The sequence below is a fragment of the Erythrolamprus reginae genome, chromosome 6 (genome assembly GCF_031021105.1).
Source record: "Erythrolamprus reginae isolate rEryReg1 chromosome 6, rEryReg1.hap1, whole genome shotgun sequence".
In the NCBI taxonomy this organism is placed as follows: Eukaryota; Metazoa; Chordata; class Lepidosauria; order Squamata; family Dipsadidae; genus Erythrolamprus; species Erythrolamprus reginae.
The window spans coordinates 94,229,685-94,301,773 of NC_091955.1; the positions used below are offsets into that span (position 1 = coordinate 94,229,685).

A 72,089-nucleotide genomic window follows, 5' to 3' on the forward strand; every position below is an offset into this window, starting at 1 on the left:
TTGCAAAAAGCCCCCAAAACCAACCCAAAAGGCGAGCGCCAGCAGGTTATTTGAGGATATCAGCAAAAGCTGATGTTTGCAAAAAAATATAAGCCCTGAGTTGGCTGGCCTCTGTTACCTTGGGCATACTTTATGAGTTTCTCCAAGCCTTTGAAGATATCTTAGAAGTTGCCAAATACGTCATGACAAGTGGGGGTTTTTTCCAACCCTGGCAACGTTAAGTGTTGTGGTTAGCTCTGGCCCAGCTCCTGCCCCAAGGACTGTGGATGTGGGGGAGACACCCACATGCTGCAGGCCTGTTTTGCCCCCGGTGGAATCTGATGAAGGCTCCTCTGACCAAGAAGACAGGAGTGACAGGGAGGAGGAGAGTCTGGCAGACAGCTCAGAAGGAGATCAATTATCTAGCTCCTCCTTGCATTCAGAACAAGAGTTAATGATACAGCCACGCATGCGGAGAGCGATGCATAGGCAGCAACAACTGAGAGATTATTATCATAGAAAAGGAGGCCACCTGTGGTTGGGTGGGGCTGTGGTCATTAGTGAGGCTGCTATAAATAGCAGCCTGTAGGTTTGGCCATTGTGGAGGATTATCTGATTGTTGTGTTTCGTGACTGCTTTACTGACTTTGACCTTTTGTGTGCTGATTTTTCCCCGCTTTGAAACTAAACCAGAGCAAAGTGTGTTTCACTTTGTGAAAGAAGAAGGACTGTGAATTGCCTCACAGCTGCAAGCTAAGTATCACAGAACTGATAAGGGACTTGTACAAATTACCAGTTTGTTTGGAGACGAGTGCTCTTGGCTATACCAAAAGAGGGCTTGGTTTAAGTGAATTTTCATTATAAAGAACATTGTTTTGAATTTTCAAACGTGTGTGTGTCTGAAATTTGTACCTGTGAATTTTTGGGAGGAATCTACCAGAGAGCCCGACAGAACAGTTAAGGTTTGTGGACTTCATTTCGCAGACTCCCATGGTGCCTGGGGAATTCTGGGAGTTGGAATCCACATCCATTAGAGTTGCCATGGGTGAGAAACACCAATATGACAAGTTCAAAACTTTCCATATTCTTCCTTGACCATGAATAGCCAGTGCTGTGGATGGTTAGTGAGAGAATCAAGAAAGCTCCACCAGAAAGCGAGATAAATGAGGTGCTGTAATAACTGTGTCCAATGATCATGATTTCTATAACTTAACTTCTATAACTTAACCAAGAGCCTCGGTGGTGCAGTGGTTAGAGCACAGTACTGCAAGCTACTTCTGCTGATCACCGGCTTGGGAGATCGAATCTCACCAGGTTCAAGGTTGACTCAGCCTTCCATCCTTCCAAGGTCGGTAAAATGAGGACCCAGATTATTGGGGGCAATAGGCTGACTCTCTGTAAACCATTTAGAGAGGGCTGTAAAGCACTGTGAAGCGGTATATAAGTCTAAGTGCTATTGCCATTAACTCATTTCCCCTTTCAATAAATCTAGTCAATGAAGACTACAAGAGTCTTGTGTTTTGTTTCAGGCAGCTGGCTGGGGAATTCTGGGAGTTGAAGTCCAAATACCTTAAAGTTATCATGGTTAAAAAACTGATACAAGTACAAAACTTCCCCATAATTCTTCCTTGACCATGAATAGCCATCTCCCCAGTGCACCGTGGAGGGTTATTGAAAAGACCAATACAGAAAAATCAATTAGATGTTATAATAAAGGTATCCAGGCGCCAAGCTTTCTACAACTTAACTCTTTCCTCCTTTCAATAAATCTAGTTAAAGAAGACTGCGAGAATCTTGTGTTTTGATTGTGGGGAGATGCCTGGGGAATTCTTGGAGTTGGTCCACACATTTTAAACATTGGGAAACTCTATATTAGACAATGTCCCAAGATCCTTTATGGTTCTATGTAGCCATCGGGTTCCTATATAGAAAACGATGTGGAGAACCGTGGAGACCTGTACAATTTGTAGTCCCCCCACAGCTGGGGATAACTCCACATCAATTGTGGATCCACATCAAGGCACTACTAACTAACCCCCTCCTCCTTCAATAGGATTCTTTCAGTCTGGACGGACTTCGTATTGCTAGCATTTTTTTATGGCAAATTAAACCCAACCCACCCAGACTTTCACATCAATTAATATTCCCTTTCCCTAACTCATGCATTTCGCTCCTCCTTTTATTTAAATGTGGACCTCCCAAATGTGTGGTTGTCCCCCCCCCCAAAAAAAGGCAACTGGGCTTTGTTTTTTCTTGAAGATGTTTCACTTCTCATCCTAGAGCAGTGGTCCTCAACCTGGGGTTAAGGACCCCTTTGGGGGTCAAATGACCATTTCACAGGGGTCACCTAAGTCCACAGGAACTAAAGCTTCTATTCTGGCACCTTGGAACATATTTTGACAATCCGACCAATCAGGCGTTTACAGTGGGGGTGTCGCTCTGACCTTCCTGCCAATCAGCTTAAAGCTCTGTTGGGAGAATTGGTGCTAGAATTGGTCATGTTGGAGGCTGACCGCAACATGAGGAACTGTATTAAGGGGTCGCAGCATTAGAGAAGCTGAGAACCGCTGTCCTAGAGATTTCTTCCGTTCTGAATGGTGGAGGATGGAAGGATTTATGTATTCCTCAGTCATCACTGAAGCCACGGCTTCTTCTTTCAAACTTTTCTACTTAAGAACCTGACCACGGAAAGAATGAAGTTTCTAAGTAGAGGTTCCACTGAATTTGGGTGAGCCCGAGGGCACAAATAAACCTCCAAGTGGCTTCAGTGACTTCCAGAAAGAATACTAATGACCAGACGATTGCAAGGATTGTAAATCCTTCCGTCCTCCACCACTAAGTCAGAACTGAAGATACTTCTCGGATGATGAGAAGCGAAGCGTCTTCAAGGAAAAAAACAAGCCCCAAAAAACCACCAAAGGTTTTTTTGGGGGGTGGGGGAAATCACCTTTGGTACAACTGTGACTTCGATGACCCGAGAATCTCCAAACACATTTCATTCGGGATGGAGAAGCTGGTGGTCTACAAATTTTGCTGTGCTTTCTCACTTTCCTGAAATCCCAGTGTGAAGCGCTTTGCTCTTCCCGGCTGAGAGCTGCAACTTTAACACACACAACAACAACACACACACACACACCAAAACACACACACACTCTGGCCCCCTTCTCCAAACCTTAACTTTTTTGGAGCCTGTGTTTCAAAGGCAGCTTGCATAAGCGTTGTGGGTCACACGCAGTGGTCAAGAACGGAGATTGTCTTTTCAGACTTTTGAAGACGCCTCCAAGGTTTGTGGGGTGATATTCAGTTTTGGAAAGAGAGAGGGAGAGAGAGCACTTTCAACAAATGTCTGTCCTATTTTGGGGCCAAATCCAGACCCCTTGTTCGGCCTCCACTGCAGATTAAATGAGGACGTTTTAAAAATAAAATAAAAATCAGCGTGTGGGATTGTGTTGCAGCATAAGAGATTCCCTCTTCAGCTAGCCCGTACTGGAGAAAAAATATATAATTTTCCACCCTCTCTACCTGAGAAATCCTGGTTCTAAACTGCATCTCTTTTTTACAGATTGGAAGCTGTCTTTAAACCCAGCTCGTTTGGTTGTCATCGTGAGGACTAGAGACTTGCTTTTTTGCTAAAAACCCAGTTCAGGAAATGAAAAAAAAACCAACAACAACTGGTGGCATCAGGAAAAGTTCTCTTCCCCGTAGGGTTTCCTGTTTGGGTCTCCTTGTCCAAGACAATTTGTGATTATTTCTCCGGATTCCCCATTCCCGACCTCTCTCCGACCCACCGAAGTCCTTTTAAGAAAAAAAATCAGTGCGCGTACATATAACTCTGCTCAGAAAGCCAACGGGTTCGAAAAGAAACAATGATGATGATAATAATAATAATAAAAATTCCACAAAAATTTGCCGTCCCATCTGGTGCCGTCACAACCCATTTGGCTTCAACGCATTGGCACTTGTGGCTGAAGATATTGGAGTTTTCCGTTCTTGGATAGAAATTTGAAGGGAGGCGGGGCAGAGCGGGGCGGGGCTGGAGGTCCGTCTTTTGTCACGCCCACCTTCTCCTCCTCCGCCCCCATTTTTCCTTTCGTTTAAAAAAAAACAAAAAACAAAGCACACCCCCACCGCACGGACTCCCCACCCGCTTATAAATGGGTGTCTTCTTCTTCATCCAGTTCGTCCTTGGTCAGGCTGTCCATGGGGACGATCCAGCTGTCTCCCAGCTCGCCGTTCAAGTTCACTTTCTTCTCCTGCATTTCGGAGAAGGTCTCCATCACTTCCAGCGTGGGGTTGTCGTGGTAACCGTTCTCGATGGTGTGCAGCTCTTCCGTCAGGCGCTGCTGGACGGAAGGAAAAAAGGAAGAAGACACCGTCAGGGATAGAAACATAGAAACATAGAAGACTGACGACAGAAAAAGACCTCATGGTCCATCTAGTCTGCCCTTATACTATTTTTTGTATTTTATCTTAGGATGGATATACTAAAAGATTCTCTAAAAAGGACTGTGTTATAGAAGTTTGCGGAGAGGGGCGGCATACAAATCCAATAAATAAATAAATAAATAAATGAAGGAAGGAAAGAAAGAAAGAAAGAAAGAAAGAAAGAAAAACATAGAAGACTGACGGCAGAAAAAGACCTCATGGTCCATCTAGTCTGCCCTTATACTATTTTTTGTATTTTATCTTAGGATGGATATATGTTTATCCCAGGCATGTTTAAATTCAGTGACTGTGGATTTACCAACCACGTCTGCTGGAAGTTTGTTCCAAGCATCTACTACCCTTTCAGTCAAATAATATTTTCTCATGTTGCTTTTGATCTTCCCCCCAACTAACTTCAGATTGTGTCCCCTTGTTCTTGGGTTCACTTTCCTATTAAAAACACTTCCCTCCTGAACCTTATTTAACCCTTTAACATATTTAAATAATGTTTCGATCATGTCAGAACATAAGATATATATGGTAATGACAAGGATATCCTGTATGTATATAGTTTAAGAAATAGAATATTGAGATATAAACTTTTATGTATTGCTATGTAACAATTCTACTATTTTCCTAAACCATTTGATTCTGTACCTCCTCCCCCCCTTTTTTTGTTTATATTCCTCTTTTTTATTAACTTAATAAATAAATTATTTTTTAAAAAAAATGTTTGCAAGGAAACCACCCAGCTCAAAGAGCCCCAACCGCCCCGACGAAGGTCATGTCGTTCCACCTGGTCAGAAAAAGCTGCCTTACCTGGTCCTTCCTCTGAGATATACGTTGGTGGCAGCAGCCGTAGATGGCAGCGACGAGGAGCAGAGAGGCCGCCATGCAGATGATGGTGATAATGAGAGGAAGGCTCAAATGGTCCTTGGGCTCCGTGTCCAGGGGTCGGCCACCATAGGTCATGTTGTTCACGCCAAACTGTTGGAAGAATATCTGGTCAATGGTTGGCCTCAGCCAAAGGGATTGGGATTCTCTCTTTTTTTATATAGAATAGAATAGAATTTTATTGGCCAAGTGTGATTGGACACACAAGGAATTTGTCTTGGTGCAGATGCTCTCATAAAAAAACAGATGCATTTGTCAAAAATCATGTGGTGCAACACTTAATGATTGTCATAGGGGGCAAATAAGCAATGAAGAAACCGATTCAGATTTCCAGGATGGCTCCGGCAATAAATTGGAATTTTGGAGAGCACTTTGACTGGGACTCTGATTTAGTTTGATTGCTACCTGGAACCTTGACATTATGTCTTTCTGATGTTCCTCAACTCTAATTCCAAGCAAGTCTTGTAATTTCAGCAACATTTGAAGGACAGCAGGTCCTGGTTGAAACACAGGAGACTGGACCTTGTCCATAGCTACTTCTTCCTTACCTTCTCCAGTTCTGACTTCTTCGCAGCCAGAGCTTCGGATAATTCTTCATCCACAAAGTGTGCTAAGGAAAATAGATAAAAAGGATCAAAGGGCAAAGTAGACTTGGATTAGATTAGAGAAACAGAGTTGAAAGGGACCTTGTAGGTCATCTACTCCAGTGTTTCCCAACCTTGGCCACTTGAAGATATCTGGACTTCAACTCCCAGAATTCCCCAGCCAGCATTCGCTGGGGAATTCTGGGAGTTGAAGTCCAAATATCTTCAAGTGGCCAAAGTTGGGAAACACTGATTTAGTCCAATCCCCCCTATCCAAGCATTTCTGACTAAGGCTTTGTAGAGTGGTATTAGTACCTTCCTTGATCTTGATTGAATCCCTCTGATAATGCTATTAAGCCTGGTTTCACCCAGTCTATATGTATAATTATGGGGGCTTTTTTTTTAACCTAACTTTTCTCTACAATGATTTTAATTTTGTTAGATAGGGCCCAGTATTCACGTTTTGTCAAGATCCATCTTCTAGGACGGGGTTTCCCAACCTTGGCAACAGGAAGATATCTGGACTTCAACTCCCAGAGTTCCCCAGCCAGCAATGCTGTCTGGCGGGACCCAGGGGAAGAGCCTTCTCTGTGGCGGCCCCGGCCCTCTGGAATCAACTCCCCCCCGGAGATAGGGCTGCCCCCACCCTCCTTGCCTTTCGTAAGCTCCTAAAAACCCACCTATGTCACCAGGCATGGGGAAATTAATATACCTCTCAGCTATTATGATTTATGTATGGTTTATGTGGGTTGTATGATTTTATTATAAGGGTTTAAAATACTGTTTTTAATATTGGATTTGTACTCTGTATACATTGCATGTTGTGAGCCGCTCTGAGTCTTTGGAGAGGGGCGGCATACACATCTAATTAATCATCATCATCATCATCATCATCATCATCATCATCATCCCGAAAAAGTGGTCGAAAATGAGCAAGCAAAACTACTGTGGGACTTCCGACTTCAGACTGACCGAATTCTGAAGCATAACACACCAGACATTGTGATCGTGGAGAAAAAGAAAGTATGGATCATCGACATCGCAATCCCAGGAGACAGCAGAATTGAGGAGAAGCAGCTAGAGAAATTAGTGAAATACGAAGATGTAAAAATCGAGCTGCAACGACTCTGGCAGAAGCCAGTGAAAGTGGTTCCAGGGGTACTTGGCATGCTGGGCACAGTGCCAAAGGATCTCAGCGGACATTTGAAAACCATCGGAATTGACAAAATCTCCACCTGTCAATTGCAAAAGGCCGCTTTACTGGGATCGGCAAACATAATTCGCCGCTACATCACGCAGTCCTAGGTGCTTGGGAAGCGCCCGACTGGTGATGAAATATGAAATCCAGCATAGTGCTCTCGTTTGCTGAGTTGTATTGACATAATAATAATAATAATAATAATAATAATAATAATAATAATAATAATAATAACAACAACAACGACTGTAGCTTTTCAAAAACAAGACTGCGCAGCCATTTGACCAGGATTGCTTATAAAGTCTCCTGCCATAAGGACACAAGGAGAAATAGATGCTTTCGGCTATGCTCAGCATGAGCTCTTTCTACAAGGGGCCAAAAACACTCAGCTTTTGTCTAAGTCTTACTCAGGACTAACGACCAGACCTACTTTCCACAGATGTCTTGATCACAGCCACTCTCGTCAGATCCTCCGTGTCCGAAGCGAGCCAAATCGTACAGTCGTCCCGATTCCGGTTGTAGTTGGGCTTCAAGGCTTTGCAAAGTATCTCCATAAGAGCCTCTTTCAGTGGACTTCCCTCCAAGCTGCTCTGTAGGAAGAAGAACGGGGGTTGAAGGACCTAGGAGGTGATAGTCCAAGCAAAAGAGTGACCATGACCTCCGCTGATACAGGCAGGCAGACAGACAGACAAGCAGATAAGCTGGCTGGGGAATTCTGGGAGTTGAGGTCCACACTTCAGGAAGCTCAGACTGCCCAAGGAGCTGCTGATACAGTTCTACAGAGGAATCATTGAGTCTGTCATCTGCACCTTTTTTAATCCTTTAAAAAAAAATAAAAAAAATAAAGAATTTTAAATGCAAGTTTAAAGATTTGCCACAACAATGGCATATACAGTAAAAGGAAGATTAACATTGACTTTAAACGGATTAAGAGCTCAGATGGATTTGATGTAAGACTTTGAAGTTAATTGAAAGGATCCTTTCTCGTGGGAAAACATTTGTGTTTATACTCCGAATTGAGTGACAAGATGATTTTGAAGGTTTACACCAGAGGGCACCAGAGAGCTACCTTAAAAGAGAGGAAATTTTTGTCCGTCCGTCCATCCGTCCGTCCATCCATCCATCCATCCATCCATCCATCCATCCATCCATCCATCTATCTATCTATCTATTAGATTTCTATGCCGCCTTTCTCGAAGCGACTCAACATAATAAATACGAACAATATATGTGTAGAAATCTAACTATTTAAAAAGAAATATACAAAATCAGTAAAATTCTAAAAAACACCCATGCAAAGTCATCTACATTCATCCAATTCAATCATTCACAACATCAGCTGGAGATAATCTCGTTTTAATGCCATTTGAAGAACAGAAACAAATCCCAATGAAATAAAATTGAAACTGACTTATGGGTGGTTAAAAAAAAACGAGTTACAAGAAAAGGGATGGAATTATGACTTGACAAATGGCGCTGGATGAGGATTTAATCATTTCAAAAGACAGGCAAATCCTAAACCAGAAAAGTGATGGGGGCAGTTTATTTTTAACACTGGGAGTACCAAAAAAAAAAAAAAGGATTTACTGAAATAAGCCACGCTGGAATTACAAAAGATTGACAAAAACCCTGAGAATTTTGAGAGATGAGACAAAGAGAATATGAGAAACGAGTCAGAATTTTTAAAAAAGGAATTTAAGGATCATAGGGAGAAAAACAACAGAATAATGGTTAAAATACTGGGTTGCTATTTTTGGTAAAACTCAGTGGTGTTTTTTTATACTGATTCGACAATAATGTCTTAAAAATTGCTTATGTAAAGAGAACAGAAAGAAGGAATATGCTTACACAGGAATGGAATATGCTTAAACATAAATATAATAAACAAATAATTCCCTCAACACTGTCAGACTTTCTACTAAATCTGCACTTCTATTCTATTAGTTTTTCTCATCATTCCTTTCACCCATTTCCTCCCAAGTTGACTGTATGACTGTAACTTATCCTGATACGTTTTATGCTTAAGATCTTCCACCATTCTTGTAGCCCATCTTTGGACCCGTTCAATTTTGTCAATATCTTTTTGTAGGTGAGGTCTCCAGAACTGAACACAGTATTCCAAATGTGGTCTCACCAGCGCTCTATACAATGGGATCACAATCTCCCTCTTCCTGCTTGTTATACCTCTAGCTATGCAGCCAAGCATCCTACTTGCTTTCCCTACCGCCTGACCGTACTGTTCACCCATTTTGAGACTGTCAGAAATCACTACCCCTAAATCCTTCTCTTCTGAAGTTTTTGCTAACACAGAACTGCCAATACAATACTCAGATGGAGGATTCCTTTTCCCCAAGTGCATTTATGGAGATGGTGTAAGGAAAAGAAGTGCAAATGTTTTCATAGAAGATAAACTATAATCCAAGTGCTTTGTTGGAGATACTTACACAAGGTCGTGACTCATTTAGGGTGAGAATGATGGCCTTCTCCTTTGGGGGCATGTCCTTCTGGCAAATGATCTGGGGGAAAACACAAATTAGATGGGTGTGAGTGTGTATTCGGTTTGGGCCACAACAAAAACAAATATCTGGTTTGAGGTCTTCCATAGTTTAGCCAGTGACTGACATTTCGGTACCTTGTTGGCATCATACCTAGTGCCAACCTGCCTTCCATTGAGGACCTGTACACTGCACGAGTCAAAAAGAGGGTGGGGAAAATATTGACTGACCCCTCATATCCTGGACATAAACTGTTTCAACTCCTACCCTCAACGTCGCTACAGAGCACTGCAACCAAGACAACTAGACACAAGAACAGTTTTTCCCCGAACGCCCTCACTCTACTAAACAAATAATTCCCTCAACACTGTCAAACTATTTACTAAGTCTGCACTACTATTACTACTAGTTTTTTCTCATTGTTTCTATCACCCTTTTCCTCCCACTTAGGACTGTATGACTGTTACTTGTTGCTTGTATCCTAAGATTTTTATTAATATTGATTGTTTCTTCATTGCTTATTTGACCCCTATGACAATCATTAAGTCTTGTACCACATGATTCTTGACAAATGTATATTTTATTTTATGTATGCTGAGAGCATCTGCACCAAGACAAATTCCTTGTGTGTCCAGTCACACTTGGCCAATAAAATTCTATTCTGTTCTGTTCTGTTCCGTTCCATTCTAAATAAAGATTCTATTCTATTCCATTCCATTTATTTATTAGATTTGTATGCCGCCCCTCTCCGTAGACTCCATTCCATTCCATTCTATTCTATTTTGTTTAAAAAAAGATTCTATTCTATTCTAAATAAAGATACCATTCTATTCTATTCTATTCTAAATAAAGATTCTATTCTATTCTAAATAAAGATTCTATTCTATTCTAAATAAAGATTCGATTCTATTCTATTCTATTCTAAATACTCTATTCTATTCTAAATAAAGATTCTATTCTATTCTAAATAAAGATTCTATTCTATTCTATTCTAAATACTCTATTCTATTCTAAATAAAGATTCTATTCTATTCTATTCTATTCTATTCTAAATATTCTATTCTATTCCATTCCATTCTAAATATTCTATTCTATTCCATTCCATTCCATTCTATTCTATTCTATGTACCCAGACCATCTGCTTACCTTAGTCTGTCCTTGCACCAAACTCAGGTTTGTCCGGCTGGAAGGAGAGAGGACATCAGAGGTCTGAGGAGTGAAGGTCCCCGTGGACAAAACCGGAGCCGTCGTCTTTAACTCCGGGCGAGCTGAAAAGCCGCTAGGGGAGGAAGGAACCGTGGAGCTTCCAGGGGACCCTGCGGATTTGGGCATCGTGGTTGTCACCAACGTTTTGGGCGAGGTGAGCGACAACGATAATTTATCTTTGCTCGTTGTCCCACTTTTGGCAGTCGCGACAGTTGCTAAAGTTGTACGGCCACTGACAACTCCCGGCACGGCCGAAGGCTTTGCAGAAATGAGTGGAGGCGCTGGGCTTTTTGCTGGAGGGAGAGAGAGAAAGGACAGGTAGACCACAATGGAGCCCCAAAGTTATGGGACTGAGTGGGTTTTGTTAAGTGGGTTTTGTTCCATTTTACGATCTTTCTTGCCACTGTTGCTAAGCGAATTATCGTGGATATTAAAGTTGATTTCATAGTTGGACTATCGGGAGATCGTAAAAGGGGATTCTATCTATGTATCTATGCATCTATGCATCTATGCATCTGTCTGCCTGCCTGCCTGCCTGCCTGCCTGCCTGCCTGCCTGCCTGCCTGCCTGCCTGCCTGCCTGCCTGCCTGCCTGCCTGCCTGCCTGCCTGCCTGCCTGCCTGCCTATCTATCTATCTATCTATCTATCTATCTATCTATCTATCTATCTATCTACCTACCTACCTACCTATCTACCTATCTACTTACCTACCTACCTACTTACCTACCTACCTACCTATCTATCTATCCATCTATCTATCTCTCCATCTATCTATCCATCTCTCTCTCTCCCCCAATCTACCATCTACCAACCTACTTACCTACCCACCCACCCACCCACCCACCCACCCACCCATCCATCCATCCATCCATCCATCTATTGGATTTCTGTGCTGCCCCATGTAGAGAGCATTGCACTAGTTGAATCTCGAGGTGTTGAGGACATGAGTGACTGTGAGCAAAGACTCCTTGTCCAAATAAGGCCACAACTGGCGCACCAAGCAAACTAATTTAATTTCTAACATTTATAAGCTGCCCAACTCCTGTTAAACTCTGGGTGGCGTACAACAAAATGAAAACATTATTTTTTTTAAAAAAGAAGCCGGGGTGGCGCAGCAGGTAGAGTGCTGTACTGTAGGCCACTGAAGCTGACTGTAGATGTGAAGGTCAGCGGTTCAAATCTCATTACCGGCTCAAGGTTGACTCAGCCTTCCATCCTTCCGAGGTGGGTGAAATGAGGACCCGGATTGTGGGGGCAATAGGCTGGCTCTGTTAAAAAGGGCTATTGCTAACATGTTGTAAGCCGCCCTGACTGAGTCTAAGGAGAAGGGCGGCAAAAAAATCAAATGAATGAATGAATGAATAAATAAATAAATAAACAATATAAAACAATTTACAAACCCCTATAAAACATTTGTGACATTTCAGATCAGAGCTCGATGCTGTTGTGCAATGACCCTAGGCATGCGAACAAAGCCAGGTTTTTAAGGCTTTCCGGAAAGCCAGGAGGGAGGGGTGGTACAATTCTCTGGGGGGAGTTGGTTCCAGAGAACCGGGGCCACCACAGAGAAGGCTCTCCCACACGGCCCTGCCAGTCGACATTGTTTGGCCGAGGGGACCTGGAGAAGGCCAACCCTGTGGGCTCTAGTTGGCCGCTAGAAAGTGTGAAACAGAAGACTCTGGGAGTTGAAGTCCACAAGCCTTTAAAGTTGCCATGGCTGGCTGGGTAATTCTAGGAGTTGAAAGTCTACAAGTCTTTAAAGTTGCCAAATTTCAAGTCTCCTGGCTTCAGGGAATTATTATTATTATTATTATTATTATTATTATTATTATTATTATTATTATTTAGCTTAAAGCTCTGTGGGGAGACTTGGCGCTCGACTTATGGTTGGGGGCCACCACAACATTTATTTATTTATTAGATTTGTATGCTGCCCCTCTCCGAAGACTTGGAGCAGCTCACAACAGCAAAGCCCAGTACAAATCCAATGATTAAAAACAATTAAAAACCCTTAATTAAAAGCACTCATACACCCCAAACAAACCATACATAAAACGGGATGGCCAGGGGGAATCAATTTCCCCATGCCTGGCGGCAGAGGTGGGTTTTTAAGAGTTTACGAAGGGCAAGGAGGGTGGGGGCAGTCCTGATCTCCGGGGGGAGTTGATTCCAGCGGGCCGGGGCCGCCACAAAGAAGGCTCTTCCCCTGGGTCCCGCCGGAAGACATTGTTTCTTCGACGGGACCCGGAGAAGGCCAACTCTGTGGGACCTAATCGGTCACTGGGATTCATGCGGCAGAAGGTGGTCCCGAAGGTATTATTATAATCCAGAGATTTGGCACAACGTACCTGTGGATCCGACTGGCCTTGTAGAGGAAGGCAAGGCGGGAGAAGGGGTCACCATACTAGGCTTGCTGGCGGAGGTGAGGTCTTTCGCAACACTCCCCCGTGAAGAAGTAGCATGGATGGTGGTAGGCAACACCGGAGCCAACGTTGTTGCCCGCGAGGGCGTTGTCTTTGCAGCGCTGACGGCTATGACAGGACTGGTGGTATCTCCGGGCTTTGTGGCCAAAGAAGGGACGGTGGTTTTGACAGGAGTCCCCGTTGCAGCTCCCTTCGAGGGTCCCACCACGGCTGGAGAAGTGGGGGAGGGTGGCAGGCTCGTAGGTTTGCTGGAGGGCGCCCCTAGTGGCGAAGTGAGTTTCGGGGTGGTTACAATGCCCGATGTTTTGCTGGAAGGAGTAATAGCGGCGACAGAAGTGGCCGTCAGCTTTGTTGGAGGAGGCGTTGAAGCATCAGCGGTTACTCCTAATATGCCCCCTTGAGAGAGAAACCAGAGTTAGAAAAAGGTCGTGGGTTGCCCCAATTTTTTAATTTATTTTTTAATTTTTTTTAAATAATGAACAAACAAAACAAGACATACCGACAAACTTTCAGATATTAAAAAACACACAAAATGAATTATTATTATTATTATTATTATTATTTAGATTTGTATGCCGCCCCTCTCTGAATTAGCTTAATACTTTACAATTCTGTTTCCATTGATTCATTCTTTTTCTTAAACGTTAGTTCAATTCTTTTTTCTTTTCTATCCAACTATATAATTTCCCCCAAACTGTGTAGTAGTCTTTATTTTGTTTATTCTGTAATCTGTATGTTAATTTGCTTAATTTAGCACAATCTAGCATTTTCCTAATCACCATTTCTTCATCTGGTATATTTTCCTTTTTCCAAGTTTGTGCAAACACCAACTTTGCTGATGTTAATATATGTGTTATCAAGTAGTAGTCTTCCTTACTATGCTGTCCTCTAATTATTCCCAAAAGATAACTCAACTAACTCCACTAGAAAATATACTTATAGACAAAATTTACAGGTGTGCAGAAATGGACAGGCGTCAGAAGCTCTTGGCAGGTGGGGGGAGGGCTTCGGGGCAGCAAATATAACAACAACAACAACAATAATAACAACCACCACCAGCAGCAACAAAAAAAACAACAACAAGAACAACAAGAACAAGAACAACAACAACAAAGATAGATAGATAGATAGATAGATAGATAGATAGACAGACAGACAGACAGATAGGTGATAGGTAGGTAGATAGACAGACAGACAGACAGATAGATAGATAAATGATAGATAGAGGGATAGATAGATAGATAGATAGATAGAGAGGTAAATAAATAAATAGCATAAATAACATACATAACATACATAACACAACACAACACAACACACATAACATCACATATACTTTCAACACAATCCATATGTGTATATTTGTCTCATATAAACAATAATTCAATAACCTAAATTACAATTTTAATTTCTATTATTCAGTCTGTCTCCATATTTATTTTTCCAACTCCCCTCTTTCTATCTCAGGTGGCTATTCCACCTCCACTCCCTACTTTCTTCCCTTTCTACTACCCTCTCCTCCTCCTTCCTTCCTCTACCTCCCCTTCTACTCTCTCTCCTTTTCTACTTACGCCCTCCTCTAAATCCTTCCCTAAGTGTATAATTCTGATTCTATTTAATGACAATTTTTTACTCATTATAATCATAATCATAATTTTCTGTCTGTTTCTCTCTCCCCCCACCCAACTCCAAAATGCTTGTGCGTATTTTCCAGGCTTGGCCGGAAATCTGTTTTGTGTGTGTATGTGTGTTTTCGAGGCAAAGGCTGGAGCGGAGCAGAAAACTTTGGTGTGTTTTGTTGGCCTAGTTGCTCCTATCTTATAAATGCTGTGAGAAGTTGGCCGGCTTCGGGTGTTTCCTAGTTCCATCAGTTCCGTTTCTGCATGGGAAGGTCCACTTGGACTCAGCTCAAAGAGGAGGAGAAGGGTGGGTCCTTCCTTTCCTTTCCCCCTCCCTGCCTCCAGTTCACACAGGATTCAACACAGCAGCGTGTGCAAGTTACACGGCAACACGTGACTTTTCTCACCTAGGTGAGAAAGCCCTCAAGAGTTGTTCACCTAATCCTACAGGGGTTGGACAAAAAATTGGAAACACTTGACTTTTTGGCATCATAACGTTTGAACATGTTCAAATCAAACAAAACTTGGCATATTTTAATGTTTTTTTAAATTCTGTTATTTTTAAACTATCTTTTTTTTTTTTTACAGAAATTTAAGGAAATGGGTTATAATCTTCTAGAAATGGCAGACCTCTCAGACTTTCAAAGAGGCCAAATTGTTGGTGCTCGAATGGCAGGCGCTAGTGTAACAGAAAGTGCCTGAATATTTGGCGTTTCAAGAGTTCCGAGCCGAGCAACAGGCACGACGCGCCAGCCACTTTTTCGGTTTTTGCTTCTGCGTGCAGGTGGTGAGGCCGTCCGACTCCACCCTGCGGCTTTTGGAAATGTTGCAAGGCTTTTGGACTGACCTCCCCAGGCCGGTCACAGACAGCAGGCGGGTCTGCTCCAGGGGGATGGAAGAGGGCGTTTTTACCCTCCTCCAGCTCCAGGGAAGCCTTTGGAGCCTGTGGAGGGCGAAACACAAGTCTACTGTTGGAAAACAGGCCATTTCCGGCCTCCAGGAGGCCTCCAGGAGGGAGCTGTTTTCACCCTCTCCAGCACTCACACACGCTCTTTCGGCACCCGAGGAAAAAAAGGTTCGCCATCATTGGAATAGAATAGAATGGAAATGGAATGAAATAAGAGTGGAGTGGAATGGAATGAAATAGAATTAGAATGGAATGGAATTAGAATAGAATAGAGGGGTTGGACAAACAAATGGAAACACCTTGCAGCTCTTCCGTGGAATCCAGATTTGTGAAGCTCCCTTCGAACAGTTTTTGTGGAAACTGGGTTCTGTACATGTCTATTGAGCTCTGCAGTGATTTTAGGAGCTGTGGTCTTGCGATCCGCTCTAACAATTCGCTTTAGAGTCCGACAGTCTCTCTCAGACAACTTCGACTTTCGACCAGACCTGTGCTTGGCTGAGGACGTTTTCCCTTCTCTTTCAAAAGCAGTCATGATTTTTCAGACGTGACCTCTTGAAACGCCGAACATTCGAGCACTTTCTGTTACACTAGCGCCTGCCATTCGAGCATCAACAATTTGGCCTCTTTGAAAGTCTGAGAGGTCGGCCATTTCTAGAAGGTTATAACCAATTTCCTTAAATTTCTGTTAAAAAAATATATCAAATAACAGAATTTTAAAAAATGTTAAAATATGTCAAGTTCTAATTGATTTGAACATGTTCAAACATTATGATTCCAAAAAGTCAAGTGTTTCCATTTATTTGTCCACCCCCTGTAGAATAGAACAGAACAGAACAGAACAGAATGAGGAATAGACTAGAATAAGGAATAGAATGGAATGGAATGAGGAATAGAAAGAAATAAAATAGGGAATAGAAAATAGAATAGAATGGAATAGGGAATAGAATAGAACAGAACAAAATAGAATAAAATGAGGAATGCAATAGAAAACTCCCAAACTTTTGACATATGTGTACCCCTTCTATAATTTTCGTAATGCTTAGTACCCTTCGCCCTCCGCAGGCATTGAATTATGGGCGTGGGCACTCGCGCATCCGCGATCGTGCACACACATGCTCTTTCGGCATCTGAGCGGAAAAAACGGTTCGCCATCCCTACTATAGACCCAACTACCTTCCTCAGCCATCCCCCTTTCGGGACCAGCCCCCTCTCTTGCTACTTCTGCCCTTCAGCCTTGCCGTTCCCTTCCCTGCTATTAATAGAGTTTTGTCACGGACGGGTGGGAAACGCTTGGGGACGGATGGACGGGCGGAGGCCGCGACCACAGGAAGGCTCTGGCGGCCGGGGAGGAAGTCCGCCCCCCTCTTGGTGTTCTTATTCCGCTCGTCCTGAAATAGCCAAAAGTGGGTCTCAAAAGTCCCCTCCATTGCTTGGCTTGGCCTTCTGTACATGCCTCCCGGTTCTCTGGCTCTTTTAATTGGCAACTTTTGCGGCCACTTTGGGCCCTGGAAACACAACGCCGTCCGCGTGAAAACTTGGGCATTCAGCTTTCTCGTCGCTGGATTTGAGGCAAACCAGGATGGAAATACTGTATTTTTCAGAGTATAAGACTCACCTTTCCCCCACTAAAAGAGGGGGAAATGTCGGTGCATCTTATACACCGAATGCAGCCATTACAGTACCACCTTCTGCCACATGAGTCCCAGCAACTGGTTAGGTCCCACAAAGTTGACCTTCTCCAGGTCCCGTCGACCAGACAATGTCATCTGGCGGGACCTAGGGGAAGAGCCTTCTCTGTGGCGGCCCCATCCATCTGGAATCAACTCCCTCCGGAGATTTGAACTGCCCCCACCCTCCTCACCTTCTGCAAGAGATGTAAGACCTATCTATATCGCCAGGCATGGGGCAACTAATGAATCCCCTTCTCTGACCATTAAAGTTATGAGTGGTTATGATTGTGTAGTATCAATTGTTTTTAAAGTAATGGGTTTTAGTTACAGTTTTTAAGTATTAGATTTGTATCTGTATTGTTCCATTGTTGTTGTGAGCTCTCCCGAGTCTTTGGAGAGGGGCGGCATACAAGTCTAATATATTATTATTATTATTATTATTATTATTATTATTATTATCTATCTATCTATCTATCTTTCATCTCTCTCTCTCTCCCTCTCTCTATCTATCATCTATCTATCTATCTATCTATCTATCTATCTATCTATCTATCTATCTATCTATCTATCTATCACCTATATCTATCTATCTATCTATCTATCTATCTATCTATCTATCTATCTATCATCTCTATCTATCTGTCTATCTATCTATCTATCTATCTATCTATCTATCATCTCTATCTATCATCTCTATCTATCTATCTATCTATCTATCTATCTATCTATCTATCTATCTATCTATCTATCTGATTTTATGGGCTAAGCTTAGGTCGTATTTAAGGCGATGTAGCTCTAAGCTTTCTAAACCGAGGATTGTAAGTCTAGTTGCGTAGGGTATTCTGTTGCGAGTGGAGGAGTGGAGGACTCTTCTCGTAAAAGTATATGTGGACATTTTCTAAAGTGTTGAAATCACCTCCGCCCATATAAGTCCTCACCTCATTACCCTTTAGCTTGGAGCACATTGTTTTCTGTTCTCTTTTAAAAAAAACACAAATTGTCAAAATCGGCCAACCGAAGGAACAATCAAGCGGCAACATCTTATGCAATTGCACTGTATCCATTGTCACATCAGACGGAGAGGGCCGAGCAGCTTTTAAATAGCTTTCAATGGAAATCGGGGTGAATGGAAATCACCCTCGCTTTCCCGAAACTTGGAACCCTTAAAAGAATGGGAGACAATCTCCCGCCACCAGCCAAACCTCCTGTTGACCTAAAGATGCCAGGATATCTTTTGGCTAGGGTGGGTCGGCCAAATGGATTTGTGAAAGGTTCGCCCGACATCTAAGTAAGTCTCAAAATGGGTGGACAGTGCGGTCAGCGGTAGGAAAAGCAAGTAGGATGCTTGGCTGCATAGCTAAAGGTATAACAAGCAGGAAGAGGGAGATTGTAATCCCGCTGTATAGAGCGCATTTGTGAGACCACATTTGGAATACTGTGTTCAATTTTGGAGACCTCACCTACAAAAAGATATTGATCAAATTGAATGGGTCCAAAGACGGGCTACAAAAATGATGGAAGGTCTTAAGCATAAAACTTCTCAGGAAAGACTTCATGGACTCAATCTGTATACAGTAGTCTGGAGGACAGAAGGGAAAGGGGGGACATGATTGAAATATTTAAATATGTTAAAGGGTTAAATAAGGTCCAGGAGGGAAGTGTTTTTAATAGGAAAGTGAACACAAGAACAAGGGGACACAATCTGAGGTTAGTTGGGGGAAAGGTTAGAAGTAACGTGAGAAAATATTATTTGACAAACTTCCAGCAGACATGGTTGGTCAATCCACAGTCACTGAATTTAAACATGCCTGGGATAAACATAGATCCATCCTAAGATAAAATACAGGAAATAGTATAAGGGCAGACTAGATGGACCATGAGGTCTTTTTCTGCCTCAATCTTCTATGTTTCTATCTTTCCACAATCGACTAGGAGGAAGGATGGTGTGAGAACACCACAATCCATTTCCTGTCTTACGGAAAGAGCAGTGATGGGCTGCCAAAATTTTTTACGGCCACACGGTGGGCGTGGCTTGTTTTGTGGGTGTGGCTTGATGGTCATGTGATCGGGTAGGAGTGGCCAGGTAGGAGTGGCTTGACAATCACGTGATCGGGGGGGGGGGTCTTAAAGGTCACGTGACTGGGTGGGAGTGGCTTACCGGCCAAGATAAGTTTTCAGATAAGTGCTTGGACTCTTTTTCAGTTTATGAAGTCACATTATTTGAACCACCACAAAAAGGACATATGATAGACAGCATGATTTGTGGAGGAGCACAGTGACATTTTCAGGTTTTGTACTGAACCCACAAGGTTCGGTAGGGTAACAGATTAGGCAAATAGCTCAATTTTCTTTCATTGCTATAAAAGTTCAGTTCTAGATAATGATTAAGATGATTAAAGTGTTTATGGGTAAAAACATACTATTTATTTCCTATTTTAAAAATAATTAAAGATCATACTAAGGGACTAGAGAAGGGAAGAGAATAAAAAAACTATTAAGTATTCAATAAATAGTGCATAAACTTACTACGCCCACTGTGTGTGTCCCCCGTCCCCCCCAGTGTGGGCAGCAGCTCATTACTGGGAAAGAGTAAGAACACTATGGACTGAGGAATTGCGGAGCGACGACTGAAAATGGGAGAAATGGCCTAGGTTTTCCCTCTGATGGAATATGTTCTGATCTCCAGCTAAGGCCACTGATCATTGGAATGAAGGATTGCTCTATGCAGAGAGGGCCGGCATACAAATCTAATAAATAATAATAATAATTTGTGAAACAATACATCATCTTTATTTTCCCCCCCTTTGTTACACACTGAATCATCTCGGCAGCGGTAATGTTTATGTTTATTATTATTATTATTATTTATTAGATTTGTATGCCGCCCCTCTCCATAGACTCGGGGTGGCTCACAACACAATAAAAACAGTTCATAACAAATCTAATGATTTACAATTTAAGATATTTAAAAAACCCCATTATTAAGCAGACATACACACAAGCATACCATACATAAATTGTATAGGCCCAGGGGAGATGTCTCAATTCCCCCATGCCTGACGACAAAGGTGGGTTTTAAGAAGTTTACGAAAGGCAAGGAGGGTAGGGGCAGTTCTAATCTCTGGGGGGGAGGTGGTTCCAGAGAGTCGGGGCTGCCACAGAGAAGGCTCTTCCCCTGGGGCCCGCCAACCAACATTGTTTAATTGACGGGACCCGGAGAAGGCCCACTCTGTGGGACCTAATCGGTCGCTGGGATTCGTGCGGCAGGAGGCGGTCTCGGAGATATTCTGATCCAATGCCATGAAGGGCTTTAAAGGTCATAACCAACACTTTGAATTGTGACCGGAAATTGATCGGCAACCAATGCAGACTGCGGAGTGTTGGAGTAACATGGGCATACCTGGGGAAGCCCATGACTGCTCTCGCAGCTGCATTCTGCACGATCTGAAGTTTCCGAACACTTTTCAAAGGTAGCCCCATGTAGAGAGCGTTACAGTAGTCGAACCTCGAGGTGATGAGGGCGTGAGTGACTGTGAGCAGTGAGTCCCGGTCCAAATAGGGCCGCAACTGGTGCATCTTAAACTTCAGTATGCAACATCAAAATTATTAACACATTCCACAAGTCATTCTAAGATTTATGGCTAGTCAGAGTTAGCCCAGAGTCATAAAAACTGCAATTAAAAGCACACAAGGCATAGCTTACATTCAGAGCTGCTTGAAAGAAACCTCCATTTTACTTAACGCAGGTTGACGACTCTACTCTTCTCTTCCTCTGACACCCGGACGTGATGATTTAATTACTTAATTAATTAACCTGTTCCTCTCCTTAATATTTCTTCCCTGACACTTGCTCTCTTCTAAAATAAGGATTTACCCATCTAGCATCTGCTTCTCCTTCGCTTGAATCTGAAGCCATAGAATCGTCCTGAGGTTGGTCTCCTACTTCTTCTGCCTCTAAATCAGGCACTACCACTAATTCATAACCACTTTCTGAATCAGACTCTGAAAAATCCCCAAACTGAACCCAAACTAGACACAACAGAATATAGGTAGCACCAAGGACTGTACATCACTCCTCCTATCTCTCCTCTTCTCCCTAAACCCCACTCCCTCCCTTCTAGCACTTGTGGTTGGCTCTGGCCCAGCTCCTGCCGCAGGGAATGTGGAGGTGGATGCAGGGGAAACTTCAACATGTCATAAGCCTGTTTTATTGCCGACAGAGTCACGTAGTTCAGTTTCCTTGAACAAAGAAGAAGGTGGGAGTGACTTGGAAGAGGGGGGCTTGGCACACAGCCCAGGAAGCCAATCTCCATTATCTTCGGTTGATTCGGATGCGGAAGTTTTGGACCCACGCAGGCGCAGAGTTATACGTAGAAGAGACCAATTGAGGGCATATTACAGGAGATAAGAGAGGCAACTTGTGTTTGGATGGGGCTCCAGTAATTAGTGCTGCTGATATAAATAGCAGCGTGTGGGTTTGGCTGTTGTGGGAGATTATCTGATCGTTGTGCTTCAGGACTGCCTTGCTGACTCCAGACTTTGTTGATTTTTCACAACTTTGAAACCAAAGCAGAGCAAAGTGTGTGTGTGTTTCACTTCGTGGAAGAAGGAGGGCTGTGATGTTTCTTCACAGCTGCAAGCTAAGTACTTAAGGACTGATTAAGGGACTTGTACAGACTACCAGGTTGTTTTTGGGACGAGTGCTCTTTGCAATACAAAAAGGCTGCTTTGTTTCTTTTGAATTTGGTGATAAAGAACATTGTTTTCAATTTTCAAACATGTGTGTGTGTCTGAAATTTGTACCCTTGAATTTTCGGGAGGCTCATACCAGAGAGCCCGGCAGAACAGCACTGATGCTGATACTGTACTTGGATGGGTCATGAGACCCCAGTCTATTTCCTCCTCCTCCTTCGCCCACCTCCACAAAGCATCTTCCTCCTTCTCTACAAACACTATTCTCTTCTAGCACTGATGTTGATACCTAGCTGGGTCATGAAACGTCTACAAGATAGGTTCTATGACTGGATAGAAAAAAAGGAAAAAGCAAAGACAGGGAGTCAATCAATGTTAGAAAGTTGGAGAGTAAATGTCAGGGGATCGGTCTAAAAAAAAGAAAGGGAAAGAAAACCTGAATAAGATCATTGTTCTGAATTTGATGTACAGTATATTATGTCAATGTTATGTAATAGAAGACAAGCACTATTAGAATTGTATTACAGGCACGTCCAACATTTTAAAATGTCTTTTGTGTTTTGTTTTGTGGGTCATAAATAAAGTTTATTTTTAAATAATAACAAAAAAAAATTCTTTCAATTGTTCTTTTAAATATTGTTTTTATTTGTTGGAAGCTGTCCAGAGTCCTTGAGGCATTGGGCGGCATATAAATTAGACAGAGAGATAGACAGACAGACGAAGGAAGGAAGGAAGGAAGGAAAGAAAGAAAGAAAGAAAGAAAGAAAGAAAGAAAGAAAGAAAGAAAGAAAGAACAGGGTGTCCAAGGGGAAAGCATTTTGAAATTCCCTGATATTTCCCTGACATTTCCCTGTAACTTGCAATCTAGTTAAGGAGCAGTTGTAGGTGACGTCATACCAAACAGCTAAGACATGGAGAAAGATCGGTAGCTGAGGAAGCAAGTTGTTGCCACAGTTATGCTCATTTTTGCTTGACTCTGCCAGGCAGCACGATCCATTTAAAAAAAAAAAGTTGTTTTTCCCCCTGATTTATTCCATTTTTAAAATGAATTCCCTGATAATTCCCTAATTTCCCAGGTTTAAGAAAGAAAGAAAGAAAGAAAGAAAGAAAGAAAACAGGAAGGAAGGAAGGAAAGAAGGGAGGGAAGGAAGGAAGGAAAGAAAGACAGAAGGGAAGAAAGAAGGAAGGAAAGGAGGGAGGGAGGGAAGGAAAGAGAAAGAAGGAAGAAAAGAAGGGAGGGAAGGAAGGAAGTGAAGAAAGGAAGGAGGGAAAGAAAGAAAGAAAGAAAGAAAGAAGGGAGGGAATGAAGGAAGGAAGGGAAGAAAGAAGGAAGGGAGGAAAGAAAGAAGGAAGGGAGGAAAGAAAGAAGGAAGGAAGGAAAGAAGGGAAGGAAAGAAAGAAAGAAAGAAAGAAGGAAGGAAGGAAGGAAGGAAAGAAGAGAGGGAAGGAAGGAAAGAAAAAAGGAAGGAAGGAAGGACGGGATGGAAAGAAAGAAAGAAAGAAAGACACTTTTCTGTCTGGTCCTTGAGTTGCTGCGAGGTCAGACAGATGACCATATTCTGGCTTTTAAAACAAAAAAGTTTAAAAACGAAAGAAAGGAAGAAAGAAAGAAAGAGGCGGCCACACTGGCTTGGCAGAAGATTAGGGCAAAGCCCTTTGAAGCTCTTATCTCCTTCTTTGCAGAGGGAGAACCAGGCACCCAAATTAACAAGGGCTCCGGGTGACTCAGCCCTTTATAGTCCCCATTATCAGCTCTTGGCCAGGAGGAGGCCGGGAGAAGCTTTGTGCACTAATGAGGCTCTTTACATCCTCAGATTATTTCACGTTTCAGGTGTGTTTGCTTGGTGGAAAAAAAACACAGCAGGACCCAATCGCTCTCGCTGAAAAGACAAGACTGTTTTCCCTGTAAATTTGCCCGACTGTTACGTGCGTTTCTGGGCCAGGCTCAGAGTAGAGGTGCAAAACCCTACAAAGAAAACTCGGTTTTTATCATTTGCGGCGCAGGAGGTGAGAAATGTTTCATTTATTTGGTTCCCTGGGCTTCAGAGCACCTTGGCCGTGCATATTGATGGGCTGACGGTGAAAGAGATAAACAACAGGACAATGTGGATTCATTTGGCTTCAGGATTCATTCTTCTCAGAGGAACAACAGGGGATCTGAACCTACATGAAGGACGGGTCAAAAGAGATGTTGGTGGGCAGAGCTGGTGGTCAAGGGGCTAGTTTAGAGGTGGTGAGTTCTAGTCCAGGCTTAGACATGAAAGTCATCTTTCTGGAACCCATACCACATCTCAGACATCAACACCCTTGAAAATGTCCAAAGATATTTCACCAGAAGAGCCCTTCACTCCTCCACTCGAAACAGCCCTTCACTCCTCCACTCGAAACAGAATATCCTACGAAAACAGACTAACAATCCTGGGCCTAGATAGCCTAGAACTACGGCGCCTAAAACACGATTTGAGTATTGCCCACAAGATCATATGCTGCAACGTCCTACCGGTTAATGACTACTGTACTTAGAAACATAGAAGACTTCAGCTTCAACCGCAATAACACAAGAGCACGCAACAGATTCAAACTTAATACGAACCGCTCCAAACTTGACTGTAAAAAATATGATTTCAACAATCGAATTATCGAAGCGTGGAACTCATTACCGGACTCAGTAATGTCAACCCCTAACCCCCAACACTTCTCCCTTAGACTCTCCACGCTTGACCTCTCCAGATTCCTAAGAGGCCAGTAAGGGGCGTACATAAGTGCACTGGTGTGCCTTTCGTCCCCTGTCCAATTGTCTTTCCTTTCTTTCATCTATCTTATATATTCTCTTCCTTTCATATATCCTCTCCTCTAAGTTCACTTTCACCCTCTTTTATATTATCACATGTCTATTTTTCTTCCTATGTATTTGTGTATTGGACAAATGAATAAATAAATGAAAAGAAAAGAAATAAAAGAAATCACCAGGTGACTGAATTCTAGTCTCACCTTAGTGCTGAAAGCCGGCTGGGTATCTTTGAGCCAATCACCAAGAGACTGTGAGTTCTAGTCCCACCTTAGTCCTGAAAGCTGGCTGGGTATCTTTGAGCCAATCACCAGGCGACTGTGAGTTCTAGTCCCACCTTAGTCCTGAAAGCTGGCTGGGTATCTTTGAGCCAATCACCAAGAGACTGTGAGTTCTAGTCCCACCTTAGTCCTGAAAGCTGGCTGGGTATCTTTGAGCCAATCACCAGGCGACTGTGAGTTGTAATCCCGCCTTTGGTGTGACATTGGCTGGGTAACTGGGTAACTTTGGGGACCGCTTTGGAATCATTTGACTTCCCTCCTTACCTGCTGGGTTACGATCCTTTTGAGGTTTGCAGCAGTAACTGTAACAACATTGCCAAAGAGGCACTAAGAGTTGTTACTTTGCAGTAGTAATTGTAACAACCTTTGCCAAAAAGGCATTAAGAGTTGTTAATCTAATCTTGCGTAGCTTCTTCTCTGGCAATATTACACTGCTAGCCAGAGCTTACAAAACATTTGCTAGACCAATTCTGGAATACAGCTCATCTGTCTGTAACCCACATATCGGACATTAATGTAACTGAAAGAGTCCAGAAATAATTCACAAGAAGAGTTCTTCACTCCTCTGCTCGCAACAGAACAACTTATTTGACCAGACTTGAAATTTTGGGCTTAGATAGCTTAGAGCTCCATCGCTCTAATAATTTTTATTGTATAAACATTAAAAAAACAAGACAGTACATAATCTATCATTTTACAATATACTTATTTGTTTGTTTAAATGTTGTACTTGCATCTTATAAGACAAACAACAAAACATAACACAACATAACCCCCCCCCCCATCCCGTTTGAACTGTTATAAGCACAGTTCCTTCTTTATATAATTATACGGCCTGGAACATCAGTGGTTATTGTATGATTGTTCTATAGTTCCAGTAAAACTAAGGTCGAGCTGCTGCTATATATCATAATCTTGTGAATAAAATTAATTCTAGGAACATCGGGTTTTATTTACAGCTATTATCTCGTCTCTTATCTACCCAAGCATAAAATTTCTCCAAAATTTCATAATACTTTGATTCGTCTTTAAATATTGCCCAAATTTATCCTTACTTACCTCCCGCCCTCCCTCTCTCTCTCATCTCTCTCTCTCTCTCTCTCTCTCTCTCTTTTTTATCTATCTATCTATCTATCTATCTATCTATCTATCTATCTATCTATCTATCTATCTATCTATCTATCTAATGGAGATGTACATCTGCTACATGCCATAAAGTACATTTTCAAAAAGCTTCTAGCCTGAGTAATATAAGAGATGGAGGATTGATGACCAATCTACAAGCATCAAGGAATACTATACTCTGGGCTGTTTTCAGCCCCTCCACTGTGAATTATTCAAACATTTGTTGGCTTCTCTAAGCAAGTCAAATGCATGGATAAAACGGGCCAGCGAAAGCTGAAGATCTGTTTCCTGTCACTCTAGGACAATGATGGCGAACCTATGGCACGGGTGCCACAGGTGGCACATGGAGCCATATCTGCTGGCACATGAGTCGTTGCCCTAGCTCAGCTCCATTGTGCATGTGTGTGCCAGCCAGCTGATTTTTGGCTCGCACAGAGGCTCTGGGAGGGCGTTTTTGGCTTTCAAAAAGCCTCCGTGGGGGGGATGGTATGGGGGAGGGCAGTTTTACCTTTCCCCGGCTCCAGGGAAGCCTTTGGAGCCTGGGGAGGGTGAAGCCTTAGTAAAGACCATTCTTTAAAATTTTATTTATTATTTTATTTATTTTAGATTATTTTATATTTTAATTTTAATTAATGTATATTGCTGCCTATTCACGGCTTACAGAATAATATTAAACCACATTTATAATAATAATAATAATAATAATAATAATAATAATAATAATAATAATAATGATAATTTATTAGATTTGTATGCCGCTTCTCTCCAAAGACTCAGGGCGGCTCACAACAATAATAAAAGCAATATTATAGTAGAACAAATCTAATATTAAAAACATATAAAACCCTATCATATTTAAAAAACCAAACAACGCATTCATACCAAACATAAAGCAAAATATAAAAGAGCCTGGGGAAAAGGTGTCTCAACTCCCCAATGCCTGGCGGCATACGTGAGTCTTGAGTAGTTTACGAAAGACAGGGAGGGTGGGGGCAGTTCTAATCTCTGGAGGAGTTGATTCCAGAGGGCCGGGGCCACCACAGAGAAGGCTCTTCCCCTGGGGCCCGACATTGTTTAGTCGACGGGACCCGGAGAAGGCCAACTCTGTGGGACCTTATCGGTCGCTGGGATTCATGCGGTAGCAGGCGGTTCCGGAGGTACTCTGGTCCAATGCCATGTAGGGCTTTAAAGGTCATAACCAACACTTTGAATTGTGACCGAAAACTGATTGGTAGCCAATGCAGGCCACAGAGTGTTGTAGATATGTGGGCGAATCTTGCAAGCCCCAGGATGGCTCTCGCGGCTGCGTTCTGCACGATCTGAAGTTTCCGAACACTTTTCAAAGGAAGCCCCATGTAGAGAGCGTTGCAGTAATCGAACCTCAAGGTGATGAGGGCATGAGCGACTGTGAGCAATGACTCCCTGTCCAAATAAGGCCGCAATTGGTGCACCAGGCAAATGCCCTATTATTAAAATGTGGTTTAATAATAAAACTAATAAAAAGTTTTATTTGTAAACTTATAGAAGTATTTATTATATACTTATAATAAAAACTAACAAAAAGAATCAAATAAATTAAGATAGTACAATATAACCTCCCCCTCATCTCCCACCCACCACCGTCTATAGCAGATCACACGAGCAATAGCACACTTCCCTGAAAATAAGACCTAACCAGAAAATAAGCCCTAATGCGTCTTTTGGAGCAAAAATGAATACAAGGCCCAGTCTAATTTTCGGGGGAAACGCGTAATTGAAAACACTGAGGCCCTTCCTCTCATAGGATCCTGAAAAACACATGACCCCCTCTTGTGAGTCACAATGTCGTTGCCCGAATGGGGTCAATTAGGCCTTTTGTACAACAACGATGTCATGACACATTTGCCATCACTTGCCCTTCTTCTCCCAAGCCTATTGTGGCTCACTGACCTGAGAGCAAATTGCTAATGACCCTCCTCACTTCCTGTGGCATTTCCTTTTTTTTTGGTCTGGCTACCAATCCACAGCTGGACAACTGGACTTTTGACCCTGTAGTTCCCTTTCCACTCGATGGTAGACGAAACCTTAAACCTTGAGTTGACAAAACACAGCCATTGTCTTTTTTTATTGCACGGTGCAATAAAAATAATGAGAGCAGCTCTACAAGCAGACAAAAAAGCTCTACAGAGAAACATTAAAACTGTCCAAAATATCATGCTACTAGTCCTGCACAACATTCTCAGAGACTCTTCTCTCTTAAAAAAAAAAATACAGTGATCCCTCATTTTTCGGTGGGGATGCGTTCCAAGACCACCCGTGAAAAACGAATTTCCGTGAAGTAGAGAAAAGATATTTTTAAAATGTATTTAATGAGTATTTGAACTTTTAAAAACCACCCTTTGCATTAAACAGTCATTCTATAATGTTTCTCAGCTGGAACCACATGGGACATCCTACCAGTTTCTTTAATAGAGTACAGTAGCACTGTAGAAGAATTTTATGAATTTTCAATGGATTTAATGGATTTAAGCCCCCTTTGAAAACCCGTAAAGTAGCGAATCCGCAAAAGATGAACCACGAAGTAGCGAGGGATTACTGTAGATTTTTAATTAGGTTTATTTACATTTAAAAACAATACAAAAAAAAGAAATAAAGAACAAAAGAAATTTACAAATAATACAACACAAAATGCAAAGGGCATGGGGTGAGGTATCATCAGTACGCTGATGATACCCAGCTGTACATCTCCACTCCATGTCCAGTCAATGAAGCAGTGGAAGTGATGTGCCGGTGCCTGGAGGCTGTTGGGGTCTGGATGGGTGTCAACAGACTCAAACTCAACCCGGATAAGACGGAGTGGTTGTGGGTTCTGCCTCCCAAGGACAATTCCATCTGTCCGTCCATAACCCTGGGGTGGGGGGAATTATTGACCCCCCCAGAGAGGGTCCGCAACTTGGGCGTTCTCCTTGATCCACAGCTCACATTAGAGAAACATCTTTCAGCTCTGGCGAGGGGGGGCGTTTGCCCAGGTTCGCCTGGTGCATCAGTTGCGGCCCTATCTGGACCGGGACTCACTGCTCACAGTCACTCATGCCCTCATCACCTCGAGGTTCGACTACTGTAATGCTCTCTACATGGGGCTACCTTTGAAAAGTGTTCGGAAACTTCAGATCGTGCAGAATGCAGCTGCGAGAGCAATCATGGGCCTCCCAAGGCATGCCCATGTTACACCAACACTCCGCAGTCTGCATTGGTTGCCGATCAATTTCCAGTCACAATTCAAAGTGTTGGTTATGACCTATAATGCCCTTCATGGCATCGGACCAGAATACCTCCGGGACCGCCTTCTGCCGCACGAATCCCAGCGACCGGTTAGGTCCCACAGAGTTGGCCTTCTCCGGGTCCCATCGACTAAGCAATGTCATTTGGCGGGATCCAGGAGAAGAGCCTTCTCTGTGGCGGCCCCGACCCTCTGGAACCAGCTCCCCCCAGATATCAGGGTTGCCCCCACCCTCCTTGCCTTTCGCAAGCTCCTTAAAACCCACCTCTGTCGTCAGGCATGGGGGAATTGAAATTTCCCTTCCCCCTAGGCTTATAGAATTTATATATGGTATGCTAGTATGTATGAGTGGTTCTTTAAATTGGGGTTTTTTAGATTATTTTTAATATTAGATTTGTTTTCATTGTCTTTTCATTGTTGTTAGCCGCCTGGAGTCTTCGGAGAGGGGCGGCATACAAATCTAATAAATAAAATAAAATAAATAAATAAATAAAAATGCTGTCTATAATGACAGCTAAGCTATTGTCAATTAGTTCCAATAGTTTCTACTAAACTCTAAGTTCACCTTATGGTGCTAAATATCAACGGTGAGTGTTCAACTTTTAAACATTAAATAGTTTGTATACAGTGAACCCTCGATCATCGCGAGGGTTCCGTTCCAGGACCCCACGCGATGATCGATTTTTAGCGAAGTAGCGGTGCGGAAGTAAAAACACCATCTGCGCTTGCGCAGATGGTGTTTTTGCTTCCACTGCCGCCCGCCCTTCGCCCGCCCACCCCGTTGCTCGCGCCTGGGGTGCGCGCGCGTTTGGGGACTCCCTAGATCCGCTCCCCAGCTGGGGAGCGGATCTAGGGAGTCCCCAAACGCGCGCGCTTTCCCCAGCAACGCGCGCGCGGTGGGGACTCCCTAGATCCGCTCCCCAGCTGGGGAGCGGATCTAGGGAGTCCCCACCGCGCGCGCGTTGCTGGGGAAAGCGCGCGCGTTGCTGGGGAAAGCGCGCGCGTTTGGGGACTCCCTAGATCCGCTCCCCAGCTGGGGAGCGGATCTAGGGAGTCCCCACCCCGCGCGCGTTGCTGGGGAAAGCGCGCGCGTTTCGGGACTCCCTATATCCGCTCCCCAGCTGGGGAGCGGATCTAGGGAGTCCCCAAACGCGCGCGCTTTCCCCAGCTGGGGAGCGGAGCTGGGATGTCCCCAAGCGCGTGCCGCCCGCCCGCCCACGCCGTTGCTCGCGCCAAAGAGGGGGAAGACCCAGGGAAGCCTCTGCCCGGCGGGGAAACTCCACCATCTATGCATGCGTGGAAGGGCACGCATGCGCAGATGGTGGAGTTTACTTCCTGGTTGAAAACTCGCGAAATAGCCCTTTCGCGATACTTGAACACGCATACTTCCATAGTTACTCCTCAATATTATACATTAATGCTTTTTCATTTAATTTTTTAATAACGAATTCTTGAGGAATTTTCCTATTAAAAAAATAAGAGTGTTTTAAGTTCACCATATACAGCTTTATACTATTTCCTTTTTGCTAGCCATTCATATATTCCAGACTTCGTAGAATTCCCCTTCGTCTTTCTCATTCAGTTCCAGTGTCCTCTTATCAAGCTCTGCACAGTCAAATATTTTTTTAATTATTATGCTGTTGATAAGTATATCTTCCTGTTTCCAGTGTTGGCAAGGCAGATCCTTGCTACAGTCAAAATATGTTGTGTAATATAATAATGTTCTTTTTTCATTTTTTGGTCAGTGATTCCACAGTAACTGAATTTAAACATGCCTGGGATAAACATAGATCCATCCTAAGATAAAATACAAAAAATAGTATAAGGGCAGACTAGACGGACCAGGAGGTCTTTTTCTGCCGTCAGTCTTCTATGTTTGTAATAGAAGAAATTCCGGTTTTATCTATTCTATTCCATTCCATTCCTCATCCTATTCCTTTCCTTTCCTTTCCATTCCATTCCTTATTCTATTCCCCATTTTATTCCATTCTACGTCCTACTCTATTCCTCATTCTATTAGGGCGGTGAAAATATTTACTGACCCCTGGCATCCTGGACATAAACTGTTTCAACTCCTACCCTCAAAACGTCACTACAGAGCACTGCACACCAAGACAACTAGACACAAGAAGAGTTTTTCCCCAAATGCCATCACTCTGCTAAACAAATAATTCCCTCAACACTGTCAGACTTTTTACTAAATCTGCATTTCTATTTCTAGTAGTTTTTCTCATCTTTCCTATCATCCTTTTCCTCACTCTTAGGACTGTATGACTGTAACTTGTTGCTTGTATCGTAAGATTTTTCTTTATATTGATTGTTTCTTCATTGGTTATTTGTCCCCTATGACGATCATTAAGTGTTGTACCACATGATTCTTGAAAAATGTATATTTTCTTTTTTGTACACTGAGAGCATCTGCACCAAGACAAATTCCTTGTGTGTCCAATCACACTTGGCCAATGAAGAATTCTATTCTTTTCTTTTCTTTTCTATTCTGTTCTATTCTAATTCTTTTCTTATTCTTTTCTTATATTTATTTATTTATTTTAAATTGATTTTTTATAAAATAAAACACACACACAACATATGACATATAACATGTGCTCAGTGATTGTTGCCCACCACCAGACAAACAATCACATCTCTCACCACCAATCGGGGGTATTTCTTGTATAAATCATTTTAACCCAAGAGCGAAATATTTATTTACATATCACAAAGTGATTCCAACTTGTTTCTTATAGCTTGGTTTTGGATCCTACTCGCCATATATCGTCTTACCTTGTCCCATCGCCCCATCAGCTTTTGCAAATCAGTTTCATTTTTTTCTTATTCTTTTAGAATAGAACAGAATAGAATAGAATTGGCCAAGTGTGATTGGACACACAAGGAATTTGTCTTGGTGCAGATGCTCTCAGTGTACATAAAATAAAATATACATTTGTTAAGAATCATGTGGCACCACACTTAATGATTGCCATAGGGGTCAAATAAGCAATGAAGAAGCAATATTAATAAAAATCTTAGGATACAAGCACCAAGTTACAGTCTTACAGTCAACATGGGAGGAAATGGGTGATAGGAATAATGAGAAAAACTACTAGAAATAGAAGTGCAGATTTAGTAGAAAGTCTGACAGTGTTGAGGGAATTATTTGTTTAGTAGAGTGATGGCGTTCGGAAAAAAACTGTTCTTGTGTCTAGTTGTCTTGGTGTGCAGTGCTCTGTAGCGACGTTTTGAGGGTAGGAGTTGAAACAGTTTGTGTCCAGGATGCGAGGGGTCAGTAAATATTTTCCCCGCCCTCTTTTTGACTCGTGCAGTATACAGGTCCTCAATGGAAGGCAGGTTGGCAGCAATTATTTTTTCTGCAGTTCTGATTCTCCTCTGAAGTCTGTGTCGGTCTTGTTGGGTTGCAGCACCAAACCAGACACTTATTGAGGTGCAGATGACAGACTCAATGATTCCTCTGTAGAACTGTATCAGCAGCTCCTTGGGCAGTTTGAGCTTCCTGAGCTGGCGCAGAAAGAACATTCTTTGTTGTCCTTTTTTGATGATGTTTTTGATGTTAGGTGACCATTTTAGGTCTTGAGATATGATAGAACCTAGAAATTTGAAGGTCTCTACTGTTGATACTGTGTTGTCTAGTATTGTAAGAGGTGGTAGGATGGGAGGGTTTCTCTTAAAGTCTATCACCATTTCTACGGTTTTGAGTGTGTTCAGTTCTAGATTGTTCTGGTCACACCACAAGGATAGTTGTTCAACTTCCCGTCTATTCTATTCTTTCCTATTCCTATTCCTTTCTTTTCTTTTCCTTTCCATTCTATTCTATTTTATTTCTCATTCTATTCCTCATTGCATTCCAATTCCTATACCTATTCCTTTCCATTCCTATTCCTTTCCTTTCCATTCCATTCTATTTAATTCTATTCCTCATTCCATCCCATCCCATCTTCCTTGCCTTAAGTGGCAGGTGTCTGTCTGTCTGAATTCTAAAGTCCCAGAAACCCTTTGGGGCTCCTTCATTTGCTAGGGTTTTTGTCTCTTTCCTGCTCCCACCAATTCTCGCTTGCAGGCAAAGGATACTATGTCTTTACAGACAAATCCATTGCGATTGTTAACACTGCAAAGCTTACTACTTGGTGGGCTTTTGTTTTGCCTCGGGTGTTGTTCTCAAGGTGCTGGTCCTCGGCATTGTGTGCAGGTGTACGGAAGGGTGGGCTGAGCGAGAGGTTCTCCCCCCTCCCCTGTCCCTTCGCCTCCGCACAATTGTCTCTACACCGAGACTCCTGGCTCCCTGGAAGACTCTGGGGACCACGCTTTCCTCTCTGATTGTTGGATTCTGCCGCCACGCCCATTTCCTGGCAGCCCGGCCTGGCTTTCAAAACTGGGCTCCAGGTCCAGGAATCTCATGGGGATCGGCTGGATCGTCTCCAAGCACTCTGCAAGCAAGGAGGCCAGCCCCTCTTCCTTCTCAACATCTTGCCCTCTCCCCTCCATCCTGGAGCCCGTTTCCTTGGACAGTCGGTGGAAGGTGACAAGATTAAGGGCTTGGAAGGCCATCCAAACAAGCCCCTTTCCTCTTAACGTAGCAGCATCCTAGAACATACCAAGCAGACCAACGCTCAGTCTGCATGGGTCTTTTTCTAGTTTCCAAGGGTCGTAAGTCAATTTTTTAAGGGCCGCTGTAACTTTCAAAGGTCAGAGAAGAGAAGAGAATATAGGAGAGAGGAGAATATAATGAGAAGAGAAGAGGAGAGAAGAGAAATATGTTAAAGGGTTAAATAAGGTTCAGGAGGGAAGTGTTTTTAATAGGAAAGTGAACACAAGAACAAGGGAGCACAATCGGAGGTTAGTTGGGGGAAAGATCAAAAGCAACATGAGAAAATGTTATTTTACTGAAAGAGTAGTAGATCCTTGGAACATACTTCCAGCAGCCGTGGTTGATAAATCCACAGTCACTGAATTGAAACATGCCTGGGATAAACATATATCCATGCTAAGATAAAATACAGAAAATAGTATAAGGGCAGACTAGATGGTCCATGCAGTTTTTTTCTGCCTTCTATGTTTCTATGTTTCTATGCTAGTCAGATGAATACCTGACAGGTAGATTCCCGCCCCCACCTCATTTTCTTCCCCAAAAACTAAGGTGCATCTTATACTCCGGTGTGTCTGATACTCCCAAAAATATGGTAATTAGGCATTTTCATATTTTCTTCCCCAAATCCCAAAGGACATGCGTAATTTGGTGTTTCTTCAAAGTGGTCCATGAATTGTCTGATTTTTCCTGGACCGACACGTTGCTAAGTTTAGACAACAAACCCTTCATTCATCCATCTTTTCTTTCTTTCTTGCTCTCTCTTCCTTCCTTCCTTCTTTCCTCCCTCCTTCTCTCCCTCCCTTCTTTCTTTTCTTCCTCCTCCCTCTCTCCCTCCCTCCCTTCGTTCTTTCTTTCCTCCCTCCTTCTCTTTCTTTCTTTCTTTCTTGGATTTCTAGGCCACCCTTCCCCAGAGGACTTACATAACAAAAACAAAACAAATTTCAGAATTAAAAAAACCCCAAGTATAAACCTAAAACTAAAACCCAACAATTTAAAACCATTCAACCTGATTCATTTTCTAAACACAATCCTACTAACAGCAGGAGCTGAGTATCATCACTCAGACCTGCTGGCAAAGGTACATTTTAAAGACCTTTCAAAAGGCCAGGAGAGTGGGGGTGGTCCAAATCTTCTGGGGGAATTGGTTCCAAAGGACCAGAGCCACCACAGAGAAGGCCCTTCCTCTAGGCCACGACAGGCAACATTGCCCAGCTGATGGTACCCGGAGAAGGCTGACTCTGTGGGATCTGACCGGCCGTTGTGGATAAATAATCTGGTCCTAAGCCATGTAAGACTTTATATTTACTCCTCCGCCCAAAGGTTTATTAAACAGAAGACCCCTCTCTCAAGCAACCAATTCATATTCAAACTCTCATTTTGACACTCGCATGCCCCCAAATTATTTATTTTCGGAGCCTGCGGAAAATATTTTCTGGAGCCTTTCAGAGGAAAAAGAAAGAAACCCAAGCACAATAAACAGTACAATCGGAGGGTCATTTTATTTCAAACGATCAACTTCCCCGTTTCGGGTCTCCGAGGGGAGAAGCCTTTTTCTGATCTTCCTGCTTTTTTAGACTGGACGGGAAAACTCCCTTCCGATCCGGGCCTCTGAAAGAAACTTATCTGATTTGCCCAAGAGAAATTAATAAACAGCTGAGCGGATCTTGAAAGGAATGGCTCAGCACTGGACATCCTTTGATCTGGAAGAAGCCTTTAACCTTTTGGGAGAACAAGGTTTGCGCCCAGCCCAATGTTCCTTCCCAGGGAAATACCAGCTTTAGCTGATGGCAAGGATAACTTGGTACTGTAGAGATTCAAGTTCCTCCTTAGAAAGAAATCGTCCTTCGTTTACACCCAGGCCTGGCTGGGAAGTCACATCCTTTCAAGTTATTCACACAACTTGAGATTGACTCATGTTCCAAGTACTGTATTGCTGCACATTTTCCCACAAGGTTTCTTTTTTCTAAAAATAAACTTGATTTAAAGAGCCAGAATATTGCCCCAACAATCTGGGTCCCCATTTTACCCACCTCGGAAGGATGGAAGGCTGTTAGAAACAGAAACATAGAAGATTGACGGCAGAAAAACCTCTTAGTCCATCTAGTCTGCCCTTATAGCCGCCCCGAGTCTGCGGAGAGGGGCGGCATACAAATCCAATAAATAATAATAATATACTATTTCCTGTATTTTATCTTAGGATGGATATATGTTTATCCCAGGCATGTTTCAATTCAGTGACTGTGATTTACCAATCACATCTGCTGGAAGTTTGTTCCAAGCATCTACTACTCTTTCAGTCAAATAATATTTTCTCACGTTGCTTCTGATTTCTCCCCCAACTAACCTCAGATTGTGTCCCCTTGTTCTTGTGTTCACTTTCCTATTGAAAACACTTCCCTCCTGAACCTTATTTAACCCTTTAACATATTGAAATGTTTCGATGGTGTCCCCCCTTTTCCTTCTGTCCTCCAGACTAGACAGATAGAGTTCATTAAGTCTTTCCTGATACGTTTTATGCTTAAGACCTTCCACCCTTTTTATAGCCATCTTTGGACCCGTTCAATTTTATCCATATCTTTTTGTAGGTGAGGTCTCCAGAGCTGGACACAGTATTCCAAATGTGGTCTCACCAGCGCTCTATACAGTGCGGTCACAATCTCCCTCTTCCTGCTTGTTATGCCTCTAGCTATGCAGCCAAGCATCCTACTTGCTTTCCCTACCGCCTGACTGCACTGTTCACCCATTTTGAGACTGTCAGAAATCACTACCCCTAAATCCTTCTCTTATGAGGTTTTTGCTAGCACAGAACTGCCAATACAATACTCAGACTGAGGATTCCTTTTGCCCAAGTGCATTATTTTACATTTGGAAACATTAAACTGCAGTTTCCATTGCTTTGACCACTTATCTAATAAAGCTAAATCATTTGCCATACTACAGATGCCACCAGGAATATCAACCCTATTGCACACTTTATCGGCAAATAGGCAAACCTTCCCTACCAAACCTTCCCCGAGTTAACCTTGAGCATACTCAGATTCGATCTGCCAAACTGCTGGCAGCTGATGATCAGCAGAAGTAGCCAGCAGTACTGCACTCTAACCATTGCGCCACTGAGGCTCTAGAACAGTGGTTCTCAACCTAAAGGTCAGAGGACCCCTTTGTGGGTCGAACGACCGTTCACAGGAGTCACCTAAGACCACGAGAAAAGACAAATTTCCCCTAGTGTTAGGAACTAAAGCTTCTATTCTGGCACCTTGGAACATATTTTTAAAATCCAACCAATCAGGCGTTTACAGTGGGGGTGTCCCTCTGACCTTCCTGCCAATCAGCTTAAAGCTCTGTGGGGAGAATTGGCGCTCGACTTATGGTTGGGGGCCACCACAACATTTATTTTTTTATTTATTTATTTATTTGATTTGTATGCCGCCCCTCTCCGTAGACTCGGGGCAGCTCACAACAACAATAAAACAATGTACTGTATAACCAATCTAATAATTTAAAAGTCACTAAAAACCCATATTAAAAAGCAAAAAAACATACACACAAACATATCATGCATAAACTGTATAGGCCCAGGGGAGATGTCTCAATTCCCCCATGCCTGACGGCAGAGGTGGGTTTTAAGGCGTTTACGAAAGGCAAGGAGGGTGGGGGCAATTCTAATCTCTGGGGGGGAGCTGGTTCCAGAGGGTCGGGGCCGCCACAGAGAAGGCTCTTCCCCTGGGTCCCGCCAAGCGACATTGTTTAGTCAAGGGGACCCGGAGAAGGCCAACTCTGTGGGACCTAACTGGTCGCTGGGATTCGTGCGGCAGAAGGCGGTTCCGGAGATATTGTGGTCTGATGCCATGAAGGGCTTTATAGGTCATAACCAACACTTTGAATTCTGACCGGAACATGAGGGTCGTGGCATTAGAAGTCTAGAAGAAGAAAGTGCCATCTAGAATCGTGGGAAAAAGCATGTGGGGGGTTTCCCCCCCATGCTTTAATTTATTTCCGCTGGGGAGAATTTTTTTTAATTTTTTATTTTTTTGGCACATGGCAAGGATTCCACCTGCGTGACTCAGCTCTGGAGAAGGCCCATGTCCTCCAAAGAGCAGGTTAATCACTTCTTCTCCTGCTTGGAATGTTGGCACCAACTCTGAGTAGCCTCTCGTGAGCCTTCGCTCCGATGACTTTCGCACTGACTCACCGGGGTCCAAGCGAGACTGGCAGTGCTCAGACACTCTTTCGTTCCAACGGTGTAGGTGTGCAGAATTCTAAACAGCACAAGGAAGGAATTTACAATCACTTTACTACGTTGGCGCTGCCTGGGGATAACAGTTTGGAAGTTGTGCTTGTGCATCAGCGACTGATCTCTTGCAGGTGAATTCTCCGCCTCTCTGTGTCTCTCTGTTTCTCTCTCTCTCTCTGTTTGTCTCTGTCTCTCTCTATCATCTGTCTGTCTTTCTCTCTCTCTCTCTGTTTGTCTCTGTCTGTCTGTCTGTTTCTCTCTCTTTTTCTCCTCTCTCTCCTCTCTCTCTGTGTCTCTGTCTCTCTCTCTCTGTCTGTCTCTGTCTCCATCTTTCTCTCCTCTCTCTCATCTCTCTGTGTGTCTCTGTCTCTCTGTTTCTCTCTCTGTGTCTTGTCTGTCTCTGTCTCTCTCTATCTTTCTCTCTTCTCTCTCTGTCTCTCTGTTTTTCTCTCTCTCTCTGTCTATCTCTGTCTATTTCTCTGTCTCTGTCTGTCTCTCTCTCTTTCTCTCCTCTCTGTCTCTCTCCTCTCTCTCTTTCCTGTCTCTCTCATCTCTCCGTGTCTCTCTCTGTCTCTGTATCTGTTTCTCTCTCTCTGTTTGTCTCTGTCTCTGTCTATCTGTTTCTGTCTCTCTCTATCTTTCTCTCCTCTCTCTCCTCCCTGTCTCTCTCCCCCCTCTCTATCTCTGTCTCTCTGTCTCTCACACATACTCTCCCCTCTCTCTCTCTCCTTCATAGCTACCAGTGTACATAGATAATATACAGTATTTTCCATATCAAGGGAAGGGTGCATTTTCAAACAAAATCTAGGCAAGTCTACAATTCATTATTTTTTTCCTTGCCCCAGTTATGCAATTCCCACAAATGTTCTAATTGTGCCGAGCTGAAATTAGCAAGCTACGAATTACCAGTAAGTATGAAACTGGGTTAAGGGAAGAAGAAAAGAAGATAATAAGGAGGATTTGCAATAAAAAGGGAGGTGTAAAATTGGAAAACGATGGAGTATCTTCAAGACCCTCCCCCCAAAAAGACATTAAAAAGTAGAATGCGAGGTTATTCAGTTCTGAGACCTGTTATGTGGAATTCGTGGCAAGATACAAAAGGGCCCCATTTTAAATATTGGTTCCGTGGAAATTAGAAGAATTTAGAAGATAACAGAGTTGGAAGGGACCTTGGAGGTCTTCTAGTTCAACCCCCTGCTCAGGCAGGAAACCCTACACTACTTCAGACAGATGGTTATCCAACATCTTCCTTAAAAACCTCCAGTGTTGGAGAACTTCTGGAGGCAAGTTGTTCCACTGATTAATTGTTCTAACTGTCAGGAAAATGGTGACGATTAGATTACAATTAGAACATTTCCAGGAAAATGAACCTGTCACTGGAATATTTCAGAAGTGTTTGGGAAAGGAGGAGGATGAATAGGGGAGAGACTGAATGTAAAATATAGGCAAAAGTTAGTCACTTTTGTGAGTAACAAAGGTTAGCCAGCTGGCTGGAGAATTCTGGGAGTTGAAGTCCACAGGTTTTAAAATGGCCAAGTTTGATTCACCTCTGCATAAAATCTATTCCATGTCAAGTAATATTTTGGGTCTTCTTGGTCTTTCAGCCTGTCTATCTCTGCACAATCTAAGATTTTCTGAATTACATCCTGGTCTGGTGCAAATACAATTCTTGCTGCTGTCAGTATATGTGAAACTAAATATGTGCTCCCTTTATCATAACCCTCTGGTGTTATGCCCAACAAGAATATTTCTGGTTTCGGGTCTCTATGTTTCTTTCTTTCTTTCTTTCTTTCTCTTTCTTTCCTTCCTTCCTTCTTTCTTCTTTCCCTCCCTCTTTCTTTCTTTCTTCATTTCTATGCCGCCCTTCGAGACGACTCAAGGTGGTGTACAATATTAAATATAATAATATACAAGAAATCTAAATAACTATAAACATTATAAAAAATTACTAAAAAACCACATTTTAAAAGATCCCATATACACTCACACTCATTCATCCAACCCAACCCAATCCAATCATATCTAGTAACAGCTGGGAGACAGTCTCATAACTCATGGCCCCCATGCCCGCCAGCAGAGGTAGGTTTTTAAAGCTTTACAAAATACAATTATCATTGTATGTATTTTCTTCCAATATTTTCTTGCTTTCAAACAAGTCCACCATATATGATAGTAGGTACCAGTGGACTGATTTAAATTACGATTTAAACCGAGTTGATTTAAATCAAGTCTTTTTACTAACGATTTGAATTGACTTGATTTAAATCGAATCCACCCTGCCTGCAGATGTATTTAACTACAGCTCCCATAATCCACGCTTCCTGGCCAAGGTGCTTGTAGTGTCTGGTTACTATAGTCCAAATGTCAGCAAAGATCCGTGCAGAACATGGCCGCGAGAGCTATCGTGGTGCTACCTAGATTTGCCCACGTCTCTTCAACACTCCGTGGCTTGCACTGGCTGCCTCAGTTTCCGGTCACAATTCAAAGTGTTGGTTATGACCTATAAAGCCCTACATGGCATTGATCCCAGCAACCATTAAGTCCCACAGAATTGGCCTTCTCCAGGTACCCTCGATTAAACAATGTCATCTGGCGGGACCCAGGGGAAGAGTCTTCTCTGTGGCGGCCCCGGCCCTCTGGAATCAACTCCCCGTGGATATTAGAATTGCTCCCACCCTCCTCGCCTTTCGTAAGTTATTCAAAACTCATCTTTGTAGCCAGGCATGGGGAAAGTGACATATCCCCCAACTATCTTGGTTTGTGTATGGTTTGAATGGATTGTGTAATTAATTTACTACAGGTATAAGGGTTTTTAAATCATTTTTTAAATATTGGATTTGTAGACTGTTTACTATTATTGTGAGCCACTCCAGAGTCTTCGGAGAAAGGCGGCATACAAATCTAATAAATTATTATTATTATTATTATTATTATTATTATTATTATTATTATTATTATTATTAAAGCATGCTACCCTTCTCAAGCACAGCCCTGCAAACAGGAGAATGAAATGACTTGTCAAGGTTACAACTGCAGTTGGGGGGGGGGGGATAAAAAAAAAACCACTTGTGTAAGATCTCAAGCCATCCTTCCTCACATTCTCATATCGCAACCCAGATTGTTCACAGAGGGATGAAAGGCCACTTTTGTCAACCACTCGCATCTCCGCCAGAGTTACCTTTGAGTTTGGGAACACCTGTTCAGGTGGGATGAGTGGTTATGATATCACTCCCGGAATCTCAAAGGCAGGGAACCCAAAAGTCATCTAGATTCTAGACCAGTGTTTCCCAACCAGTGTGCCGTGGCACACTAGTGTGCCGCGAGACATGGTCAGGTGTGCCGCGAAGCTCAGAGAGAGAAAGAAAACAAGAGAGAGAGAAAAAAAGAGAAAGAAAGAAAGCAAGAGAGAGAAAGCGAGTGAGCGAGAAAGAGAACAAGAGAGAGAGAAAGAAAGCAAGAGAGAGAGAAAGAGAACAAGGGAAAGAGAGAGCAAGAGAGAGAAAGAAAGAGGGAGGGAAGGAGAGAGAGAGAAAGACATAGAGGGAGGTAAGGAGGGAGAGAAAGAGAGCAAAAAAGAGATGAAGGAAGAAAGAGAAAAAAAGAGGGATGGAGAGAGAGGAAGGAAGGGAGAGAATTTTTTTGTCCAAACTTTTTGTAGCCCCCCCCCTCCGCTCAATGTGCCCCAGGGTTTCGTAAATGTAAAAAATGTGCCGCGGCTCAAAAAAGGTTGAAAATCACTGTTCTAGACCAACCCCCTGCCAGTGGAAAGATTCTGGAGAATAGCGAAAAGGAATAGCACACAAAGACTTATATACCGCTTCATAGTGCTTTACAGCGACAGCATCTGGTCCAGGGATGGGATTCGGCTGGTTCGGACATCTTCAGGGGAACCAGGGAGAAGAGAAGGAATGGAGAGAAGTAGAGAAAGTAAGAGAAAGAATAAGAAGATAGAGGGAGAAGAAGGAGATAGAAGGAGGTGAAGTGTGAATAGAAAAGAAGAAAAACAGACTGATAAATAACAGCATAAAACAGGTGCAAAAATAGTAAATTGATTTGTTGGATGAAAAAGCAGAATTATTGATAAGTTTTAAGTTAAATGCATTGATGCATATATGAAAAGTGTGGAGATGTATGTATGTACGTATACAGTAATTCAAGTTTTATTGGATTTATATGCCGCCCCTCTCCGAAAACTCGGGGCGGCTAACAACAATCATGAACAATATACAATAAAATCCAATACTAAAAGCAAATTAAAACCCCTTAATATATAAAAACCAAACATACATACAAACATACCATGTATACAGTTGTAACGGCCTAGGGGGAGAAAAAAGTCTTAATTCCCCTGGCGGCAGAGGTGGGTTTTAAGTAGCTTACGAAAGTTATACGGAAACAAAATTTTTAGGAAATTAAATATTTAATAAAGCGTGTACAGAAGGCGGCTAATGATAATAAATAAAATATGGATAACCAAAATGATTAATAGTGAATACCGATTGTATTTACCAGAAAATAATTTGTATTTTCTCTCTTCATACGAGGATATAAACGATACATTTTTTGTTATTTGTTTTTATTTGGTATTGTTGTTATTGTTGTTGTTTTTTGTGGGGGGTTTTGTTGTTTGTATTTTTGTACTTTGTAAATGTATGCATGTTTATTTTCAGTTACTATGTTTTTAAGGAATTCAAATAAAAAAAATTATTTGAAAAAAAAGAAAAGAAAGAATATTGTGGAGAGAAAAATAAAAACTTTTATTAAAAAAAGGAGAAACCTAAGCTGGATTGAATCTGGTTATTGCATAGATGAGAAACTGGGCCTAGGAAATTTTGCTTTGTTTTTTTAAAGGAAGAGATTTACAACTGGAAGAACCTTTCTTGTGGCTAGGATCCACAATATCTCTGAAATGTTCAGAGATAATGTACATTGCCATGATTTCCCCCCAAAAAATGTTTCATTTTTTTCCTCCACGTTCAACATACAACTTCATATACTTTCAATACATCTTAGTATACATATATAATTATTCAAAAGTAATAAACTAAGTCATGTTGACATGATTTTTATGTCCCTTTCTCTTTGTTTAATTTAAAGCGGTATAAGGATGCCAACTTAACAGTGAGTAAAAAAAATAATAAAATAATACAGGGCACACAGGATTAATAATCATCTACTCTATGAACCTTGAAAGGCAACCTTAAAATTTACGGGAAAACCAGGAAGGGTAAAGAGAAGCCATTCACGAAAAAAGCATTTTTCTAAGAAAAATAGATTCTCCTCTATTGCTGGATTGGGCAGATGTTGGTGGACTACAACTCCCATCACACATCACCACTGGCTATTTGGCTAGGTATTTATTTATTTATTTAGTCCAATACACAATACATATTGAAGAGAATAGACATGAAATATTATATATAAAGAGAAGATATAAAAATAGAGGAGAAGATATATGAGGGAAAAAAAGATATATGATATATGAGATAAGGAGAGACAATTGGACAGGGGACGAAAGGCAGGCTTGTGCACTTATGTACGCCCCTTACTGACCTCTTAGGAACCTGGAGAGGTCAATGGTGGAGAGTCTAAGGGAGAAATGTTGGGGGTTAGGGGTTGACACTACTGAGTCCGGTAATGAGTTCCACGCGACAACTCAATTGCTAAAGTCATATTTTTTACAGTCAAGCTTGGAGCAGATTATTAAGTTTGAATTTGTTGCGTGCTCTTGTGTTGTTGGTAATGGGCTATGGAGCCTAAAAATATCCGGAGCTCCCAAATCCCTAACCTGCATCATTTAATAATAAATAAAATTATAGACACATATTTCCCATATGAATTTGATGAATAAATGTAGAGCGAGAGTGACCCCAAAATCTCCTAAGATGACCCTCTAAGTGTCCGAAATATGAAAATTCTGTTTGAGCTCCAGGAAACTTAAATTGGATTTCTGGTGGCTTAAGAATGAAATAGGCGGAAAATTAGTTTTGGATTTTTTGTCAGTTTGTGGAACCTGAAATTGACCAAATACGGTAGCTTGGTTTCAAAACCTACCATGCCAGAGAAAAGGCTAACCCAACCACATTCAACACAACCACACAGATTCTTCCAAACTTGGTTAAAGGGGGCACATGGTTCACCTCAGTTTCCAAGACCACCAGTTTCTGCCCAAAAATATTCCATGGGAGAAAATGGATTAAGTTGAAAAAGTTTGTCGTGTGAGTCCTCAACTTACAATTGCAATCACTTGCAACTGTAATTCTGACCTCAATTACTTGAGGGGCTACCACAAAAGAAGAGGGGTGGGTGTCAAAGAGCCGGGGTGGCGCAGGGGTTAGAGTACAGCACTGCAGGCTACTTCAGCTAACTGCTAGCTGTAGTTCAGGTGTTCAAATCTCACCACCGGCTCCAGGTTGACTCAGTCTCCCATCCTTCCGAGGTGGATCAAATGAGGAGCCAGACTGTTTGGGGCAAAAGATTGATTCTGTAAACCACTTAAAGAAGGTGTAAAAGCACAATAAAGCAGTATATAAGAGAGAGGGAAATTGCAAACAAATAAAGAAAAGAGAAAGAAGTGAAAGGAAGAGAAGGGAAAGAAAGGTAAGGAGGAAGGAAGGAAGGAAGGAAGGAAGGGAAAGAATGAAGAAAAGAAGGAAGAAAAGAAAGAAAGTAGAATGGAAAGAGAAAGGAAGAAAAAAGGAAGGAGGAAGGAAGGAAGGAAAGAGAAATGGAAGGAAGAAAGGAAAGAAAGTAGAATAAAAAGAGAAAGGAAGGAAAAAGGAAGGAAGGAATGAAGAAAGGAAGGGAGAAAAGAAAGAAAGTAGAATAGAAAGAGAAAGGAAGGAAAAAGGAAGGAGGAAGGAAGGAAGGAAGGAAGAAAAGAGAAATGGAAGGAAGAGAGAAAGGAAAGAAAGTAGAATAGAAAGAGAAAGGAAGGAAAAAGAAAGGAAGGAAGGAAAGAGAAAGGGAAGGAAAGGAGAAAGGACAGAAAGTAGAATAGAAAGAGAAAGGAAGGAAAAAGGAAGGAAGGACAGATAATGAAAGGGAGGGAGAGAGGGAGGAAAGAAAGAAAAAAGAAACAAGAAACTGTTTGATTTGAAAGAAAGATAAGGGAAGGAAGGAAGGAAGGAAGGAAAAGGGAAGGAAGGAAGGAAGGACAGACAGCGAAAGGGAGGGAGAGAGGGAGGAAAGAAAGAAAGAAAGAAAGAAAGAAAGAAAGCTATTGCTAATGCTAACTTAATCTCCAAAGCACTAGAAGGCAAGACAAGAACCAACGGATGGGAACTAATCAAAGAGAGAAGTAGCCTAGGACTAAGGAGACTTTTCCTGATATAGAGAACAAGTAATCAGAGGGACAACAGTTTTTCCCGATCGCCATCACTCTGCTAAACAAATAATTCCCTCACTACACAAATTATTCACTAAGGCTGCATTACTATTACTATTAGTCTTCTCATTGTTCCTATCACTCATCTCCTCCCACTAAGGATTGTAACTATGTTGCTTGAGCAATCTCAGTTTAAACAAGGTCAGAGGGACCCTATGAACATATATTTTGTATCAATCTATTTATTAAATTTTGCCCTGTTTATGTAGCACATAAGGAGGTGATGATCCTTCAAGAGCTGCATGCGATGAAATTTCATTTTAATGGATGTCGCTAGTGTACATTCGAAGGGAAAATTTGAATGTTCACTGATCAGCATACATTAAAATGTAATTGACAGTAAAGTTAGTCTAAGTCTAAAAGACGCCATAGAGCACTGAACACTAAAACAACTAGACACAAGAACAGTTTTCCCCCAAACTGTTGCTAAACGAATAATCCCTTCACCACTCTCAAACTATTCACTAAAACTGCATTACTATTACTTTTTTAAAAAAATCTTTATTCATTATTTACATTAAGAAAAAAAGACATAAATACCACAAAACCAAAACCAAATCACGACCTATACAAACATATAAATATTGTCTTTCATAGTTGCAATTATATATCAAGTCTTAAACACTCAGTGATTTACACATTTGCTACCCGTTGACCCTATTACTACAGTTTTTTTTACTTTTATTTTTTCAGCCTACTAGTTTACATTGCTATATTATATATTATTACCTAAATCTTAATCTTTATTCATTTCAATCATATTACCTAAATCATAAATTATGCAAAATTAATTGCTAAACAACCATTTTATTTTGTGTGTCTAGAAAAAGAAAGGAGTAACAAGGTTGCTTACATCCTCCACCCCCTGTATACTTCCTATTACCCTTCTTCTCTAATTTATGTCCAGAGTGTCAGTAAATATTTCCCTGGCCCTCTTTGGGGTCCTCAATGGAAGGCAGGTTGGCAGTAATTGTTTATTTAATTAAATTAATTAATTTATTTGAATTTATATGCTGCCTACTCCCTGAGGATATGGCAGAGTTTTTTCTGCAGTTCTGATTCTCCTCTGAAGTCTGTGTCGGTCTTGTTGGGTTGCAGAACCGAACCACACAGTTACAGAGGTGCAGATGACGGACTCAATGATTCCTCTGTAGAACTGGATCCAGAGCTCCTTGGGCAGTTTGAGCTTCCTGAGCCCGTGCAGAAAGAACATACAGTAATTAGTTGTGCTTTTTTGATCACGTTAGGTGTCCTAACATGTAAAGTTACTTTTGAGGGCCACCAAAGAAACTGTATGGAGTAGACCATCATCCAAGCACCTGTCAGTATTTGACAGTTCAATCAAAGCAAATGTGCTGGTCCTTCACATCTGCTGAACCATTTCAGCCAGTTTTGCAGGTTTTAGGGGACATTATACACACACACACATACACACAAACACCAAAATCCAGGCTAACAATAATAATAGTCGCAATCCCCTAACATCCTATCCAAACCGAAAATCACCTGGATGGCTTCAAGTGACGCCACATATATTAAACCTGAGCAGGCCACCAATTACAATCAGAATTGGACATGAAGCAAAAGCTGAACTATTTGCTCTTTTAACACATGTTAACGGTCAAGGTGGTGTTTTTTGCAATCCATTAGGTCAGCGGTATGCAACGTTGGCAACTTTTAAGACTTGCGGACTTCGACTCCAAGAATTCCCCAGCCAGCATGGGCTCTGAAATCCTCAAGTCTTAAAGTTTGCCAATGTGGAATATTGTTGAATCACGAATACTGAAGAGAGGGTTTTTTTTAAAGCTACATTTTGAAAAGGTAGATGGAGATAAAAACTGTATGAACTATCTCGAACAAACTTAGCCGGGTTAAAGTATCCAGGTAGGGAGATATTCTTAAGAACAGGGACCCCCAATCTTTTCTATACCCAGCCCCTAAAACACAGGTCACCAACCTGTGATCTGTGGTCCACTGGTGGTCCGTGGAGAAATCTTGGCCTCTGGGCCAGATATGGCCAAGAGCAATTAATCCAGTGCAGAAAGAAGGGGAGGGAAGGGAAGGAAAGGAAAGAGGAAGAGAAGGAGGAAGGAAAAGAAAGGAAAGAGGAAGAGAAGGAGGAAGGAAAAGAAAGGAAAGAAGAAGAGAAAGAGGAAGGAAAAGAAAGGAAAGAGGAAGAGAAGGAGGAAGGAAAAGAAAGGAAAGGAAGTTCTCCCATCATTATTTTACAAATGTATTTTATCTTTAAAAAATCATACTAGTGGTCTGCAGGACTTAAAATTATGAATTTGGCAGTCCGTCTGCCCTAGAACGCTTTTGATATTTTCTTGCACCCCTTTAAAAAAAAAAATAATTATATACGTACAAGTATACACATATACATTATAATTTGGAAAACTTCTAAACCCAGGTTTTTGTGTGCACACCCCCTGCAGAAAGAAAGAAAGAAAGGAGGGAAGGAAGAGGGAGGGAAAGAAAGTGAACGAAGGAGGGAAGGAAGGAAGAGGGAAGGAAGGAAAGAAAGAAACAGGAAGGGAAGGGAAGAAGGAATGAAGAAAGAAAGAAAGAAAGGAGGGAGGGAAGGAAGAGGGAGGGAAAGAAAGAAAGTGAAAGAAGGAAGGGGGAGGGAAGGAAGGAAGAACAGAAAGAAGGAGGGAGGGAAGGAAAGAAAGAATGAAAGAAGGAAGGAAGAAGAAAGAAAGAAAGGAGGGAGGGAAGAGGGAGATAGGGAGGGAAAGAAAGAAAGTGAAAGAGGAGGGAAAGGAAGGAATGAAAGAAGGAAGGAAGGAAGGAAGGAAGAGGGAGGAAGTGAGGGAAGGAATGAAAGAAAGAAAGAGGGAGGGAAGGAAAGAAAGAAAGAAAGAAAGAAAGAAAGAACTTTTCACTGGACCATTCCCTAGAAAAAAGAAGAGAGGGGAGAGCAGGAGGTTTTTCTACCTGAGTGGGAATTTGATCCTTGCTCTCAGGTGTGTCACTTTTTTGGCAAATCAATACTCAAACCAGAAGCTCACTAGACCGGCTTTTAAGCTTTGCCACGACTTCAAACACTTGAATCTACAACTTAAAAATATCTGCTACCCCAGAAACCTCCCTTTGGCGCCCCTTCCAAACCCCACTTGGAACCAATTTTGCAAAGCTCTGAATTTCAGGGGGTTCCCTCCCAGGTGCTGCTGCCTTCACACAACCTCCTTAAAACCCCCTTGGTCTTCATTCTACCCTCCTTTTCCCACGACCCCCTGAGCCCTAAAAAAACACACAAGCCAGGCTAAATCCGCACCGCGTGCTACATAAACCACCCCACCTTCCAGGTTTAAGCCCCCCTCGGCTCGCTCTTTTAACCCGGACTGGGTGATTAAAGGGGTCGTGTGAACCCAGCCCGACACGCATCTCCGTCCTCACGTGCTGGTGGGAAAAGAGTGGAGGGTGGGGTGACAAAACGACCCTCTCCTCAAGCCCCCTGACTCTAATTTTATTCTCCCAAGAGGGCCACCCTCCGCCAAGCCCATCGTCCCCCGCTTTCAGCCGAAACAGTTCATGCGAACCCAGCCCGACACGCATCCCCGTCCTCAAGTGCTGGTGGGGGAAGAGTGGGGTGACGAAACGACCCTCTCCTCAAGCCCCCTGACTCTAACTTTATTCTCCCAAGATGGACAGCCCCCGCCAAGCCCATCGTCCCCCGCTTGCAGCCGAAACCGTTCGTGGGAACCCAGCCCGAAATGCATCCTGTCCTCACGTGCTGGTGGGGAAAGTGTGTGTGTGTGTGTGTGTGTGTGTTGGACGCCCCTCTTCCAGAGACCCCCGACTCTAATTTTCTCCCACCGTCTCCAAACCCATCATCACAAAGCGTTCGTGTGAACCCAGCCCGACACGATCCTCAAATGCTGGTGGAAAAAGAGTGTGTGGGGGGGAATTAAACGACCCTCTCCTCGAACCCCTTAACTCTGATTTTCTCCCAAGAGGGACACCGTCTCTAAGCCCATCATCCCCTGCTTGCAGCCCAAAGCGTTCGTGGGAACCCAGCCCAACACGCATCCCATCGTCAAATGCTGGTGGAAAAAGAGTGAAGGGGGGGGGGGAATGAAACGGCCATCTCCCCGAGCCCCCTAACTCTAATTTTATTCCCCAAAGAGGGACACACATACACCCCCGCCAAGCCCATCATCCCCTGCTTTTGCAGGAAGGTCTTGGAGCTTGGGCTCCTTCGCCGCAGCGCCCGTGTCCCCCCCTCCCCACTCCGATGCGGTTTCTTACCTCCGCAGGACGGCGAGCTCAGCAGCCCCGCCAGCAGTAGCCACCGCATGGCGGGAAGAAGAGGTCCTCTGAGCATAGCCAGAGCGCTGCCCGGTCCGGACCGGACGCCGCGGGGAGGAGGGAGCGGCCGGCCGGAGAGATGCCCGGCCGGAGTTCGCTTGCCTTCTTCTTTTTTCCTTCCCTCCTTCTTTCCTTTCTTTTATTCTTCCTTTTTCTTCCTTCCTTCCTTTTTTCTTTCTTTCTTTCCTTCCTTTCTTTTATTCTTCCTTCCTTTTTCTTCCTTTCTTTTATTCTTCCTTCCTTTCTTTTTCCTTTCTTCCTTTTTCCTTCCTTCCTTCTTTCTTTCTTTTCCCTCTATTCTTCCCTCCCCTCTCTTTCTTTCTTTCCACCGCTTCGCTCGCAAGCGGCGCCCCGCAGCCTCTCCGCGGCTTTTCCCCGCTCCGCCCCGCCGCCTCTGCCCGTCCGTCCCCGCGGCCGCCTCGAGCCGGATTGAAACTCCGCCGCGCGGCCGCCCAGGTAAAAGATGCGGCGCGGCGAATGTCCGCTGGAGGGGCGGCGCCTGAGAACCCCACCGGAGAGACGATTGGCTCCCTCTCGGTGCCGGCCGGCTCTCGGGAGTGGCTGGAGGGTTTTGGAGCCGGCCCCCGATTGGGCGGCGCGCCTGTCGACCTAGAGGGGGTTTCCCCGCCCATTCATACACCCTCCCCTCGGGGGAGGGAGGGGGGCTGCGTTCTCACGACCCGCGTAACCCGCTTTGTCGGGCTGATGGGTTTGTTTTTTTCTCCCCCTGGCTGGGAGGCCATCAAAAGGGCGGGCTTTGGCCGAAGGAGCCAGGGGACTTTGGGAAAGGGGTGGGGTGGGGGTCTCCTCCTGCCAGGGATGCTGCTGGGGCCACCTCGAGCCGGGTAGAAGTGTCCTGCGAAGGGGACAATGCAGGTCTTCAGCCAGCCCCCGTTGTGCTTGTCTGTCTGTCTTTCTCATCTTTCTACCTGTATCATCCATATCTCTCCCTCTCTGTATCTGTCGGTCTGTCTGTCTCCATCCATCCATCCATCTCTATGTATCTCTCGCTCACTCACACCCATCTCTCTCTCTCTCTCTCTATTTATCTATACCTACCTACCTACCTCTCTCTCTCTCTCTCTCTCTCTCTGTGTGTGTTTGTCTATCTATCTGCCGCACAAATCCCAGCGACCGATTAGATTCCACAGATTTGGCCTTCTCCGGGTCCCATCGACTAAACAATGTTGTTTGGCGGGTCCCAGGGGAAGAGCCTTCTCTGTGGCGGCCCCCACCCTCTGGAATCAACTTCCCCCAGAGATCAGAACTGCCCCCACCCTCCTTGCCTTTCATAAACTCATAGAAACATAGAAGTCTGACGGCAGAAAAAGACCCCATGGTCCATCTAGTCTGCCCTTATACTATTTTCTGTATTTTATCTTAGGATGGATATATCTTTATCCCAGGCATGTTTAAATTCAGTTACTGTGGATTTATCTACCACGTCTGCTGGAAGTTTGTTCCAAGGATCCACTACTCTTTCAGTAAAATAATATTTTCTCATGTTGCTTTTGATCTTACCCCCAACTAACCTCAGATTGTGTCCCCTTGTTCTTGTGTTCACTTTCCTATTAAAAACACTTCCCTCCTGGACCTTATTTAACCCTTTAATATATTTAAATGTTTCGATCATGTCCCCCCTTTTCCTTCTGTCCTCCAGACTATACAGATTGAGTTCATTAAGTCTTTCCTGATACGTTTTATACTTAAGACCTTCCACCATTCTTGTAGCCCGTCTTTGGACCCGTTCAATTTTGTCAATATCTTTTTGTAGGTGAGGTCTCCAGAACTGAACACAGTATTCCAAATGTGGTCTCACCAGCATTCTATATAGCGGGATCATGATCTCCCTCTTCCTGCTTGTTATACCTCTAGCTATGCAGCCAAGCATCCTACTTGCTTTCCCTACCGCCTGATTGCACTGTTCACCTATTTTGAGACTGTCAGAAATCACTACGCCTAAATCCTTTTCTTTTGAAGTATTTGCTAACACAGAACTGCCAATACAATACTCAGATTGAGGATTCCTTTTCCCCAAGTGCATTATTTTACATTTGGAAACATTAAACTGCAGTTTCCATTGCTTTGACCATTTATCTAGTAAAGCTAAATCATTTACCATATTGCCGACGCCTCCAGGAATATCAACCCTATTGCACACTTTAGAGTCATCGGCAAATAGGCAAACCTTCCCTACCAGACCTTCCCCTATGTCACTCACAAACATATTAAAAAGAATAGGACCCAGAACAGACCCTTGTGGCACACCGCTTGTAACCTGACTCTGCTCAGAATACTCGCCATTCACAACAACCCTCTGGTGTCTATGCTTCAGCCAGCTGCAAATCCATTGAACTATCCAGGGATTAAGTCCAATCTTCACTAATTTATCTATCAGCTCTTTATGTGGAACCGTATCAAAGGCTTTGCTGAAGTCCAGGTAGGCAATATCCACGTCACCACCTTCATCCAACACCTTTGTGACATAGTCAAAGAAATCAATGAGATTAGTCTGACATGATTTGCCTTCAGTAAAGCCATGCTGATTTGGGTCCAATAAGTTACTGTTTTTTAGGTGCTGATTTATCCTCTTTTTGAGTAGAGTCTCCATCATTTTAACGACAACTGATGTCAAGCTAACTGGCCTGTAGTTACCAGCTTCTTCTCTACTGCCCTTCTTGTGGATAGGCACAACACTGGCCATTCTCCAATCCTCAGGAACATCTCCTGTTAACAAGGATTGGTTAAACAAATCAGTCAGGGGGGTAGCAATGACAGATCTGAGTTCTTTAAGAACTCTGGGGTGGATGCCATCTGGACCCATTGCCTTATTTATCTTTAATCGTTCAAGTTCTTCTGAGACATCGGCTTCTAAGATCACTGGAGCTGAATCCGTACAGTTGGAAGCAATGCTATATCCCTCTATAGTATTATTTTGTAAGGTGTCTTTTGAGAAAACTGAACAGAAGTAGCTATTGAAATGGTCAGCGATCTCCTTATTCCCATTAATGCATGTATTATTCCCGGTACTAAGCTTCGTGATGCCGCAGTTTTTCTTCTTCTTATCACTAATATATCTGAAGAAGGTTTTATCCCCCTTCTTTAGAGATTTGGCAATTTCTTCCTCTTTTGAGGCTTTAGCAGCATATATTAATTGAGACATCTCCCCCGGGCCTATACAATTCATGTATGGTATGTTTGTGTGTATGTCTGCTTTAATAACGGTTTTTTTAAATGTTTTTAAATTATTAGATTTGTTTTGAATTGTTCTATTGTTGTTGTGATCCACCCCAAGTCTGCGGAGAGGAGCGGCATACAAATCTAATAAACAAACAAACAAACAAACAAACAAACAAGCAAGCAAGCAAATAAATAAATAAATAAATATCATCTATCTATCTATCTATCTATCTATCTATCTATCTATCTATCTATCTATCTATCTATCTATGGTGAAATATGGGTATGACTTGGAAGGCCCATAACTGCTCACGCGGCTGCATTTTGGATGATTTGAAGTTTCCGAACACTCTTCAAAGGCAGCCCCATGTAGAGAGCATTGCAGTAGTCAAAACTCGAGGTGATAAGGGCATGAGTGACCGTGAGCAAAGACTCCTTATCCAATTAGGTACCAGATTCTGTTAACAGTAGTGTGATTATTTTGGGTATTAAATATTCAATAATCAATGAAACTGACATTCTCTTTATCCTTACATAATTGTAATGATCATTTAAAAAAAAACTGAGGATGAAATAGAAATAAATGGTTGATGGAAAACTTGGAATATGCAGCAGCTTTAGAGTGTCAGATGCAATCAAAAATGTTACAGATTTTATGGCTCAGATGACTTAGGCTATCAAGGCTTCGTTCAACTCAGCTGAACAAATCTATAAATTATGTTGCCACCAAAGTGACAACCCTATTCCTCCCACAGTTTTAGGAGCCATTCTTCTTCTTATTATTATTATTATTATTCAAATGATATTTCTGATTTGGTTTCTGTGAATCTGGGATTAGACGACTTGGAAGTGAAAAGAACTTCATACATAATTTGGTCGGGTTAATAAATTAAAAGGGCTGGAAAGCAGTGAGCATTTGCAGAGACCGAAGGAAAGAGTCAATCTCAGCATATTAATTGGGGCCAGAATATAGGAAAGACAGACAGAGCTCAACTTTTGATCACGTGATCTCATGGGGATGCTGCAAAGGTCATAACTGTGAAAAATGGTCATGTCACATTTAGACAGGCAGACAGGCAGACAGACAGATAGACATCTTCAGAGTCTAGAGTCTTTGGAGACGGGTGGCATACAAGCCTAATAAATTATTATTATTATTATTATTATTATTGTTGTTGTTGTTGTTGTTGTTATTATATATGTATACAGACAGACAGACAGACAGAGATATACATAGATAGATAGAGAGATAGATACATAGATAGAGATAGATACATAGATAGAGATAGATACATAGATAGAGATAGATACATAGATAGACATATTACAGATAGATAGATAGATAGATAGATAGATAGATAGATAGATAGATAGATGTAGATAGATAGGTAGATAGACATATTACAGATAGATAGATAGATAGATAGACAGACAGACAGACAGACAGACAGACAGACAGACAGAGATAGAGATAGATGTATACAGATAGAGAGAGAGAGCGACATATATGAAAACAGATAGATAGATAGATAGATAGAGAGAGAGAGAGAGAGAGAGAGAGATGTAGATAGATAGATAGATAGAGAGAGAGATGTATACAGATAGATAGAGACATATGAAAACAGATAGAGAGAGAGAGAGACATATGTAGATAGATAGATAGACAGACAGACAGACAGACAGACAGACAGACAGACAGATGGATAGATATATGTATACGTATAGATAGAGAGAGAGATAGATAGATGTATAGATAGACAGACAGACAACAGACATGGGGCTACCCTTGAAGAGCGTTCAGAGCCTACAGCTGGTTAAAAATGCAGCCGCGTGAGCCTTAGTAGGGGTACCAAGGTACACCCTTATAACTCCAACTCTCCATGAGCTGTATTGGCTACCAATTGGTCACAATTCAAGGTATTTGTTATCATCTTTAAAGCCCTATATGGCTTAGGTCCAGACTGTTTATGGGACCGCCTACTACCTCATATTTCCCTGTTGCCAATAAGGGCCCAAGTTGGCCTTCTCCAGATCCCGTCTGCCAAACCATGTTGGTTGGCAGGACCGTGGGGAAGGGCCTTCTTTGTGGCAGCTCTGACGCTTTGGAACCAACTGCCCCCCAGAGATTCGCAGTATACCTGCCCTACCAGTTTTCTGGAAAGCCATTACGATTATCATACTGGAAATGTCAGTGGAAAAAAATAGATTAGGAAAGATTATTACACTGGGGTTGACAGTGAAAAATAAATAGAAAAATATGTTAGAATTTTGATTTGTCAAATTGAAATGATACATTTGCAAAATGATATAATGACAGAAAGAAGATAATGTAATTTGATAATAATTTTTGTTTTTCCCCTTTATTGCTATTGTTATAATTAGATTTAAGGCATGAAACAGCTGATATGAATTGATACTTTTGTTGTTTGAAACGTGGATCTTTCCTCTTAAAGAGCACTTATATTAAAATAAGGGTTAAAAAACATGAATGGATAAGTAAGAATACAAGAAATGAATTGAAGCACTATGGCCTGGATTTATTACCGTAGATAAAAGCAAATAGCGAATAGAAATTTTGATAGCTAATAGCGTTTTGAACTTGAATTAGAACAGAAAATGATCTTTGAAATCCAGGTGACAAAATTAGAAAAGGAGGTAACACAAGATAAATAATGTATACCGAAACAAAATTGATATAAATTAAGAATTTGGTGATTGATTTTACATTGTATTGTATTGAAATTTGAAGGTACCCTATGTGATTTGGTATGTTTGTAAGAGCGGAGAAATATATATATTTTTTTTACCATGAATGACTGAAGGTTTGAATGTTTTATATATTATATATTTTTAATATATATTTTATTCTGACACTGTAATGTTTATATTGTTGTTTATATGTAATTAGCTGCCCACTGGAGTTGGGCAGTATACAAATCTGGTTAAACATTAATAAAGAATTAAAGAATAAAGAATTCTATTCTATCTGGTCCAGCATTTTAATTAAAGCTACCTGTGCAGTTGTCACCTGTCAACCCCGACCTTGAGATGAGCCAGGGATCAAATTAACATAGGTCTCGTTTCTCTTGGCACAGATGAGTGGAATTTTTTTGGAAAAAGCAGGGAGCGGTCAGGGGGGGTATTTGAGTCACTGAGGCCACTGTTCAAAATCCCAGAAGATAATTGTGCATTGATGGAGAAACTTGTGACAGTAAACAGCAGGGCTGCTGGCTATGTATTTTGATGTTTGGATTGATATGCAGGTAGTCCTCAACTTATAACCATTGAATGACCATTCCGGGTTACAGCGGCAATGAAGAAAAAAATGACTTATGACCATTTTTATTTACTCAAAATTCACATGGTCGGCAATGGATTTGTATTTGTAGCAATAGTAATAACATTTGCCCGTGTTACACCAACACTCCGCAGTCTGCATTGATTGCCGATCAGTTTCCGGTCACAATTCAAAGTGTTGGTTATGACCTATAAAGCCCTTCATGGCACCGGACTAGATTATCTCAGGGACTGCCTTCTGCTGCACGAATCCCAGCGACCAGTTAGGTCCCACAGAGTGGGTCTTCTCCGGGTACTGTCAACTAAACGATGTCGCTTGGCGGGACCCAGGGGAAGAGCCTTCTCTGTGGTGGCCCGGCCCTCTGGAACCAACTCCCCCCAGAGATTAGAATTGCCCCCACCCTCCTTGCCTTTTGTAAGCTGCTTAAAACCCACCTCTGCCGCCAGGCATGGGGGAATTGAGATACTCTTTCCCCCTAGGTCTTTACAATTTTATGCATGGTATGTCTGTACGTATGTTTGGTTTTATAATAAGGGTTTTTAACTGTTTTAGTATTGGATTATTATTATATGCTTTTTTATTGCTGTTGTTAGCCGCCCCGAGTCTGCAGAGAGGGGCGGCATACAAATCCAATAAATAAATAAATAAATTTAGACTTATATACTGCTTCGCAGTGCTTTTACAGCCCTCTCTAAGTGGTTTACAGAATCTTCTCTAAGTATCGGTGTAATCAAAGTATCTTCAAAATCTTCTATTTACAGAAACAACAATCTATATGCATTAAAGCTTACTTGCATGTAGATACTTAACCAATCCAGGTTTCTCCATATCAACAGTACAGCTCTAACTCAAGAATTAACTCGCGCTCAAAACTGCTTCAGCCATCTAACAACATTACTACCACCAACAGCCAATATAAACAGTCAGTAAATTATTGTAAAGTTGCTTTGCATTTTATAATGCTCTGGCCCAATCAGGTTGTAGTTTACACCCTATGACTCAGCAATCATTACTGTTTAACATGCTTACATCCTTCTTTTACCTTATATGGTAACATAATGAAATGCCACTTAGGACTGAGCTAATCCTTGACACATGAGGCACTGGAAAAGTCATAAATGTACAAGTCGCAAAGCGTCCAGAGTTTTTGATCCAATCACAGCCTTATATCATTTTTGACAAGTGGCTGCTCACTCCCTTCTTGAAAGCCTCCAGTGACGAAGCATCCACAACATCTGAAGGCTGATTAGGTCACACAGAGACGGCCTTCTCTGGGTTCCATCAACTAAACAATGTTGTCTGGCGGGACCTAGGGGAAGAGCCTTCTCCGTGGCAGCCCCGACCCTGTGGAATCAACTTCCCCCCCTGAGATTCAAATTTCCCCCATCTTCCTTACCTTTCGCAAGATATTGAAGACCCATCTATGCCACCAGGCAATTGACAGATGGAGATTTTGTCAATTCCAATGGTTTTCAAATGTCCGCTGAGATCCTTTGGGACTGTGCCCAGCGTGCCAAGTACCACTGGGACCACTTTCACTGGCTTATACCAGAGTCGTTGCAGCTCAATTTTTAGATCTTCGTATTTCACTAATTTCTCTAGCTGCTTCTCTTCAATTCTGCTGTCTCCTGGGATTGCGATGTCAATGATCCATACTTTCTTTTTCTCCACAATCAGGATGTCTGGTGTGTTATGCTTCAGAATTCGGTCAGTCTGAAGTCGGAAGTCCCACAGTAGTTTTGCTTGCTCATTTTCGACCACTTTTTCGGGCTTATGATCCCACCAGTTCTTTGCCACTGGTAAATGGTAGTTCCGGCACAAGTTCCAGTGGATCATCTGTGCCACAGGATCATGTCTATGCTTGTAGTCGGTCTGTGTGCTCTTTTTGCAGCAGCTGAGTATGTGATCGATTGTTTCATCTGTTTCTTTACAGAGTCTGCACTTTGGATCGTCTGTTGATTTTTCAATTCTGGCTTTGACAGCATTTGTTCTAATGGCCTGTTCTTGTGCCGCCAGTATTAGTCCTTCTGTCTCCTTTTTGAGTGTTCCACTTTTAAGCCATGACCAGGTCTTTTCTTTATCCACTTTGCCTTCAATCTTCTCCAAGAACTGTCCATCCAATGCTTTGTTCCGTCAACTGTCCATACGACATTGAGTTACATTTTTTCTGTACTGGTCCTTAGTTTGCTTCACCTTGAGAAGCTTCCTATTGTTGACCTCCATCAACGCTGACTCTTTGCTCCCCTTCACATAGTCAGCTAATGCATGCTTCTCTTCTTCTACTGTCTCCTTCACTTGCAAAAGTCCTCTGCCGCCTATTTTCCTTGGTAAATACAGCCTGTCAACGTCACTGCGGGGGTGTAGTGCATGATGGATCGTCATTAATTTTCTGGTTTTCCTGTCCAGGTTGTTCAGCTCTGCTTGAGTCCAGTTCACTATGCCAGCTGTGCATCTAATGACAGGTATGGCCCACGTATTTATAGCCTTGATAGTGTTGCCACAATAATAATAATAATAATAATAATAATAATAATAATAATAATAATAATTATTATTATTATTATTATTATTATTATTATTATTATTATTATATTGTCATTGTCCGAGAATAAAGATGAGAGTTCATTTTTCTGGGTTCAGGTGAGGTCGCTCCAAAATACAGGGTGTTTTTTTCCTGAGCCAACCACTCTGTTCTTAGAATTATGCCTTCTTCCCAGACACGTTGCTTCCCTATTGCATTATAAAGCTGTTGCTCTGTGACTGGCACAGCATGGTTCCCTGGGCGAAGACTTCGCTCACAGATATTTCTCCCTCCCTCGGCTTCTCTTGACCTCAAGGGAGTAAATTTTTACTTTGACAGCCAGAAGCAATTTGCATGGATCAACAGGCCCCAGGCTATTTTACCACTAAAGGTAGAATAGGGAATGCATAAGAAGCGTGAAATTATTATGCCATATTTTTCAGAGTATAAGATGCACCTTTTCCCTCCCTAAAAGAGGCTGATAATTTGGGTATGTCTTATACTCTGAATGTAGCTTCCCCCCCCCCCAGCCCTAACTAGCTGCCAAGGATCTTCCCAGCTCTTACCTTGCAGGCTCTTTCATTGTTACTCTCTGCAAAGAATGTTTTCCAAGCCCTGTCTTTGTAGGGTTTCTTTTTAAATTCTCTACTTGCTCCGAATAAGTTTCTTTCCAGCCCTAACCAGGTGCTAACAATGTTCCCAGCTCTTACCAGCTTCCAATACCCTACGAAACTAGACTTACAATCCTGGGTCTAGAAAGCCTAGAACTACGACGCCTTAAACATGATCTAAGTATTGCCCACAAGATCATATGCTGCAACGTCCTGCCTGTCAACGACTACTTCAGCTTCAACTGCAATAACACAAGAGCATGCAACAGGTTCAAACTTAATATCAACCGCTCCAAACTTGACTGTAAAAAATATGACTTTAGCAATCGAGTTGTCGAAGTGTGGAATTCATTACCGGACTCCGTGGTGTCAGCCCCAAACCCCCAACATTTTTCCCTTAGACTTTCCACGATTGACCTCACCAGGTTCCTTAGAGGTCAGTAAAGGGCGTGCATAAGTGCACTAGTGTGCCTTCTGTCCCCTGTCCAATTGTCTCTCCTATATTTTATATATCTTTTCTCCCATTCATATATTCTTTCCTCTATTCTTCATTGACGTATTCTATTCTCATATCTTTTCTTCTATCCTTGCCCTGATATTTACTACTACATGTTTTTATTCCCTTTAACTTTCAATTTGTATTGGACAAAATAAACAAACAAACAAACAAATAAATAAATAAATAAATAAAATTGTTACTCTCTGCAAAGAATGTTTTCCAAATCCTGTCTTTGTAGGGTTTTTTTTTCATTCTCTACTTGCTCTGAATAATTTTCTTTCCAGCCCTAACCAGGTGCTAACAATGTTCCCAGCTCTTACCGGCTCGCAAGCTCTTCAATTGTTACTCTCTGCAAAGAATGTTTTCCAAGCCTTAAGTCTTTGCAGGGTTTTTTCCATTGCTGTACTTGCTCCGAATGTTTCTTTCCAGATGCTAATGATGTTCCCAGCTCTTACTGGCTTGCAAGTTCTTTCATTGTTACTCTCTCCAAATAAAGTCTTTTTAAAGCCCTAACCAGGGCTTTAAATAATGTGCTGAAGCTGACCAGATTAAGGACCCTAACCAGATGAATACCTGGTAAGCCGATTCTTTTCCCTGTTTTCCTCCCCCAAAACTAATGTGTGATTTATACTGCAGTGCGTCTTATACTCTGAAAAATATGGTAGTTATTTTCCCAGTAATATGTTGACACATTAAATGTATGGCTTATATTTTATTTTATTTATTTTATTTATTTATTTTGTCCAATACATAATACACATTGAAGAGAAAGATATGTAATAATATCAGTAAAGAAAAGAATAGAAGAAAAGATATAAAAGTATAGGTGAACATATTTGAAAGGAAGAAAAGATACATGAGATAAAGGAGAGACAATTGGACAGGGGACGGAAGGCACACTGGTGCACTTATGCACGCCCCTTACTGAGTCTAAGGAAGCTGGAGAGGTCAATCGTGGATAGTCTAAAGGAAAAATGTTGGGGATTAGGGGTTGACACTACTGAGTCAGGTAATGAGTTCCACGCTTTGACAACTCGGTTGCTGAAGTCATATTTTTTACAGTCAAGTTTGAAGCGGTTAATATTAAGTTTGAATCTGTTGCGTGCTCTTGTGTTGTTGTGGTTGAAGCTGAAGTAGTCATTGACAGGTAGAACATTGCAGCATATGATCTTGTGGGCAATACTTAGATCGTGTTTTAGGCGACGTAGTTCTAAGCTTTCTAGACCTAGGATTGATAGTCTGCTTTTGTAGGATATTCTGTTTCAAGTGGAGGGGTGAAGGGAGGAGTGGAATGGAGTGGAGGACTGAATATTTCAGGCAGGAAATTTTACCTGGGGAATCTTGCTTCGACCAACAATATCATGCAGCCACCAAAAGAGCCAACATAATCCTAGACTGCACAAACCAGGGATCTCTGAACTCGGCCATTTGAAGGACTTTTGGACTGCATCTCCCAGAATTTAAGTCCACAAGTTTTAAAGTGACCAAGTTTGGAGACCCCTGGCATGAACGGAGGGATAGAATCAAAATCATGCAAAGTGTTAATGTCACTTTATAAGGCCACACTTGGAATAATGCATCCACTTTGGGTCACCATTATGTAAAAAAAGATGCTGAGACTATAGAAAGTGTGCAGAGATACGACTTCAGCAACAGAGTGGTCAACGCCTGGAATGCACTACCTGACTCTGGTTTCTTCCCCAAATCCCCAAAACTATAACCTTAAACTGTCTACTGTCAACCTCACCCCATTCCTAAGAGGTCTGTACGGGGCGTGCCAGTATACCTACCATCCCTGTCCTAATGTTTCCTTTTATTCATATCCATTTCATGTATTCAGTTATGTTTATACAGTGGTACCTCTACCTAAGAATGCCTCTACTTACGAACATTTCTAGATAAGAACTGGGTGTTTAGGATTTTTTTGCCTCTTCTCAAGAACCATTTTACAAACCTGAGACTCCAAAACTGTAACTGGAAAAGGCAGGGAGAAGCCTCTCTAGGAATCTCTTGGGAGGAAACAGGGCCGGAAAAGGTAGGGAGAAGCCTCCATGGGGCCTCTCCAGGAATCTCCTAAGAAGAAACAGGGCCGGAAAAGGTGGGGAGAAGCCTCCGTGGGGCCTCTCTAGGAATCTCCTAAGAAGAAACAGGGCCGGAAAAGGTGGGGAGAAGCCTCCGTGGGGCCTCTCTAGGAATCTCCTGGGAGGAAACAGGGCTGGGAAAGGCGGGGAGAAGTCTCCGTGGGGCCTCTCTAGGAATCTCCTGGGAGGAAACAGGGCCTCCACCCTCCCTGTGATTTCCTCAATCGCATGCATTATTGGCTTTTACATTGATTCCTATGTGAAAAATTGCTTCTTCTTCCAAACTTTTCTACTTAAGAACCTGGTCACGGAATGAATTAAGTTCGTAAGTAGAGGTACCACTATACTTATATCTGTCACATGTTTGACTAACTAACTAACTAACTAACTAACTAACTAACTAACTAACTAACTAACTAACTAACTGAATAAATAAATGAATAAATAAATGAATGAATGAATGAATAAATGAATAAATAAATGAATAAATGAATGAATGAATGAATAAATAAATAAGTAAGTAAATAAATAAATAAATAAATAAGTGAATAAATAAATGAGTGAATAAATAAATAAATAAATAAATGAATGAATAAACAAGCAAGCAAACAAACAAACAAACAAACAAACAAACACATAAACAAATAAATAAATAAATAAAAACTACTCAAGCCCATTGAAAGAAAGTTTGCAGCCCAACTCATTCAATCCTCTCTTGGTGGGCTGGTTTGAAAAATGCCAGTAGGTTGTCCGGGTAACCCTCCAAATTCTAGGCTTTAGTGAGCTCATTCTCTAATCTTGCCAGAGGCCCAGAGGAATGCAGCTGGTTGTTTTAAAGATAAAAGCTGCAGACTTCCCTCGACATTCCTGCCCAATTTCACTCTCCGTTGGCTCCGTTGGCAAGAAGGGATCCGGGTAGAAGGGAAGGGCACGCATGGGTCTGCTTGCAAATGAAACAGGAGTTGGGAGAATCAGGTTGGCAAAGCTGAGAGGTCCAGGCGAGGAAAGGCAGCTTTTGACTTACAATGGTTTATTCGGTGACTGTCCAAAGTTACAACAGCATGGGGAAAAGTGACTTGTTGCTATTTTTGAATAGTTTTTTTAGATATAGATACAGATAAATAGATAGATAGATAGACAGACAGACAGATAGATAAATAGAAAGAGATAGACAGACAGACAGAAAAAAATAGAAAGAGATAGACAGACAGACAGACAGAAAAAAATAGAAAGAGATAGACAGACAGACACACAGAAAAAAATAGAAAGAGATAGACAGACAGAGAGACAGAGAGACAGCCAGACAGCCAGACAGCCAGACAGATAGATAGATAGATAGAAAAAATAGAAAGAGATAGACAGACAGACAGACAGATAGATAGATAGAAAGATAGATAGATAGACAGATAGATAGAAAAAATAGAAAGAGATAGATAGACAGACAGACAGACAGACAGATAGATAGATAGATAGAAAGAGATAGATAGACAGACAGAAAAAATAGAGATAGATAGACAGACAGACAGACAGACAGACAGATAGATAGATAGATAGATAGATAGATAGAAAGAAATAGATAGATAGATAGAAAAAATAGAAAGAGATAGATAGACAGACAGATAGAAAAAATAGAAAGAGATAGACAGACAGACAGACAGACAGATAGATAGATAGATAGATAGAAAAAATAGAAAGAGATAGATAGACAGACAGACAGATAGATAGATAGATAGATAGATAGAAAGAGATAGATAGATAGACAGACACATAGATAGAAAAAATAGAAAGAGATAGACCGACCGACACACCGACAGACAGACAGACAGACAGACAGACAGACAGACAGACAGACAGACAGACAGACAGACAAATAGATGCCAGGTCAGGTGCTGCATTCCAATAGGAAATTCCGGGATGCGTGTGCAGCTGTGCGCCCCCGTGTGAGATTTGGCTTCTGCGCATGCACGCGAGCAAGATTTGGCCATTTTCGTGGATTTTTTTTTGCTTCTGTACATGTGCGGAAGGAAAAATATTGTCAAAAATCTTCTCACGAAGAGAAACGGGAGGAAGGAGATAAGTTAAGAGCAGGAGACCGATAGCATCCTTTTCAGATCGGTCACACCGAGGAAGATTAAAATATGTCCGAGGTCATTTCCGAGAGCCAGGCATGATTTATTATTGGGAATTATAGGGAATTATTGTGTGTGTGTCCCCACCCCAAAAATTTAGGTGCCTCAAAGTTAGGGAAAAAGCTGAATTAAGGGACCAGGCCAAAGGGACCTTTCCCGAGTCCATTTCAATTAAGTGCCTTCAAAGTGGCCTTTACATTGTTAGGTTGCAGGATGTAGCCACATAACGAGTGTTTCCTTTGGATCACAAGAGTCTCTAGCAGATGGCGTTGTGAACGTATGAGACGCAGCTCTTACCGCTATTCCAAAGTCATCTCTCATTTCCATCCATTTCCGCTGATTTTTTTTGCCCTCCCCCCACCCTTAAAAAAAATATTGCATTTCCTCAGTGGTCTCCCTCCAGAGAGAAATTCAAGCCCCGTGAGTTTCTGGAGGGTTCCTTTTGCTTTTCAAGATAGCGTCGCTCTATAAACGATTACCGTATTTTTCAGAGTCTAAAGATGCACCTTTCCGTCCCTTTAAAGAGGCTGAAAATTTGGGTGCGTCTTATACTGTTCTGTCGGGCTCTCTGGTAGACTCCTCCCAAAAATGCACAGGTACAAATTTCAGACACACACACGTTTGAAAATTCAAAACAATGTTCTTTATAATGAAAATTCACTTAAACCAAGCCCTCTTTTGGTATAGCAAAGAGCGCTCGTCTCCAAACAAACTGGTAATTGGTACAAGTCCCTTATCAGTTCTGTGATACTTAGCTTGCAGCTGTGAGGCAATTCAGTTCTGTGATACTTAGATAGATAGATAGATAGATAGATAGATAGATAGACAGACAGACAGACAGACAGACAGACAGACAGACAGACAGACAGACAAACTAATAGACAGATAGATAGACAGCTGTGGCGAGGGGGGCGTGTGCCCAGGTTTGCCTGGTGCACCAGTTGCGGCCCTACCTGGACCGGGAGTCACTGTTCACAGTCACTCATGCCCTCATCACCTCGAGGTTCGACTACTGTAATGCTCTCTACATGGGGCTACCTTTGAAGAGTTTTCGGAAACTTCAGATCGTGCAGAATGTGGCCACGAGAGCAATCATAGGCTTTCCTAGATATGCCCATGTCATATCAACACTCCGCAGTCTGCATTGGTTGCTGATCAGTTTCCGGTCACAATTCAAAGTGTTGGTTATGACCTATAAAGCCCTTCATGGCATCGAACCAGAATACCTGGTTTGCGGAGAGGGGCGGCATATAAATCCAATAAATCTAATGTAATCTAATCTACCTCCGGGACCGCCTTCTGCCGCACGAATCCCAGTGACTGATTAGGTCCCACAGAGTTGGCCTTCTCCAGGTCCCGTCGACAAAACAATGTCATCTGGCAGGACCCAGGGGAAGAGCCTTCTCTGTGGCAGTCCCGACCCTCTGGAATTAACTCCCCCCGGAGATTAGTATTGCCCCCACCCTCCTTGCCTTTCGCAAACTCCTAAAAACCCACCTTTGTCACCAGGCATGGGGAAATTGATTCCCCTCGGCTGCTCCGTTTTATGTATGGTTTGTTTGGGTTGAATGACTGTATTTTAATCAAGGATTTTTTTTAACTGTTTTGCTGTTTTAATCATTGGATTTGTATTTTGTATTCCTGTTGTGACCTGCTCTGAGTCTTCAGAGAGGGGCGGCATACAAATCTAAGTAAGTAAGTAAGTAAGTAAGTAAGTAAGTAAGTAAGTAAGTAAGTAAGTAAGTAAGTAAGAAATAAATAAATGTCATTTTTCTAGGGGGCAAACTCGTTACCTGACTCATTACCGGACTCAGTAGTGTCAACCCCTAACCCCCAACATTTTTCCCTTAGACTATCCACGATTGACCTCTCCAGGTTCCTTAGAGGTCAGTAAGGGGCGTGCATAAGTGCACCAGTGTGCCTTCCGTCCCCTGTCCAATTGTCTCTCCTTATCTCATTTATCTTTTCTTCCTTTCAAATATGTTCACCTATACTTTTATATCTTTTCTTCTATTCTTTTCTTTATTTATATTATTACACATCTATTCTCTTCGATGTGTATTATGTATTGGACTAAATAAAAATAAATAAAATAAATAAATAACTTCCTACAGTGGCCAACTGGACATCACAAAAACAAACTTGGGGTGGTGGTGGTGGTGGAGGGCTTTGCAGATTAATCCAGGCCAGTCAACTGTTAAATTTTTGACAGCAAGGAAAGCAGCCTGTTCTCCTTGGCTCACTCGTCAATGTTGAAAGAGCCCAGGAGGGTTAAAACTGTTGGCACTTCAGTTCAGCTCTGTGGCATTGAGTGGCCATCCGGGGTTGCAGTGGCCTTCTTTTATGCCTTCTACCCTGTGAATGCTAGAATTGTTGGCATAAGGTCTATGCTGGGAGATGATGTCACTAAGCAAAAATCTAAACTAGATGGGAGAAAGGAAGGGCATGGAACCACTTTGGGAAGAAAATGATGATTCGCGCGAGAAAAGTGGGTGTTGTGTGAAAATTTGGCAACTGACTATTGTTGGGGTTTTTTTTAGGTTAAATGCACACAAATAAAGGCAGGGGGGGGGAATCGCACACACCCGACCTTCTCAAAATCCCCATAACTCTTCCTTGGCTTTATTCCCAATTCGATGCTGACTCAAACTTCCCTTTTTCCAAAAGCAAAATATGTTGGTTGCAATCGCACAACCTCGTTACCGAATTACAGTAACCTCTTTTTCTGGATTTGCCTGCCATAGTACAGTGTTCCCTCGCTTTTCGCCGGGGATCTGTTCTGAGACCGCCCGTGAAAGTCGAATTTCCGCGAAGTAGAGATGCGGAGGTAAATACACTATTTTTGACTATGGACAGTATCACAAGCCTTCCCTTAACACTTTAAACCTCTAAATTACAATTTCCCATTCCCTTAGCAACCATTTAGATTATTACTCAGCGTGTTTATTTATTAAAGTTTATTAAAAATATATATATTAAAGGCAGATGAAAGTTTGGCGATGACACATGACGTCATTGGGTGGGAAAAACCGTGGTATAGGGAAAGAAAACGCAAAGTATTTTTTAATTAATATTTTTGAAAAACCGTGGTATACACTTTTTGCGAAGTTCGAACCTGCGAAAATCGAGGGAACAGTGTAAATCGTAAACTGACTGAAGGGGTGACTTTAGACCACAAAAAGCAAACTTAGCTTAGAACTACATCGCCTTAAACCCGACCTAAGCATAGCCCATAAAATCACCTGCTACAACATCCTTCCTGTTAACGATTACTTCAGCTTCAACCACAACCACACACGAGCAGATAATAGATACAAACTTAAACCGCACCAAACTCGCCTGCAGGAAATATGACTTTAGTAACTGAGTAGTTGATGCATGGAACTCACTACCTGACTCTGTAGTATCATCACCTCACCCCCAAAACTTTATCCTTAGACTATCTACTGTTGACCTCTCCCGATTCCTAAGAGGTCAGTAAGGGCCGTGCATAAGTGCACCAGCGTGCCTTCCGTCCCCTGTTTTCCGTCCCCTGTCTTATTAGTACCTATCTCATGTATATAAACAATGTTATATATATGTATACTACCAATTTCAAACAGTTGGCCTTTGGAAAAGCATTTATTATTTTTACTTTCTTAAATATTTTGAAGTATGTAATAAATAAAATCTACACTTTACAATTTAGGGGCAACATAGCCTGCATGATAAATCATTGAAGTATATATGAAATTAATTTGTTAATGGAAAAAAAGCATGTATTAATTTATATACTTGAGATAAAATATAGTCTAGTATATAATTAGTATAATAAAATATATAGTGAATTTAATCCTAATATCATGCTAATATCTGAATATACTAGTATTAATTTAATTTTCTTTGATTTTCTTCTGTACTTACTATTGTGTTTTCTTTTTTTTTTCCTAAGTGGAAAATTAATAAAAATATTAATATCGTCCAAAATGAAGCCGTGCAAGACATGCCCATATCTCATCATCACAATATATTTTTTTATTTTTTCCTTCATACGCTTTAGTATAATGTCAAATATCTTCTATTTCCAGTACAATGATATGCAGTATTTTGTTAGTAACTCTTGTACAACCCCCCCCCCCCAAATCGTTGAGGTTTATGGGATGATACTACAGAGTCCAGTAGTGAGTTCCACGCTTCGACAACTCGATGGCTAAAGTCATATTTTTTACAGTCAGGTTTGCCGCGGTTAATATTAAGCTTGAATCTGTTGTGTGCTCTTGTGTTGTTGCGGTTGAAGCAACAACACGTTGAATAACAAACGTTACGTGGGATGAAAAAGGACACTCGTCTCTTAGGCCTTTCGCTGTCTCGGTGCAGGAAGCGTCTCTCAAGAACGTAGAATGCTCTCCCCATCTCTCTTCCCATCTCTCTCTCTCTTTCCAGGGCAGGCAAACTGAAGAAGCAACACAAAGCTTCCTTTGATGGCTCAGTGGAGAATGTATGGTTGCCATGGAGGCCAATAATGGGATGGGATGGGAGGGTGAAGGCAAATTCAAAGGTCTGGACAGCATCATTGTAAACACAACCTTTTGTTCCCCCAACAACATCCCTGGGGAAGGAGATAGAGCCACAGGCACACACAAAAAACCCCCAATCCCACCTTCGTAAATCACACCCAGCAACTGCAGGAGAAACCTGTTAATGGAAGACTACCCTGCTGTCTTTTTTTGGGCAGGGGCAGCAATCTCAATTTAAACTCGGGTGGATTCCATTGTCAAAAGGAATTGTAGGAGGATGAGAGATTCCTGGTTGTTCCGCAGATTGCTTTGAATGTCGTTTTCAATCGATCCATATACAGTGGTACCTCCACTTATGAACTTAATTCGTTCCGTGACCAGGTTCTTAAGTAGAAAGGTTTGTAAGGAGAAGCAATTTTCCCCACAGGAATCAATGTAAAAGCAAATAATGCGTGCGATTGGGGAGACCACAGGGAAGGTGGAGGCCCAGTTTCCTCCCAGGAGATTCCTAGAGAGGCCCCACGGAGGCTTCTCCCCACCTTTTATGGCTCTGTTTCCTCCCAGGAAATTTCTAGAGAGGCCCCACGGAGGCTTGTCCCCACATTTTCTGGCCCTGTTTCCTCCCAGGAGATTCCTAGAGAGGCCCCACGGAGGCTTCTCCCTGCCTTTTCTGGCCCTGTTTCCTCCCAGGAAATTCCTAGAGAGGCCCCACGGAGGCTTGTCCCCACATTTTCTGGCCCTGTTTCCTCCCAGGAGATTCCTAGAGAGGCCCCACGGAGGCTTCTCCCTGCCTTTTCTGGCCCTGTTTCCTCCCAGGAAATTCCTAGAGAGGCCCCACGGAGGCTTGTCCCCACATTTTCTGGCCCTGTTTCCTCCCAGGAGATTCCTAGAGAGGCCCCACGGAGGCTTCTCCCTGCCTTTTCCGGTTAGAGTTTCGGAGGTTCAGGTTTGTAAGTGGAAAATAAATCTTGAGAAGAGGCAAAAAAAATCTTTAACACCCAGTTCTTATCTAGAAAAGTTCGTAAGGTGAGGCGTTTGTAGGTAAAGGTACCACTGTATTTAATTTTGTCCTATTTATGTAGTGCACATCAGAGGCGGTGACCATTTGAGAGCTGCCCGTGATGAAATTTTCATTTTAATGGATTGCCGACTAGTGTCCATTCAAAGGGACAGTTTGAACGGACACTAATCAGCATATGTTAAAATGAAATTGATGATGAAGTTAGTCTAAGTCTAAAAGATGCTATATAGAGCACGGCACGCCAAGACAGCTACTTGTCTTGAACTAGTAAAGTTGAACTACTTGTCTAGAACGTAGTAAGCTTAGAATTATGTCGTCTTCGGCGCGACCTCTGCATAGCTTATAAAATCATCTGCTACAACGTCCTTCCTGTCAACGGCTTTTTCAGCTTCAACCACTATTCTATTCTATTCTATTCTATTCTATTCCATTCCATTCCATTCCATTCCATTCTATTCTATTCCATTCCATTCCATTCTAATTCTATTCTATTCTATTCTATTCCATTCCATTCCATTCCATTCTAATTCTATTCCATTCTAATTCTATTCCATTCTAATTCTATTCTATTCCATTCCATTCTAATTCTATTCCATTCTAATTCTATTCTATTCTATTCCATTCCATTCCATTCTATTCTATTCTGAGCCTTGGTGGCACAGTGGTTAGAGTGCTGCAATGGGGCAGTTAGTAATATGATTGTTAAGTTAATCTGCCTATGACTTTGTTTTGTTAGAAGGTCACAAAAGTGAAACCCCATGGCCCGGGCAAATGGACAACCATTATAAATATGAACCCATAGACAGCATTATTTGTTGAGGAGCACAGTCACATTTGAAGGTTTTGTACCGAAGCCACAAAGTTCAGTATGATAACACATTAGGCAAGTAGCTCAATTTTCTCGAATAAGGATTAAAACGATTAAAGCGTTTATGGGTAAAAGCATACTATTTAATTATTTCCTATCTTAAACGTAATTCAGGATCATACTAAGGGACTAGAGAAGGAAGGACAATTAAAAAAACCACTATTAAGTATTCCAGAAATAGTGCATAAATTTTCTATCCCCATTGCGTTCCACCCCCCATGGGGGCAGCATCCCATTACTGGATAAGAGCCACAGGTTCAGGATCTGCCCCACCCACCCGGCTTCTCTTTAGCCACATCGTTTAATTTTATTTTATATTTTGGCCAGAAAACTCCCACAAGGTGTTTCCTCTCCTGCTATCGATACACGAAAGTTGGGTTATTTTAAGGCCCAGGTTTGTTGGCTCAGCTTGATGTGCACTGGAAAAATAAATAAACCAACAAGCATTAAATAGGTTTATAGTCATGTAGCGTGGAAGGAGGGCTGAAGTTTGTAAACCTGGTTGAGATTCGAGTGGAATACGGTTTGGGGAAGGTGTTTGTACCTCTACCTAAGAACGCCTCTACTTAAGAACTTTCCTAGATAAGAACCGGGTGTTCAAGATTTCCCCCACTCTTCTTAAGAACCATTTTCTACTTAAGAACCTGAGCCCAGAAAAATGTCCCAGGAAATTTGAGAGCGGCACGAAGGCCCGGCCAGTTTCCTGCCATTTCCCCTTTAATCCCGGCCATCTCGGGCTTTTCTGGGCTGCCAGAGGAGCCTTTCGGTGGCGCTTAAGGAGGCTTTGACAGCCCAGAGCAAACGGAGTGTTTTCCTTTCTGTGGGCGCTTGGACAGGGAATAAACCTCTGCCAGCTCCCAGAGAAAAGAAACGCTCCCTTCGCTCTGGGCAGTGACTGTCCTCCTCCTCCTCTTCTTCCTCCTCCTCTTCTTCCTCCTCCTCCTCTTCCTCCCACCCAAATTCAGAGCTTTTATTTATTTCTTAGTGGGTTGGCACACATTATTTGCTTTTACATTGATTCCTATGGGAAAAATTGCTTCTATTTACAAACTTTTCTATTCAAGAACCTGTTCATGGAACAAATTCAATTCTTAAGTAGAGGTACCACTGTACTACTAAATCAGCTATTCCCAAAGCAAATATAGAATAACAGAACAGAACAGAGTAACCAAATTAAAAGGGACCTTGGAGGTCTTCTAGTCAAGCCCCCTGCACAAGCAAGAAACCATCTATCATTTTGGACATATGGTTGTCCAGTGTTTTTTTTAAATCACCCAGTGATTTTTAAACATCACAATAATTTAAC

At 42.2% G+C, this 72,089-nt stretch overlaps 1 protein-coding gene across 2 annotated transcripts; it reads right to left on the reverse strand.

The window, feature by feature from the left end:
- Window positions 1-3,650: 3,650 nt before the first annotated feature.
- Window positions 3,651-50,534, reverse strand: PODXL (podocalyxin like). Of its 2 annotated transcripts, none has more exons than XM_070754440.1 (8): window positions 50,020-50,534; window positions 13,129-13,599; window positions 10,721-11,073; window positions 9,524-9,595; window positions 7,510-7,669; window positions 5,846-5,907; window positions 5,223-5,390; window positions 3,651-4,321 (listed from the first exon to the last, which is right to left on the reverse strand). In XM_070754440.1, the coding sequence occupies exons 1-8, from the start codon at window positions 50,093-50,095 to the stop codon at window positions 4,127-4,129; spliced, it is 1,557 nt and encodes a 518-aa protein (XP_070610541.1). In that variant the 5' UTR covers window positions 50,096-50,534; the 3' UTR covers window positions 3,651-4,126. The 2 variants fall into 2 exon arrangements, with proteins under 2 accessions (XP_070610541.1, XP_070610542.1); XM_070754441.1 differs by having other exon boundaries at window positions 3,651-4,318; window positions 50,020-50,495.
- Between the last annotated feature and the right edge of the window lie 21,555 nt (window positions 50,535-72,089).

Excerpts from the sequence above, each read along its gene's own strand:
- PODXL (XM_070754440.1), bottom strand. The coding sequence starts at position 50,095 with ATGCTCAGAGGACCTCTTCTTCCCGCCATGCGGTGGCTACTGCTGGCG. Across the intron at positions 13,600-50,019 it reads GAGCTCGCCGTCCTGCGGAG|GGGGCATATTAGGAGTAACC; the intron begins GTAAGAAACCGC and ends TTCTCTCTCAAG. Across the intron at positions 9,596-10,720 it reads TGGTGCAAGGACAGACTAAG|ATCATTTGCCAGAAGGACAT; the intron begins GTAAGCAGATGG and ends GTTTTCCCCCAG.